Source organism: Benincasa hispida, chromosome 11 (assembly GCF_027475165.1).
Source record: "Benincasa hispida cultivar pf3 chromosome 11, pf3_genome.v1.1, whole genome shotgun sequence".
NCBI classification, from domain to species: domain Eukaryota; kingdom Viridiplantae; phylum Streptophyta; class Magnoliopsida; order Cucurbitales; family Cucurbitaceae; genus Benincasa; species Benincasa hispida.
The window spans coordinates 74,240,712-74,301,659 of NC_143488.1; the positions used below are offsets into that span (position 1 = coordinate 74,240,712).

The 60,948-nt window shown below is 36.1% G+C and overlaps 1 protein-coding gene across 2 annotated transcripts; it reads left to right on the plus strand.

Annotated features, from left to right (window-relative positions):
* The first annotated feature begins 44,341 nt into the window (after nt 1-44,341).
* Nucleotides 44,342-60,200, plus strand: LOC120090317 (ubiquitin carboxyl-terminal hydrolase 8-like). 2 transcript variants are annotated; one of them, XR_005485511.2, is made up of 13 exons: nt 44,342-45,459; nt 45,904-46,107; nt 49,421-49,562; nt 51,812-51,871; nt 51,963-52,058; nt 53,741-54,085; nt 54,165-54,305; nt 54,395-54,565; nt 54,900-55,157; nt 56,618-56,766; nt 58,144-58,469; nt 59,025-59,298; nt 59,612-60,200. XR_005485511.2 is itself a non-coding variant. In XM_039047892.2 (13 exons), the coding sequence occupies exons 1-13, from the start codon at nt 45,143-45,145 to the stop codon at nt 59,723-59,725; spliced, it is 2,832 nt and encodes a 943-aa protein (XP_038903820.1). In that variant the 5' UTR covers nt 44,342-45,142; the 3' UTR covers nt 59,726-60,200. The 2 variants fall into 2 exon arrangements, 1 of the variants encoding a protein (XP_038903820.1); XM_039047892.2 differs by having other exon boundaries at nt 58,144-58,704.
* Nucleotides 60,201-60,948: the final 748 nt, after the last annotated feature.

Sequence of the window (60,948 nt, forward strand, 5' to 3'; positions counted from 1 at the left end):
GTTCAAATTAATTAAAAGGAATTAATTGTATGAGATACAATTAAATAGTATATATTCATACATTATATAATATAATGTATGTTGATACATTTTTATGAGAGAAATAAATATTTGAATATGATTCAAATATTAACTATATGAATATGAACTATATGTTAAAATTTAATATGAATATGATTCATATTAATTTTAATATAATTTTATGAGAGAAACAAATATTTGAATATGATTCAAATATTAATCATATGTATATAATTCATATAAAAACTATATGTTATGATTTAATATGAATATGATTCATATTAAATTTATATAGTTTTATGAGAGAAATAGATGTTTGAATATGATTCAGATATTAACTATATGAATATGATTCATATAGGAACTATAGGTTAAAATTAATATGAATATGATTCATATTAAATTTATATATTTTATTGAAAGGTGTTATAATTTGAATATGATTCAATTATTGTTTATATGAATGTGATTCATATAAAAACTATAGGTTAAAATTAAAATGAATTTGATTCATATTAATATCTTTGATTATTTGAGAGAACAATAAAATATAGTTTATGTTATATGCAATATCGTATTAACTATAGTGTTATATGTGATATAACATATAGTTTAAATATATATTAAAGTGGTTAACATATATATTAAATTCAAATTTAGAATTAGAATTTAATTATTTCAAATTTAATAAACAATTCCCTCACCCCTTAATCTCTCATTCTCTCACGTAACAAATGAGGAGAGAGAAAGTTCTCTCCCTCCCACTCTCTCTCTAGTTCTTCTCATTCTCTCTGTATTGTTTATAGAGAAGAATTTTTCTCTCAATTCTCTTATCTTTCCCTCACGCCAAGATTAAGTGCAAGCCCACACCTCTGCATGGTTCTTGTCTTTGATAATGATGGGGAAGACCCCTTATGTTGGGTTGTATGTCCTAAAACTCACAGTTTGTAAAGTTAAACATATTCTATTATCAATAAAGATGTTATTCAACATTATTTCAATAAAGTTGTTATTGAATCTATAAATTGCACTTATCTTATAAAGTCTAAATAAAATAAACTAAGATCCATGGTTATTATATGAGTACTTGAATTTTATGTGGAGACATAAAGTAGATCAGGTTCGAGTAAATAGCCAAAACGGTCAGTATATAAATAAGGTTGGGTGCCTTTGCGGCCCGCTTTTAGTTGTTACAAGTTATTGTAAAGATGTTACAAACAAAGTGATCTTGATTCGTTCATGTATTGACATGAAGAATGGAGGCGTCCTATGCAACGATTTTGTGTAAGATCGGACCAATAAATAAGTCACTCTTACTTTATAACGCTGTTTACTGTTGAAGACTCACTATTTCGCTTAGATGACCTAGGTAACTCGATCTTTATCCTGAGCTAACTATGAATTCTAGTTTATTCGGGATTATTCTTAGATTTGCATAGGTGAGGGTTGGCTCAACAGCGCCAACTCAATAAGCCTCTCATTTAAGGGGTAAGACCGGGTAGACTGATGAGACATAGGGTGCAAGAAGGAATTCATGCCTACCCAATTTAGGGATAGGAGAAAGGTTGTTTTCTTAAGTATTTAATCCAAGTCTTGAACAAGGGGTCTTATCCTCTCATTGGCCCGAGAGGGATCCGGTTTAGTGATTGGATCACAAACCAATTGTTCATTAGAGGATCAGTGGAACTTACGGAGCAAGATGTAATATCAGGGGTAAAACAACATATTGACCCAGTCGTTATTACAAACAGTCTATGAAGGGTTTACTTACTGATTATGGTTAAATCAAGTGGACACAAATATATCTACAGTGAGGAGAGTGCAACTATCGAGTTATAGTGGTGTGACTTGATAGTTAACGAATATTGATTAATTTAGTCTAAAGTCTTTTAGCTAATTAATCTTAAATCGTTGGAGCTCATGATCTGTAGGTCCATAAGGTCTCTCTACTAGTTCATAAAATATGAACACCTTGAATTAATAAATTGAGTGAATTTCGAATGATGTCAATTTGAAGTGTTCAAATTGAATTTCAAATTGAAATGTTCAAATTCAAATTAGGGTTTGAATTTGAATAAGTTCAAATTCAAATTAGGATTTGTACAATGATATTCGATAGAATTAATCAATGTTTAATTTATTGAAATTAAACGATGGAGAATTTATAATATTTAAATATTAATTTAAATATTAATTACATGAATATGATTCATGCTTTAAATTAGGTGTGTGATTAATTTAATATTTGATATTAAATTATTATTTGATTAATTAAATATATTTAATTAATTAAAATTAAATTAATTTCTCACTTTATTTCAAATTTCAAAATATGAAATTTTGATTTTGATTTTAATTAATTTTGAATTAATTGAAATTAAAAAGAAATAAAAGGGAAAATGGTTTTTTTGAAAATAGAAAGAGGAAACACCCACTTTTGTGAAGTAGGAGGTGTTTCCTCTTCAATTACACACCTTGCCCACTGAATTTCAGGTGATTAAAGTGTCAATGTTGCTGAACTTCAGTGCTTGCATGTGAATTAAATATAAACCTCTTCAATTTGTAGATGTGATGAGAGTTTTTGCAGCTAGAAAAGTTCTTGTTGCAGTGTTATTCTTCTTAACAAAAACCCACTCTTTTCCCTTCATAAATTCACTCCAATTTGAAGTTCCACCACTCAAATTCAAGGCTAAGAATAGTAGAGAAGATCTCTTGGTGGTTCACTTTTAAATTGGAGATGGAATCACGTGAACAACAGCTTGGAATTTGGAGAATTCATCAAAGATATTTTGTTAAGAAACCTTTTTCTTAAATTTCTGTTTAAGCATGCTTTTAGAACTTAAATTAAATGTAATTAGAGTGCTTATTAATTCTGTTTGCTTCCATTGCATACTAGTACATCCTAACACCTTGGTGGTGTCCATTCCTGTTCATTGAGTTCATGGATGCTGAGTCCGTTAGATTAGGAGAAGATGACTCGAATTGGTGAGGAACGTGAAGAATTGGTCTTCAAAGGCAAGTGATGTCTTAATCCCTTCCTCTCTAATTTGCACTGTAGAAAGCATGCTTAGGTTTATGTTTTTCAATGGTTTCTGTCAATTTGAATCTCTTGCATTCTGTAAAACGAAATTTAGAGATTAATGCGTCTAATTGCTTATGCCTTGGAAAATTACAATCACTACAAGAACATCCTCAAGTATCTTAGGAGAACGGGGAATTATAAGCTGATGTATGAAGCCAAGGATTTGATCCTTACAGGATATACCGACTCTAATTTCCAAACTAACAAGGATTCTAGGAAATCTACATCAAGATCAGTATTTACCCTAAACGGGAGAGCTGTAGTGTGGTATAGCATCAAACAAGGATGTATTGCAGATTCCACTATGGAAGCTGAGTATGTAGCTGCCTGTGAACCAGCAAAGAAAGTAATTTGGCTTAGGAAGTTCCTAAGCGATTTGGAAGTAGTTCCAAATATGACTTGCCTGTCACCTTTGGTCGGCATCGAGTTTACTGTCGCCTGTAAACTCGCGCCTATGCAAATAATGTTTATAAATCACCAAATGAACTACTTATACTAACTGGTAGTATAAGTGGCAAGTCCGGGGTCGAACCTCAAAGAAGCGCGGAAGATTATTTCATCAAAGCTCGTTTTCGGTTAAAGAGATAAATTAGAGGGGGGGGAGTGGGAGAGGGGGATTCGTGTGGATTGATAATTGAAAGTGCATGAAAATAAAATGCGAGAAAAGAGAAGTGCAATTAATCGAGATATCTTATCTTAGAGGAATGGATTTACCTAATGTAATTTAGATCATCAACCTAATTTATGACTTAAACTTCTTGTTTATGCTTAGCCTAATTGATTTCAATCCCAACTAATGGTCTTAATTATCTAATTAATCAAAATACACAGAAAATAAATCTGCTCCATACAAATTAACGAATCACATTAAGTTCTAGGGATTACGTTAAGAGTGTTTAACTTCCAACATCTAATCAAACAATCAATATAGTTTTTCTCTATGTTGCTAGGTGCAGTCCTTTTTGCCTGACTAATCTATTGCTTCCAATGGGATTATCCTATCAATATGTTCAGATATTACAAGGTAATCACAAAGCGTAGAATTACACGACAAAATTATTGGGCATTAATCAACAATTAAAATCGTCCAATTCATAAATATAAATTTGGATTAAAACCCATAAACAAGTTTGTATGCACCATTAAATTGAAATCTCACAAATTTACATCGAATTCCTCTGAATCCCTAAACTAAGGAACCAAAATCTTACCTTCCCCTGAAGGGTGAGAAGTTACAATCCGACATCTACTCGATAAATTACTAAATAAATGCCCAAATAACAAGTGGAAGAAGGAAGAAAGGGTAAAAATCGGCTGGAGGCCGATGGTGGGCAAATTTTTCTGACATAAAGGGAAAAACATATATATAGGGTTGGGTTGCAATGTTGCAACGCTGTCTACGTGCACGTCCATCCTAATGTTTGCAGCATTGAATCGTTTCCATATTTTTTCCAATATAGGCAGCTACTGCCTTATAACGTTGCACAATGCTCTGTTTAGGGGTGTTTTCATCCATTCACGTCCCTTTGAAGTCCAGTTGCTCAAATTAGCTCCTAATTGCTCCAAATTAACCCCAAATAGCTCGTAACGAGTAATTCTACATCCAAGATGCTCAATACCTACAAAATTATCAAATAAACACATTAGACATGGTAACGACCTAGAATTAAACAGAGGAAAATAGCACATTTTCAGTGCTATCAACCTTATACTGTGACAACTGTGGGACAGTAGTCATTGCTGATCTATTTACGAAGGCTCTCTTTCAGCTAAAGTGTTTGAGGGTCTAGATAGTCTAGGTTTACGAGACATGTACATCGTATATCTAGGTAAAGTGGGACACGTGTAATGGGTATTTGGATGCCATAGTTTATTGTATTTATTTACAATAATCCCGTTCTTTTTTTATTATTATGATATTGTGTACAACCATTGACTAGTGTTTTAATTCAGGTGGGAGTTTGTTGGGTTTTATTCCTTGAAACTCATAGATAGTAAATGTTATTAATTAACTGTCATTAATAAAAAATCATAGATGTGAATTCAATAAATGTTATTGTTTGTGTTGTTTGTCTATTTTTGTCTGAATAACTCTAAATCTAATAAACTAACATCCAAGGTTGCCTTACGATTCTTGAATTGTATGTGGAGACATACAGGGATCAATGTTCAGGATATAGCCTGAAGTGTTTATAGTATAGAGATAAGGCTGGGTACCTTATCATCCTGGTAATACTATGGATACGACCCACTTTGTATTTGATAAAAACGCAATGATCCAATGCGTTCATGTAGTTAATATGTGAGTGGAGATATCTTATGCAATGAGTTTGCATAAGACTGGACCACGAAATAGTAACCACTAGATGTAACACCGTTAACTAGTTAGGTTCCTATTTCGATAGAATGACCTAAGAACTTAGTCTTAATCTTGAGTATATTATGAACTCCTATTTACGAGAAATTTTCTTTTGATTTGTATGGGTGAGGATGGTTCACTGGCCCAATATGCCTACCATTTTGGGGACAAGACCGAGTGAGGGCTGGAAACATATAGGCTTAATTTTCAAAAACAAAAAAACAAAATGGTTACCTGGGACCTAAATTATTACCTAAATTCAAAAGTAAAAACAAAATTTTGAAAACTATCATTTTAGTTCCTAAAACTTACATTGGTTTTAGAAACATGGGTAAAAAAATCAATAACAAAATAATAAGCGTCGTTTTTTAAAACTGAAAAAAAAAATCAATCTCTCATCTCATTTGAAAAATAGCAACGATGTTCGTATTTTTGTACCATCTTTTTAAATACATCGTATGTGGATAGAGATTTGAACTTCTAACATCATGAAAATTAGTAAATTAATCATATAACTAAACTTATGGTAACAAAAAAGACTCAAAACTTTAGTAAATTACTAATGCTCTAGTATATTAATGCGACAATACAAAATATATAAAAACTGTATTTTTCTTTTACTTTTTTAAATTTAAAAAATATGTTTTTTTTTAATAGTATATGGGTCAGGAGAATCGAACTCCTAACCTCGAAATTGATAATATAAACTTTTATACTAGTTTAACTATTAAAAAAAATACGCACGAATAATGGATTTGCCTTCGAGATATTAGAAAATGATAGATATTAAATGAAAAAAATACAAAGTGTGTATATATACACATACCCCCTTATGTATGATCGATAGGAAAAAAAATTTATTTGAAAGTAATAATAGTAATAAAATAAGACCACACAATTGTTTGAAAATTTTCACAAAATGATCCAAAAACCAAAAACTTTCCCATTACTAACCACTTTCCAAAAATTTGTCTATGTCTAACATTTTTGGTATGTGAAATACCAGATTTACTCTCAAGTTTTAAAACATCTCAAGCAGCCTACTTCTCTTACTCCTTCAATGATTCATTCAGGGATTCCACTAAAAGATATATTCAATGCAACACCAACATTCTACCAAAACATTTATTCTCAACTAATATTCTACCAACAACATTAGATGTTATTGATATTAAGAATGGGGCAAGTAATGGAAGGTTACTCTCGATTATTCATTTTCAGTTGCACTCTCCAACTTCCTCTCCCATTGTTCTCTCAGAGTTTTAGGCCAACATTCTCATTGTCGATCATTTTTATCTTCATTTAGTTTATATCTTCGAGTATAGAGCAAGATCATTCATCAGAACCAGAAACAGAGAGAAAGTAAGTGTTTACAAATTATTTTTCTTCCAAGATTGCTTTCATAAAGATAGGAGATCGCTCAACATAATTAATGACCGTTTAGTATTATACATGATCGTTTATAGTCATGTAAACGATTGCTTATATACAACTAAACGATCATTTACATTCAATTGGGCGATCGCTTATTTGTTGCTGGCCAATCACTTACTTTAATAAGGCATCTGGTTACCTTTTTGCTGACTCCCTCTCAGCACTATTTCACTTATTCCATTTTTGTACGCTTTGGTTGGGAATGAGACCAGTTCGGAAGCAATTATGTTGGAGGTCATATGAAAGGTTTGATGGTCAGAAATGATATAACGTGTAGTGAATTAGTCAATATTCCACACCAACAACGGAATATCGATCCAGATATATTTGATATACACATAAAATGTTGTTATGATATATTGGTCCCAGCTCCCCCAATTGACATAGTCGACGATGAAGACCTTAGATCTTTCTTAGAAGACAGTGATGCATCCCAATGTCGTTGTTCGTATTGATGACATTGATGCGTTATTTTATTCGGTGAAATAATGGTAAGGGTTGTGTTGATGGAAAATGCATTGTGCAAACAAGTTTTCTCAGCAGAACCCAAGTATAAATCCTACTGAGTTTCCTGGTAAGCCCAGGGTCGAACTTAGGGATTAAGGAAAATAATATGCGGTGATAATTTCGAGATTACTTTGCGGTAACAAATAAATTAATGGCTTGATTGGTTTGTTGTTTGAAGTATAAACAGTATACGAGGATTTGAGATAAAAGTAATTATGCGGCAGATACACTGAGTATGTGGCGGAATGGGTTGAGAAGATCTTTAGCTGACGTTTTCCGAGAATGCGTCAAACTATGCGATCATGCTACACTCATGCGACAGCAAATCATTTTCTAAAGCAAATGCCATAGCTCCTAATTTTAGGACGCATGCGATGAAGGCAATAGTGTCTATAGAGCTTATTCCTAAGTTTCTACATTTTACCTATGCAATAATGCAAGGTGCACACAAGGACAAGGTGACCGCATACAATCATAACCTATCTCTAGAATGCATGCGATGTGTTAATAGCAAACAACGCTTATTCCTAAGCTTTTATCTCTTGATTATACGTTTCTAATCTGACTCTCCCGAGCCTAGATTCTAACCTGATTCTTCCAAGCCTAGATTCTATCCTTATACTACCCTCCCGAGTATCTCCAATGGATGAATGATGCATACATAATATAAGATAATCACATAGAATGAAGAGTTGAGTGTAAATGCTACAGTAGTTCGTTAACGGCTTGTCAACTTAATTTGGAATCGGCCGTCATCAGTTTTCTGTCCCATCGTGATTTATTATGTTGGATGCACCGGCTCTATGCGGCAACCTTCTTGAGTAGATATTTGGGAGTGGAAATGATCGCATAGCCTAACGCAATCTCTTGATGCACTCGGCCGTTGATATCTTTGGATCGCATTTTCTGCCTTGCGTCAACGTATTTTCTACACAAAAATACATAAGTTAACTGTTTTCATGCGATGGATGCATGCAATCTTAATGTTGTGAACTTACTTTTGGACACAATATTGTATATTTTTATCATCGCAACCTTGCATTGTTTTATAACTTAGCATTGTAATAACGTGCATTTCTGTCCGTTATCAGACATCTAAAGAAAAATCATGGAATAGACACAGAGAACATGTACCAGCAGTTCAATCTGACAATTCCAACCATACTAACCATCCCCATTATGTATTGAGTGCAATTGTACTTATTGTTACACATTTAATTTACTATAAACAGTCGATGTGAACAAATAGATTCAATAAATGTCTTAGTTATAATAAAGAAATTTGGTTAATCTAATAATTACCATAAATATTGATTTGTCCAAAACTCGATAACATACTGTTTTCTAAACATTTTCATGTTATCCTGTTTAGGACTAGTACTATCTTTTTTTGTTACAGGATATTCAACAAACTTTACACAAAAGATCCCACAATCAAGAGATTTGCTGATTTGTAGGGCGATAGTGAAGGAACTCTTAACGAACAGCATCCATGAGCGCGTTTGGATCTTTTTGATTTCATTGTGACCGAAATACAAATTAACACTAATTAACGGCATGCTTTGGTAAATAAAATACAAAGGAATGAGTTCTCATACCACTAGAAGACTCTCTTAAAAAACGAACTCAATGCAGCAGAAGAACCTCTACATGAACTCTATCGTTCAGCAAATCAGTTGACTGCAGTAGCACGATCGTCTACACGAACGACAGCAACACGAACAAGCACGAACAAGTGAGAAGTGAGGACAATACCACTAGTTGGAGCCCTTGGTATTCTCGGAGAGACAAAGACAACTATCGTATAGACGATAAGCAAGTGGGAGAGACAAAGACAACTATCGTATGGCAGGGATACTTATCGTTTAGAAAAAGCTACACGATCGTGTAGGTTTTACTAAGTGATCGTCTAGTAAAATGTATACGCTCGTTTAGAAAATGCGGCATGTTAGGCGATCGTTTAGGGAAAGGTGTGTGAACGTTTAGACACTGGTGTGCGATGGTTTAGACGACGAGACTCTATCGTATAGGCTCTCAAGCTAGGCGATCGTTTACGTTTCCACACCGATTGTGAATTTTCGAACTTTTTGCCAAATGAAACAAATTTTCATTTTATTCATCGGTTACCATAACCGAATGTGGCTGCTCCCACTAACGCACGATTGAAGAGAATAATTCGGTCAATTATCTCATAATTAACCAGTTTAATAATAAATGAATATAATCATATTATATTCCTACCCTATAGTTTGATATCACATATCTACTATAGTAATTTCTCACTTGATATAAACGATTTTCATTGTTTTAATCCGCCGGTTACCATAACCTTCGCAGCCTCACTTCCCATGTCTGAACATGGATATATCGGTTAATTATCAAATAATTAATCAATAAATATAATCACATTATATTTATATCCTATAGTTTGATATCATATATCTACTATAATATTTTCTCCTCTACTTGATATAAATCTTATTTATATCTAATTTCCTCCAAAATAATGTATCTCATACATTTAGCCAATTATATCATATATAATTAACCAGTTCAATTATATCATATATAATCGAACTCCTTCTTGTCAATTTGAACATTTCAAACTGATCCAAACACTGATTCTCGACTTTATCCAAGCTATCTAGGGGACCTAATAAACCCATGGCTCAAAGCTCCAATGGTACATGAATAGCTGACTAAACTCTGTAGCCACGAGAACCACCATCCGTTAACTGCTAGACATTCCACTAAAGACCAACAGTTGAACTCTTCTTACCATAAATATATTTTTGTGTCCATCGGATATAACCAATCATGAGTACGATGACCTTTCACAGATGCTCATAAGTACAGCTGAGCCAATTTATCATTTTGCCCCTGTAGTAACATCTCACTCCTTAAGTACCACTAACTCCTTTAGTGAACAATACAACATAGTCCAACTATGTGTGAACACCTCTCGGGCTAAGAGAAGGTTTGTGGCACCACATCGTTCAACCCCTAGAATTAGCCCTTAAGGGAGCTATCTATCTACTTACCCTTGTCTCGGGGAAGAAGTGAATTCCATCTTGTATAGCTGAGTTCTCAGCTTCCAAATCAGACGAATCTCCAAAATGGTGGGTTTGAATAAGCGATCAGGCCACTCACACCCATACAAATCAAAGAACCACCCTCAATGTCAGAAGTTCCCAACTCACTCAGGATTAAGGTCATGTTACCTACGGTCATCCTAGTGAAGTGAAGCCTCTGTCATGAACGGTGTTATATAACGAGACATTGACACTTTGTGGTTAGGTCTTATACAAACTCTTTGTATAGGATGCCTCCGCTCGCGTGTCCTTTACACGAATGATTGGGATGAGACCATCTGTGATAAGTCACAACACTTGTGACCATTCCACAAAGCGGGCCACATCCGTAGCGTTATCAAGATAAGATTTCCCTCCTATATCCATATACTACAGACCATTTTGGTTATCACTCAAGACATGATCTACTTGTATGTCACCACATGCATGCTTAAGTTACATATAGATAACCAGGTGTTTTATGTTTATTGGTTTGTGGTGAAGCAAATAAAACATACAACTGAGCAAAAAATAAGATGTGAAGTAAAATATCATATATTATACAACACAAGCGTTCGTACAAACTGTTTACAAACTATAGGACACGAGACTTTAGGGCATCAACCCCAAAAATCTCCCACTTGTCCTTAAGTAAAGTGGGGTGTACATAAAACTAGTAAGAAATAATAGACTGGGGCATAAAAGCCCAATACAAGAAAATCTCCCACTTGCCCTAGTCTAGTCACAGGCGATCCTGTAGACCCATGCTCTGAAGTTTGGCATGGAGTTGAATATGAGTATCTTGCATTCTTTTATATCAATTGCAGCCATGAGCTAATGTTGCTTGATATTAATGGCCCAAAGATGTATTACACTTCCATCCATGCAGGTTTGTACTCCTCATGTTGGCCAAGCACATAGTCGAGAAAATATTTATTATTCGCCCACAACATCATATGTGCTCTTTGGTTACTCTGAATGGCCAAATTGTTGTTTGCCATAACTAAACTTTTTGGCTTTTCTCTATTTCATTAACATTTCACTTTCACCATGGCATCCTATAAATGGAAATCGATTGCATGAAGGAACTCGTTTTACGGAGAACCTTTGAACAGAAGCGGATCGTCCAAATCCCATTTCGATTGAAACAAACTTTTACAGTCAACAATACAGATTACGCATCAAAACATACATTACAACATGTTTTTTTTAATAAGAAATAAGGGTTTAGAGATTATAACTTTGAAGAACTCTTCTTCATGTTAATCCCTTGAACTGCACGAACACTTCGAAAAAGTCACGAACACTCTAAACAATAGTAAACAACAACAAAACTCTCGAACCAAAAGAGGACACAACCACTTGGTGACCTTGGTATTCTCGGTGTAAGAACCCAGGAGTTGTGAGCTCTGGCTATTTTGGTTAGAGGGAAGTTTGGAGTTGAAGGAGGAAGACGATCGAAAAAGAGAACAGTCTATTGCATAGAAAATTCACTCAATCGTTTAGTCTAAGTGAGGCTATCGCATAGGCTCTGTAAATCGTGTAGAAGGGAAAAAAGAAAACCATTTTCTTTTTATTTAATTTTTCATAAACAAACCACTAACCTCCCACTAAGGTTGTTAAAGAGAAAAAAGGGATAATTATCAAATATAATTAATAATATAAATAAATATGAAAACCAACTTATAATATTATATTTATAACTTATAGTTTTAATATTGCATCATATACAATATATAAAACAAAGTTCTTTTTCTCTATTTTATGGAATTTAATATAAGTCATATTTATATTAAATTTTACAACTATGAATCTTATTCATAGAAAATATATTTGAATCATATTCAAATATTTGTTCCTCCAATTAAACTATAATGTATCAAATACATTTTGTCAACTATATCAAATATAATTGAATTAATTGAATTATATCATATATAATTAAATTCCCTCTTATTAATTTCAACATTTCAAATTAACCCAAAAATTGATTTTCAACTAAATCATTTGAGCTACCAAGGAGACCTTATGGACCTGTATTGGTAGCTTAAAGCTACAATGGTACATGAATAAATAATTAAACTCTTTAATTACTTTATCCACCATCTGTTAACTATCAGGCACTCCACTAAATACCGACAGCTGCACTCTTCACACTACAGATATATTTCTGTGTCCATTGGATAAAACCAATCAACAGTACAATGACCCTTCACAAATTGCCCGTACGTACAACTGGGCCAAATTATCATTTTGCGCCCGTAGTTACGTTTAACTCCTTAAGTACCACTAATCCCTCTAATGAACAATAGATCATAGTCCCACTATGACTAAACCTCTCTCTAGCCAAGAGAGGGTGTGGCGCCACATTGTTCAAGGCCCGAAATTAGCCCTTAAGGGAGCAATTTTTTCTACTTACCCCTGCTTCGAGGAATGAGTGAATTTCATCTTGTGTAGTTGAGTTCCCAGCTTCTCAATCAGACGAATCCCTAAAATGGTAGGGTTGTTGAGTCGGTCATTTGGCCACCCTCACCCATGCAAATCAAAAGATCGCCCTCATAGGCAGGAGTTCAGAACTCACTCAGAATTAAGATCATGTTACCTGTGGTCATTCTAGTGAAATGAAAGTCTCTATTATGAACGGTGCTATATAACGAGACTAAACATTTCATGGTTTGGTCTTATACAAACTCCTTTGTATAGAATATCCCCACTCGCATGTCTAATACATAAATGATCAGAATCAGATCATTTGTAGCACTTTACAACATTTTTAACACCTACAAGCGGGCCATACTCATAGTGTCACCAGGATAAGGTGTCCAATCTTATCTATATACTACAGACCATTTAGGTTATCACTTAAACATGATCCATCTGTATGTCTCCACATACATGTTTAAGTTACAACGATAACCACGAATGTTAGTTTATTTGTTTGTGATTAATGCAACTAAAATATCATATATTTTATAGACAAAGTGAATAAAATATCAAATATTATTAATCACAGAAATGTTTGTTCATACAAGGTTTACAAACTATAGAACCCTATAAGATTTAGGGCATCAATCCCAACATTAAGGTCAATCAAGGAGTAATAATTTAATTATTTTACCACGAATCCACCACTGTGAACAAATACTTGCAAAATTTAGGTCTGAATGCAGCTTCTGATGCACGTTCAATAATAGAAGGTCCATATTCTGAAGAGAAAGAATCAACCAAACGATCATATGACAAATGAACTGCAGTGATCATTTATCATAACCTAAATTATCGTTTATGTAAAAGTAATCTACACTTACATCTTTAAGCATCCACATGTTCTTTCCAAGATTATGGAAAAATTCCTTAGTTTGAAACATGTATACGATAGTTCGTTGTTCAGTTTTGGTTTTTGGATTACTTCTCCAGAGCTTGTATACCTCCCCTAGAGTTTCATCCACTGGGAATAGTGGATCGTATGATCTGAAGGAAATCAGACATGAGGATTTTCATAAGCAGCAAAATGATCATTCCAAATTCCATTTGAAATTGAACATAAACAATTACAGTACAAGAAATGGAAACTCACAAGTCATGCAACAACTAGAAATTACAATATGCTTTAAGATAATCAAGGGATCGCAAATACATATCTTTGAAGACTCATTCTTCAAACTCCCTCAATCATGAACGCTGGTTCAGTCTCCAAGACAGTAATACACAAACGCTCGAACACAACGACCATAACACAACACGATCAACATCAACCACCACACGAACAATGCGAACACACAACGAACGACCTCCAAAACCTTGAACTCATTCGAGTTGAGTGAGGACACCACCACAATGGTTACCTTGGTATTCTCGGTGTGAGAATCTAGGAGTTGTGGGCTCTGTATGGACTTGGTTAGAGGAAGAGATTGGAGGAACAACAATCGTGTAGACAATTGAGCAAGTGGGAGATGAGAAGTGTCTATTGTATAGATGAATGCTCAATTGTGTAGAAGAAGGCAACCTATCATATAGATAATGCCCTGCAATCGTTTAGCAACAACCAACTGAGTTAACTATCGTATAGTAACAATCTATGATCGTTTAGTCTCTCTATGAGCTATTATTTAGTGAAACAATTTCACTTGACAGCATCTTCGTGAGTTCATTTCCAAATCAAGCAACTCTTCTAAATTTAGGAAAATATTTTTCCTTTTATCTCACGGTTACCATAAAACCACCAATAACCTCCCACTCAATTGGTTATTAGAGAAAAAGATATTATTATCCAATAATTAATATTATTATAAATATACATGATAACCAATTTACCATATTATATTTATAACATATAGTTTTAATATTTCATCTCATGAAACATATAAACCATAGTTCTTTTTCTATTTTATCGTACTTAATGTAAATCATATTTACATTAATTCTCCACTTGATGTATCTCATACATCACACTAATTATAACATATATAATTGAATTTTCTTTTGTCAATTTGAACATTTCAAATAAACCTCAAGAACTGATTCTCAACTTGAATCCATTGAGCTATCAAGGGGCCTTATGAACTTGTAGCTTGAAGCTCCAACAGTCCGTGAATAACTAACTAAACTCTTTAGTCATGGGATCCACCATTTGTTAACTGTTAGGCACTCTACTATCAGCCCTTAAAGAAGCAATCTATCTACTTACCCTTGCTTCGAGGAAGGAATGAATTTCATCTTGTGTAACTAAGTTCCCAGCTCCCAAATCAGAAAAATCCCGAAAAAGATAGGCATGTTGAGTTGGCAATCTGGCCACTCTCGCCCATACTAATTAAAGGACCGCTCTCAAAGGTAGGAGTTTCCAAAACACTCAGGATTGAAGTCATGTCACATATGATTATTTAGGTGAAATGTAAGTCTCAAGTATCAATGTCGTTATATAAAGAGACGAATCATCTCGTGGTCCGATCTTATACAAACTTTTTGTATAGGACACCTCTCGCATGTCTCCACATGAATGGCCAGGATTAACCATTTGTAGTCGTTCGTAACACTTACAAACCTCTATAAAGCGGGTCGTATCCGTAGTGTCACCAAGTTCAAGTATCCTTCTTAATCCTTATACTACAGACCTTTTTAGGTTATCACATAAGGCATAATCCAATTGTATATCTCATATACATGCTTAAGTTTTCATACAATAACCATGGAGCTTTGTTTATTGGATAAGAGTAAATGCAAAAGAAAGTAACTTTTATTTTATTCATAACAATGTGTACAGTTTATAAACTACAAGACTCTGGGAGAATTAGAACACCAATCCCAACAATTTCCTACTTGTCCTAATGCCTTGGGAGACTAATGTACAATACATGAAAAATACAAGTACAATATACAATAAACTAAGGCATACTCTATACCCCAGTATCATCTCCCATTTGCCCTAGATAAGATGCCGCATGTCTCATAGACCCAGACACTCTAGATGATCCTCAAACATTTTAGCCGTGAGAGCCTTTGTAAATGGATCAATAATGTTGTGCTCCGACGCAATCTTCGTGACTATCACATCACTGCGATGCACAATCTCCCTGATCAAGTGATATTTCTGTTCGATATGCTTGTCTCTACGATGACTCTGAGGTTCCTTTGAATTTGCCATAGCCCTTTTGTTATCACAATAAAGAGTTATCGACAAATCCATATTTGGAACAACTTCCAAATCTGTAAGGAATTTCCTCAGTGCAACGACCTTCTTAGGTGCGTCACAAGTGGCGACATATCCTCAATGAATTTCCTTACTTGATGCTTCGCCATACTACAGCCCCTCCATTCAGAGTGAAAACTGACCTTGATGTCGATTTACGAGAATCTCTATCAATCTGAAAGTCAGAGTCTGTGTATCCTGTAAGGATCAAATCCTTATCTCCATACATGAGCATGTAGTCTTTCGTTCTCTGAAGATACTTGAGGATCGGTTTGACCGTCATCCAGTGATCTTATCCTGGATTAGACTGGTAATGACTGACAATCCCTACTGCATAGTAAATGTCAGGTCTGGTACACAACATTGCATATATTAAGCTTCCAACAGTTGAAGCATAGGGAATCTGTCTCATCTCCTCAATCTCTTGAGGTGTCTTAGGACACTGATCCTTAGATAATACGATTCTATACCTGAAGGGTAATAAACCCATCTTGAAATCCTACATCTTATACTTGATCATCATTTGATCGATGTACGATGACTAAGGCAAGACTAACCTCTTATTCTTATGATCTTGAATAATCTGGATCCCTAGAATATACTATGCCTCACCCAAATCTTTCATTTGGAACTAGGCGGCTAGCCACTTTTATATGTCAATCAGAAACTCTACATCATTCCCAATGAGTAGAATATCATCTCCATACAGTATCGGAAAAGCTATTGAGCTATTGATGATCTTCTTGTAAACACAAAGCTCATCAACGTTCTGATCAAAGTCAAACGATTTGACCACACTGTCAAATCTAATGTTCCATGATCTAGACACTTGTTTCAGCTCATAAATGGACCTATTAAGCTTGTAAACTCTTTGGTCTTGATCTGGAACGATGAACTCTCTTGTTGAGCCATGTAGATGGTCTCCTCAAGATTATCATTAAGAAAGGTAGTCTTGACATCCATTTGCCATATCTCATAATCATAAAATGTGGCTATGGACAGGAGTATCCTGATAGACTTAAACATGACAACAGGTGAGAAAGTTTCCTCATAGTCCACTCCCTCGACCTGGGTATAACCATTTGCCATGAGTCTAGCTTTAAAGGTTTGCACCTTTCCATCTACACCTCGTTTTCACTTCTAGATCCACTTACACCCTATAATTTTTACCCCATCAAGTTGATCCACGAGTTCCCAGATGTTATTTAAGTACATAGACTTCATTTCTTGATTCATGGCTTTAATCCACTCATCTCTGTCAACATCCACCATCGCTTGCTTAAAAGACAATGCATCCTTGACCCCATCATTAGAAATGATGTTATGGTCTTTAGTTAAACCCATGTAGCGTTCCGGTGGGTTTATAACCCTCCCACTACGTCGAGGAAGTCTCAACCCTTGAGATGGTTAACTAGATGTATCGACCTCAACAACTCTTGTTGAACCCTCAGTAGTCTCACGTAAAACAAGCTTACTTTGTGACTTATGATCCCTGATGTGGTCTTATTCAAGGAAGATAGCATTTATAGAAACAAACACTTTGTTCTCACTCGGATCATAGAAGTATCCACCTTTCATTTCCCTGGGGTTGCCTACAAAGAGACGCACTTTCGAACGCGGTTCTAACTTCTTAGGGTTAGTCACTAGCACATGGGTCGGACACCCCCAAATCCTGAAGTGGTGTAAACTACCTTTATGGCCTTTTTACTACTCAAAATGGTTTCAGAAACACTTTTCAAGGGAACGTTCTTCAGAATATAACATGTAGTCTCCACTGCAAAACCCCAAAATTAGTCTGGAATATGAGCATAACTTATCATAGACCGAACCATGTCCAACAAGGTTCTATTTCTCCTTTCTAATACACCATTTTGTTTAGGTATACCTGGGACCAAGAGTTGGGATGTAATTCCATGTTCTATCATGTAGTTCTGGAATTAGAGGTTTATATACTCTTCACCAAGATCAGATCGTAGTGTTTTTATCATCTTACGTAACAGGTTTTCAACTTCCACCTTATACTCTTTGAACTTTTCAAGGGATTCAGACTTTCGTTGCATTAGGTAGAGATGCCCATACCTTGAATAATCATTTATGAAAGAGATGAAATATTCATACCCACCTCGAGCTCTTACACTCATTGGACCACAGAGATCTGAATGTACAAGCTCCAACGCTTCCTTGGCTATGTAACCTTTTCCAGTAAAAGGTCGTTTGGTCATTTTGCCTTCAAGGCATGATTCATACACCAACAAAGAGTTTTCTTCTAAACTATTTAGAAGTCCACACTTCACCAACTTCTCCATCCTATTGAGATTGATGGGATCTAACCTTAGAGGCCAAAGATGGGCATTTTCCTTAGGAAAAACCTTTTATCTTCTAGTTGTTGTCACCGTACTGAACATTTCAGTATTAAACAAGGCTTTTATGACTAATGGCCTTAGTACATACAAGTTATTTTTCATTGAACCAAAACCAATCTCCATACCATTCTTGAAAATAAACACTTTACTCTTAGAAAAGAAGACGGTATAACCTTGTTCAATGAGACAAGAAATTGAGATTAAGTTCCTCTTTATATGAGGAACTACAAAAACATTATCCAATAACAGATAACATTTCTTGTCCAAAAATAACTTTAGCCTACCTCTAGCAACAGCTGAAACATCCTCATCAGTACTGACTCAAAGAGTCAACTCTCTTTATGGCAACGTTTGCCAAGAATTGAATCTTTGGTAAGAGGAAATGACGTGATTAGTAGCACTTGAATCAAGGATCCAGGCAGAATCATCATTCTCTTCCAAACACGTCTCCAAGACCAATAAATCATATTTACTGTCTTTAGACATCCTCCTATTTTGGAGAGTAGTGGGATCACTATCAGAACCTAAATAAGCTCCAAGTTCCATGTCAAAGAACACTTCTCGTCGATGAACTTCAACAGAGTTAGCAATACTTGCTTTCTCTTCCTGGAGGTTATCTTGGGAACTGACACTACTACTTTTGTCATCCATCCCTTTGTGCTCAAAAAGTAAGAACTGACATTCAAACAAATCTTGAAACGAGCCTGATCTTACGTGCAATGACCATGTTCTCAACCCTATTGGCCAAAGCATCAGGTATGCTAGCTAAAATGTGAAGGTCGAGCCAATGAATTAGCCTTCATCTACACCTCATATGCATTATGAACACTTCGCAGTGCATCAAGGATTGGGACTTGAGGACTCTCCTCAACAATGAAAAACTGGAGGTCGTTTACCACGAAATACGTTTTAACGGACTCTTTCTACTGTATGAAATCAGTCAAACTAAAGGCATTTAACAGAAAATCAAAGATGTTGCTGAAAACAAAAACACATTGACCTATATTAGGTTTTAAGCAAATACTTGTTGAAAAGAATACAACATCCAATACGATTTAGCAAAACTAACGTGAACCTCGTGTGACATCTAGTTTCGCAATGACGCTTCAAAGGTTTAGGACAAAAGTCGTCGAAGGATGGTCAATTTATCCCTCCTCTGAATTGAGACATTCTCAACCAGCCATTAATATCAGAACAACTTTTACTCCTATAACGACTAGCTATCATTGTTTTGGTCAAGAAACCATTTACTTACTTAACAATTTCTCTTAAGTGTGACTCGTCATTTCAGGCCTTAGAGTTCCGCCCCAAGCAGCATGGCTGAAGGGAAAAATTCGATTGGGGAAAAAACTAAAGTGACTCTATCCATTTCTGGAGTTCACATTGATATTGACCAACTGCACAAAACCCATCCGAAGGGCGGACGCTCCTAGAACGCCACGAGAGAGTGCAAGAATGATCTTACGGTGCGAATAAATGAAGGAGATCGTAGGACGTGTTGACACACACCCTTCACCCACTTATTATAAATACTCTATCCGTTCTTCTTGATATTGACTCATGCAAACACCATCCGAAGGGGGATGCTCCCCAAGGCACCACAAGGCCAAGAATGAATTCTCACGACGTGAACATTCAGGGAGGAACGTGAGTGGAATCATTGACATATCACATGTATCTCTTCCTCTCACTGAGTATTTTATAACCTAGGGTTTAGTTTACTTAGAAAAAACACGGCTAAGGATTTTAACTAAGTGACTTTTTAGGTTTGCCTAAGAGTAAGATTTACCTTGGATAATTGATCTGTTGAGGTTGATGCCCTAAAGTCTCGTGTCCTATAGTTTGTAAACAGAATATACGAACATCTGTGATTGTTAATATATGATATTTATTTCACATCTTGTTGTTTTGCTCGGTTATTTGTTTTATTTGCTTTACCATAAACCAATAAACATAAAATTCCTGGTTATCTATATGTGACTCAAGCATGTATGTGGTGACATACAAGTGGATCATGCCTTGAGTGATAACGAAAATGGTCTGTAGTAAATGGATAAAGGAGGGAAATCTCGTGACTTGCCACAGATGGTCTGATCCTAATCATTCGTGTTGGGGGCGTTCTATACAAAGAGTTTGTATAAGACCTAACCACGAAGTGTTAACATCACGTTATATAACACCGTTCATGACGGAGTCTTCACTTCACTAGGATGACCATAGGTAACATGACCTCAATCCTGAGTGAGTTGGAAACTCCTGCCATCGAGGGCGGACCTTTGATTTGTATGGGTGCGAGTGGCCAAGTCGCTGATTCAAACCTACCATTTTAGGGATTCGTCTGATTTGGGAGTAGGGAACTCAGCTACACAAGATGAAATTTACTCCTTCCCCGAGGACGGGATAAGTAGATAGATGGCTTCCTTAAGGGCTGATTTTGGGGATTGAACGATGTGGCGCCACACGCCTTCGCTTGGCTCGAGATGTGTTCACATATAGTTGGACTATGTTGTATTGTTCATTAGAGGAATCAGTTGTACTTAAGGAGTGTGATGTAACTATAGGGGCAAAACGGTAAATTGGCCCACTTATACTTATGAGCATCTGTGAAGGGTCATCGTACACATGATTGGTTATATCCGATGGACACAGAAATATATTTGTGGTAAGAAGAGTTCAGCTGTTGGTCTTTAGTGGAATCACTAACAGTTAATGGATGGTGAATCTCGTGGCTAAAGAGTTCAGTCAGCTATTCACGTACCATTGAAGCTTCGAGCCAAAGGTCCATTAGGTCACCTGGGTTGCTTGGATAAAGTCGAGAACGAGTGTTTGGATTAATTTAAAATGTTCAAATTGACAAGAGGAAGTTCAATTATATATGATATATTTGGACTGGTTAATTATATATGATATAATTGGCTAAATGTATGAGATACATTATTTTGGAGGAAATTAGATATAAATAAGATTTATATCAAGTAAAGGAGAAAATATTATAGTAGATATATGATATCAAACTATAGGATATAAATATAATGTGATTATATTTATTGATTAATTATTTGATAATTAACCGATATATCCATGTTCAGACATGGGAAGTGAGGCTGCGAAGGTTATGGTAACCGGCGGATTAAAACAATGAAAATCGTTTTCATTTTCATTCAATCGTGCATTCGTATTAGCTCGCGCCTAAAAGAATCTGTGAGAGCGATCGCGAGAGCCTATACGATAGACGCTCGTCGTCTAAATGATCGTCTACCTCATGCGTTCTCTAAACGATCGTATACATTTTTCCTAAACGATCGTTCAGTTTTTCCTACATGATCGTGTAGCTCTACTATAATAAGAATTTCCGCTATATGATAGCAGAGTTTCATCTCCCACTTGCTTATCGTCTACACGACGTCTTCTACCAAACTCATGAGAGCCCACTCTTTGGGTTTCTGACGCCGAGGATACCCGAGTTTCTCTTATGGTGGTGTCGTCCCCACTGCATTGTTTGTATATGCTCTGATCGTGTTGTTGCAGTCGACATACTTGCCGGGTGCTGGTGGATCGGTGGGAGCTTATTCGATGTTGTGGGTTCACACATACGAAGAGAGTTTTCATCTGGTATGAACCTTTTTTTCCTTGTGTTTTATTGTATTATGAGCATGCCGATAATGAGTTTTATATGCATAACTGTATGTATGGAATGTATGTCGTTTTTGTTTCGGTCACTGTGAAATCGGAGCGATCTAAGCCCGCTCATGGAACTTTCGGTATGAGATCCTTCAATTGGTATCAGAGCTAGGTTTATGATACTCCGATTTCATCTGTTGCAACGAAATAACCTTTACATTCATGGTGAGCGCCTTTCTACGCTGTTTTAAATGTTAATTCTGTTGTGGATGTGCCTAATTAATAGATTTTTTCGGGATGAATTGCCTCAGTTTGTTTAATTCCTTTTACATTTGCGGTTGTTTGTAAAGGCCCCTGCGTTTTTGGACATAAATAATCGTGATCGAGTCTGTATCAAAGTGTTTGAAGTCTTGAGTCGTTCGTCGAAGTTCTGGGCAAAGGTTGCGGCTCTTCGAGGAAGGAGATGATCTAGGGTTGATCGCATCGTGCAGAAGAGGTTTTATGTGATCGCTGTCCATCGCATCGTGAAGATGAAAGACTATGTGATCGTGGTTGAATGCATCGGTTGAACGATGGGGTATGCGATCAAGAGTTGGTTATATAAAGTTGATGATCGGGCACATGATCGCTGAGTATCATTTAATACGCGCACGAGTTAGATGATCGTTTGGGTCAGCAAGCTTCATCGCTTAGTTACTGACTAAACGATCGCTTAACATTGCAAGGTAAACCGTTTACCAAGTTGCACGCATCGGTTAGACGATCAGACGTTCGCGTATCATTTAAAGTGCGCTAAATGATCGTTTAGGTTAGCAAGCTTCATCACTTAGTAACTGACTAAACGATCGCTTAGTAACTCAAGGTAAATTGTTTACCTATCATCACGCTACACGATCGTTTGGACGATCAGGCTTTGCAGCCTTGTCGTTGTCTACGCGATCGTTTGATAAAGTTCCTATCGTCTAGTGCGCACTGAACGATCGTCTACCTACTGGAGTTTACTACACGATGAAGGCCTCCTGGCGGTTCAAGACCCGGTTCGCCTGTGAACCGATTTGCTCAATGAAAAATGTAATAGATAGGGTTTACATTCTGGTTTTTTTTTTTTTTTTTTGGTTTAAAGGCTAATCCAAGTCCACTAATCTCTTTGTTTAATACATGCGATGTATGTTTTATATGTCATATGGTATGCACATATAGTAAATCCCATCTTAGGTTATGCAATGATCATACATCATCTCTTTATTGTAATTGTTATAATTTAGAGAAGCATGATTTTAATTATGTAAGAGCATGCTCATGCATCATATAATATAAAAGTTATATTTATGCATGCATAGAAAGCATTGACATGCATCATCTTTATATTATAATTGGGGAGAATGATAGCATGTTTGCTTGGTTATTACGCGTAATATAAAAGTTATATAGTAATGATCGGACACTGCATGAAGCATGACACATAGGTTACTTTATAATTGTTATAAACGCTTCGTTATGCACAATTTTTTTTAGTTGTTTCTTTCTAAGAGTTAAAGAGAAATTAGAACTAAAAAAAATAAGAAAGACATGCACGCTCACTTAGGTTTAATTCATGTTTTAAAATGTTTAAAACTTGGAACACATAGACCTAAGATCACGGTTCTAATATGATTAGCAACCCTAAGGCTTTAATCTTTTAATCAGTTTAATAGGATTAAATTGGCTAATAAAAGGTTAAAGTACAGTAAATCTATCTATAAGAGACCTTTTGTCTAATGCGGGTTCTATATAGGCTAGGGTATTTAAGTTGATGGAAACGTAACACCCCTACCTGGGAACTTACCTAGGAAGGTGAATTAGATAGATTTGATGCATGCATGCAAGTTAAGGACAGTTCATTAAAGTGTTTAAATGTGACTACTTGAACTTGTTTATATTTCATAAAGAAACATTGTTTATGAGCAGGCTTTAAAAAGACCACTTAGACTAAAATCAGTAGTCGGATTGTCTAGGTTAATGAATCCCTAGGTAGAACATTCAATGGAGGTACTTGGGGTATAAGATGCTTCACTTAAACCTTGCACTTTTCTCCTAAAGTCCACACCGTGAGATCTATCCTCGGCCTCGCAGCACCTTTGGCGTGTCCCCCCAACGGATGGTGTTTGGGTAGGTCAATAACAAGGTGGATGGAGAGAATGTTCATAGTAAGTGAGAGCGGGAAGTGCAACAACATATCCCACAGTCTCACTCGTTAGTTTGAATAAAGTTACTATGCTCGCCTCGAGGCACCCTGGGAGTGTCCCCCTAAAGGATGGCAGTATTGCGCGTTTCTTTATTTGATCTCCTATAAGAGGATAAGGTAACTTAGTCGCTTGTCCTAATCTGTCTTTTCCCTACAGTAAGCACATTAGGGCGGGACTCTGGCACCAAAAATGAGGGGTTACACTCACACAAAATAGTTAAAGGTTAACGATTCTGGACCGAATAATGGCGGTTGTTAGGTTCAGTTCCAAGAGTTAGGTCTGCCTAATGGTTGAGAATGTCTCATCCCAGTGAAGGGGAATGTAATCACCCTACCGGCGGCGTTTATCCTGACTTACTGGGGCATCATTGCAAAATAGAAGTCTATAACTTAGGGTACTTGAAACTGTTTTGCAAAACAAATTGGTTTGAAAGTGGTTTAGCAAAATCTAATCAAGATTTATTCGTATTTTCAGCAACTTTTTCAAATGGCTACAGCCACCTTATCGTTGTTAAGCGCTGAAAAATTAACTGGCGATAATTTTTCAACATGGAAACAAATGATCATGACGATCTTAATCATCGAGGATCTCATATTCGCTCTCACGGAGACTTGTCCTCATATTCCAGCTCCAAATGCCGCTTGAAATGTTCGGGAGGTATACGAGCGATGGACAAGGGCGAATGAGAAGGCCCGAGCCTATATCTTGGCAAGTCTTTCTGACGTCTTGGCCAAAAAGCATGAACCTATGGTCTCAGTCTATGAGATCATGGAGTCCCTAAGGGGGATGTTTAGACAACCGTCTGAACAGCTTATGCATGAGGCTCTTAAATACATATTCAACTCCAAAATGCAAGAAGGCACCTCTATCTGTGAACATCTGCTAAACATGATGGTCCACTTCAATGTGGAGGAGTTGAATGGGTCTACCATCGATGAGGGCAGCCAGGTTAGCATAATCCTGCATTTTTTACTGGAGAGCTTCCTGCACTTTGTTAGCAATGTGATTCTTAATAAAGTGAAATATAATCTTACAACTCTCCTCAACGAGTTGCAGACATACCAATCTTTACTGAAAAGTAAGGAGAGGCAAAAGGGTGAGGCAAATGTTGCTTCATCCTCAAGGACGATCCATAGAGGGTCGACCTCGAGAACGAAGTCTGCACCTTCTACTTCTAACTTTGCAAAAGGGAAGAAGAAGAAGGGTGGTAAGGGAAAAGGGAAGGCACCTGCTAACCCACCACCTATCGCCCCGAGGAGGCGTCCACCAGTTACTAAGGAAAAGTATTTCCATTGCAACCAAGATAGACATTGGAAGAGGAATTGTCCTCGGTATCTGAAGAAGAAGAAAGCAGCCAAAGCTAAGGCCAAGGCGGATAGAGGTAAATGTGATTTACTTGTGCTCGAAACTTGTTTATTGGAAAATGATGATTCTGCCTGGATAATTGATTTAGGCGCCACAAACTATGTTTATTCTTCTTTTCAGGGGGATTAGATCTTGGCGACAACTGGAGGCTGGTGAGATGAAGATGCGAGTAGGCACCGGGCACGTCGTCTAAGTTGTGGCAGTGGGAGGACTCTAGTTAACTTTACAGAATAGGTTTCTAATTTTACATGATGTATATATTGTTTATGAACTAAAAAGGAACCTTATTTCAGTAAAGTGTTTATTGCAATGTAAATACACTGTTTCTTTCAATTTGAGTAAAGCGTTTATTCATAAAGATGGTGTCTTTATTTGGACAGCAAATCTAGAATCGAATTTATATGTGCTAAGGTCGTTAGCCATTAATTCCCTCCATAATACTGAAATGTTTAGAACTGTCGTAACTCAATTAAAACGTCAACAAATTTCTCCAAAAGAAAATGTCCAACTTTGACATCAACGTTTAGGGCATATAAATCTCAATAGAATTGAGAGATTGGTGAAGAATGGATTTTTAAGTGAGTTAGAAGAAAATTCTTTACCTGTGTGCGAATCTTGCCTTGAGGGTAAGATGATTAAACGACCTTTTACTGGAAAAGGTTCTAGAGCCAAGGAGCCTCTTGAGTTAGTACATTCTGACCATTGTGGTCCTATGAATGTGCGAGCCCGAGGTGGCTATGAGCATTTTATCAGTTTTACTGATGATTACTCCAGGTATGGGTATGTTTATCTTTTGTAACGGAAGTCTGAATCCTTTGAAAAGTTCAAAGAGTTCATGGCTGAAGTTGAAAACGCATTAGATAGACGGATTAAAACACTTCGATTAGATCGAGGTGGAGAGTTTTTAGACTTCGCATTCTAGGACTATTTGTGTCACACCCCACCCCAAACCACCTTCTTAGCCTAGAGAAGGGTGTGACTGCAGCAGTTATCAATCCTTAGGCTGACACTTACTGCCTAAAAACTCTTGCGGAATAACTCTGATACCAAATACAAATTATATGCAACGGGACGTCTTTAGGCCCACAATTTATTAGCTTAGAAACATAATATGTTTAGAGTCATTACAACACGAGATTTACAAGTCCTAAAACCCACAAACCCTAGTCCCTATATGAACAATAGTAACATGTGTACAATATTAACAGTAACCACCTAGCAAATGGTTACAAGTCTTTTGGTCCTTTAGTGGCAGAGCAGATACTGCGCTGTCTTTAGAGGATTTGACCGCTACCTGGGGGGGAAGGGAAACAAAAACATTTGAAAACGGGGTAAGCTTACGCCTAGTGAGAGACTGAGAAAACATAGTAAATTCTCATGCATGATTTCAGTAATGAGTTTTTAACTGAAACATAAACTTTTACAGCATAAATATTTTCCAAGCGTAATGTATATAAAACTGTTTTAAACATAAAACAGTAAAATCATTTCTCAAATCAAAGTACTTTATAACTGGTAAAATAATCCCAACATCAACTGCTAGTCCAGAGAGAATTCTTTTGCTCAATCTCTTACTTTATTCACCTGTGGCTACATTAGGTACTATTGCTCAAATACCTACTCCTTGTACTTTAGTATCGAGCTACTAGGATACCTTATCCAACGTACTTCAGTATCCCGTTGGCTTGATACCTTCTCAAACGTACTTCAGTACCAATAGATATCTTCTCCTTGTACTTCAGTATCTAGTTGAGTGGATGCCTTCTCCTTGTACTTCGACATCGCATTTTACCAAAACTATTTATAAACAACTTTTCTCTTTAAAGCATGTACAGTATAACACATATACAACATGGCTTTAAAGATGGTAACGCATGTTGGATAAAATCAACATATGTAAATAGTTTTTCAATAATAGGCATGCGTTCACAACACAATTCAGATCTTGCTTGGAAACCACTTTATAAAACTAGTAGGCATGAGAATTATTTTCGCAAACATGCTTTCTGTAAAACGTTTGTAATCAAAACAGTTTAAAAATGTTCGAAAACATTTTAGCCACTCACCTCGAACTCTTAGGAACTTTTCACTCTAGTAGCTCCTCGGGTCCCTTTTAACCCCTAGAATCTAGATTCAACTTACAACTTAGATTACTCATAGTTTCGAACCTTATTTGGAAATACTTCCTTCTACAAACTTATTTTAAAATGTATTAGGAATATTATCCAAAACTTTTAGCTCAGAATTCTTCGTGGTTTGGCCGGAATCTCAAAATCTTAAAAACTAGCTCAGTCTGATCCGACAGTCTGACCCTTCTGCCTTCTTCTCAACCTTCAGCCCAGTTCCTTTGAGCCTTTTCCTTCGGCAGCCTTAATCTGAAAAATAGACTTCTAGAGCTTTCATATGGCTTTAGAATCACTCCAAACGCACGAGAAGATTGGAAGATCTCTTCGTTCAAAGTTGACATATTCCTCTGAACCCTCACTGCCCTCTACTTTCTCTATGAAATTTATGATTTTTGTACGATTTGAAAATGAAATCCCAACTCCCTACTTGGCTGTATGGCCAAATTTTTAATCCTCCCTTTATCAACGTAAGCTGACTTCATCTTGGTTCAATGTGTTCTTTCCAAACGCATCCAACACAATTTCTTAGGGTTTAAGAATTTCTCTTAATCGGACACCTAGATTTTAATTGACGTTTGTCCTTACGTCTTCAAGCTTTGTTTGTATTCAAATTAGGGTTTTTAAATGAATAATCCACCCCAACGCATCCAAATACATCGCCCAGAAGCTTGCTCGGCCGTTCAATGCAATAGGCGAGGCGTGGGCGTGACGTTAGAATTGGATAAAGCAAGGCTAACGCATAGGCGCTCTCACTCTTTCCGCTCTCGGCAGTGTCGCTCTTTCCACTCTCGGCAGTGTTGCTCTCTTCCAATTTCTCGCTGGTCTCGCTCTCTCCTACTTTCTCGCTCAAAATCTCGCTCTTTTCAGCAATCTCGCTGGCTTGCTCTCTCCAATCTCACTCTCTCTCCCGCTCTCTCCAGCTTTCTCTCCAAATTTTCTCTCCACTCTTGCTCTCTCTAGCTTTCTCGCTGGTCTCGCTCTCTCCAGCTTTCTCGCTGGTCTCGGTCTCAATGATCTTGCTCTCAACGATCTCGTTGATCTCACTCTCAATGATCTCGCTCTTAGCTACTGCGAACATTGTTCGCCTCCGTGCAATTTCTACACGATTGTGCCACTAGTCACCTGCCTTCCAGTGCTTTGTGCACAACACACATTTCACATAAATTTTCCATACTTGGCCAATTTTTCCCAAATTTCCCAAACTCAATGTCCATATTTTTCTTTTCAAATCCTCATTCCTTCTTCACCATTTTACACTAACTTTCTCATCAACCTACTTAACTTATTTATACAAATTTAAATAGGGACACACAATTAAATGGAAAATTAAGACAATTTAAATAAGAAAACACAGTTAAGTGTAAAATTGGGATTCGGGGTTCACATTTACCTTCTTCTTAAAAAAATTTCGTCCTCGAAATTTTGTCACAAGTCCGTTAGTTAAACAACTATGGATACTTATTTCTGATTTTCTCCTCAAGTCTGGCTCAGGAAGTTCTTGACAAACCTGGAAGTTGTTTCAGATATGTCTCGGCTCATTACCCTCTATTTTTATAATAGTAGGGCAGTGGCAAACTCCAAGGAGCCAAGGAGTCACCGGCATGGTAAACACAAAGACCGGAAGTATCATCTGATCCGCGAGATAGTGCATCGAGGGGACGTGATCGTCACGCAGATTGCTTCGGTGCACAATGTTGTACACCATTTACCAAGGCTCTCACAACTACAGTATTTGAGGGTCACCTACGGAGCATGGATCTACAAGATCGCCCGCGGTTGAACTAGGGCAAGTGGGAGATTTTATTGTACTAGGCTTTTATGCCCTAGTTTTTTGTTTTATACTAAGTTTTTTGTACACCCCACTTCGCTTTAGGACAAGTGGGAGATTGTTGGGGTTGATGCTCTAAAGTCTTGTTTCCTGTAGTTTGTAAACAGTATATACGAACACCTGTGATTGTTAATATATGATATTTACTTCACATCTTGTTGTTTTGCTCGGTTATTTGTTTTATTTGCTTTACCACAAACCAATAAACATAAAATCCCTTGTTATCTGTATGTGACTCAAGCATGTATATGGTGACATACAAGTGGATCATGTCTTGAGTGATAACCAAAATGGTCTGTAATAAATGGATAAATGAGGGAAACCTTATCCTGGTAACACTACGGACGTGGCTCGCTTTATGGAATGGCCACAAGTGTTGTGACTTGCCACAGATGGTCTGATCATGATCATTCGTGTTGGGGACATGCGAACGGGGGTGTCCTATACAAAGAGTATGTATAGAACCTGACTACGAAGTGTTAACGTCTCGTATACAAAACCGTTCATGACAGAGACTTCACTTCACTAGGATGATCATAGGTAACATGACCTCAATCCTGAGTGAGTTGGGAACTCCTGCCATTGAAGGCAGTCCTTTGATTTGTATGGGTGTGAATGGCCAAGTCATCGATTTAAACCAACCATTTTGAGGATTCGTCTGATTTGGGAGCTAGGAACTCAGCTACATAAGATGGAATTTACTCCTTCCCCGAGGCAGGAGTAAGTAGATAGATGGCTCCCTTAAGGGCTGATTCCGGGGATTGAACGATGTGGCGCCACACACCTTCTCTTGGCTCGAGAGGTGTTCACACATAGTTGGACTATGTTGTATTATTCATCAGAGGAATCAGTGGAACTTAAGGAGTGAGATGTAACTACGGGGGCAAAACAGTAAATTGGCTCAACTGTACTTATGAGCATCTGTGAAGGGTCATCGTACTCATGATTGGTTATATCCGATGGACACAGAAATATATCTATGGTAAGAAGAGTTCAACTGTTGGTCTTTAGTGGAATCACTGACAGTTAACGGATGGTGAATCTCGTGGCTAAAGAGTTCAATCAGCTATTCACGTACCATTGGAGTTTCGAGCCACAGGTCCATTAGGTCACCTGGGTAGCTTGGATAAAGTCGAGAACCAGTGTTTGGGTTAATTTGAAATGTTGAAATTGACAAGAGGAAGTTCAATTATATATGATATAATTGGACTGGTTAATTATATATGATATAATTGGCTAAATGTATGAGATACATAATTTTGGAGGAAATTAGATATAAATATGATTTATATCAATTAGAGGAGAAAATACTATAGTAGATATATGATATCAAACTATAGGATATAAATAAAATATGATTATATTTATTAATTAAATTAATTGATTAATTATTTGATAATTAACCGATTGATCCACGTTCGGACGTGGGAAGTGGGGCTACAAAGGTTATGGTAACCGGTGGATTAAAACAATGAAAATTGTTTTCATTTCATTCAATCGTGCATTCGTATTTGCCCGCGCCTAAAAGAATCCGTGAGAGCGATCGCGAGAGCCTATACGATAGAAGCTCGTTCGTCTAAACGATCGTCTACCTCACGCATTCTTTAAACGATCGTATACATTTTTCCTAAACAATCGTTCAGTTTTTCCTACACGGTCATGTAACTCTACTATACGATAAGCATTTCCGCTATATGATAGCAGAGTTTCATCTCCCAGCTGCTTACCGTCTACACGACCTCTTCTCCTCCGTCTTCTACCAAACTCACCAGAGCCCACTCTTTGGGTTTTTGATGCCGAGGATACCTTGGTTTCTCTTGTGGTGATGTCGTCCCCGCTGCATTGTTCATGTACGCTCTAATCATGTTGTTGCAGTCGACATACTTGTCGGGTGCTGGCAGATCGGTGGGAGGTTTTCCGCTGTTGTGGGTTCATACATACGAAGAGAGTCTTCATCTGGTATGAACCTTTTTCCTTGAGTTTTATTGTATTCTAAGCATGCCGATAATGAGTTTTATATGCATAACTGTATGTATGGAATGTATGTCGTTTGTGTTTCGGTCACTGTGAAATCAGAACAATTTAAGCTCGCTCATGGAACTCTCAGTATGAGATTCTTCATGAGCAACTTTTGATCATCATCCATTAAACACTTGAACGGAGTCTTTGATCAACTATCGCATGCTTGTAGAAATTCTATCTAATTCACCTTTCCATGTTGGTTCCTAGGTAAGGGTGTTCCTTTTTTGTCAGTTTAAGTACCCCAGCCTAGACAGAACCCGCCTTAGACAAAAGGTCCCTTATAGATAGATTTAGTACAATTTTAATTTTTTATGTTAATCAATTTAATCCTATTAAACTGATTTAAAAGGATTGCTAAAATGATACTCTTGTCCATAGCCACATTTTATGATTATGAGATATGGAAAATGGACGTCAAGACTGGCTTTCTTAATGATAATCTTGAGGAGACCATCTACGCGGCTCAACCAAAGGGGTTTATCATTCCAGATCAAGAGTAAAAATTTGCAAGCTTAATAGGTCCATTTATGAGCTGAAACAAGCGTCTAGATCGTGGAACATTACATTTGATAGTGCGATCAAATCATTTGGCTTTGATTAGAACGTTGATGAGCCTTGTATTTACGATAAGATCATCAACAGCTCAGTAGCTTTCCTGGTACTGTATGTGGATGATATCCTACTCATTAGGAATGATGTAGGGTTTCTGATTAACATTAAAAAGTGGCAAGCCGCTTAGTTTCAAATGAAAGATTTGGGTGAGACACAGTATGTTCTAGGGATCCAGATTATTCGGGATCGTAATAACAAGAGGTTAGCCTTACCTCAGGCATCGTACATCGATCAAATGTTGATCAAGTATAGGATGCCGGATTCCAAAGGGGTTTATTACGCTTCAGGCATGGAATCGTATTATCTAAGGATCGGTATCCTAAGACACCTCAAGAGGTTGAGGAGATGAGATAGATTTCCTATGCTTCAGCTGTTAGAAGCTTAATGTATGCAATGTTGTGTACCAGACCCGACATTTACTATGCAGTAGGGATTGTCAGTAGTTATTAGTCCAATCCAGGATTAGATCACTAGATGGCAGTCAAAACGATCCTCAAGTATCTTCGAAGAACGAGGGACTATATACTCGAGTATGGAGATAAGGATTTTATCCTTATAGGATACACAGACTCCGATTTTCAGACTTATAGAGATTATCATAAATCGATATCAGGGTCAGTGTTCACTCTGAATGGAGCGGTTGTAGTATGGCGAAGCATCAAGCAAGGAAATTCCTTATAGATTTGGAATACATAGTTGCTTGTGAAGCAGCTAAAAATGTTGTTTGGCTGAGGACATTCCTTATAGATTTGGAAGTTGTTCCAAATATGGATTTGTTGATCACTCTTTATTGTGATAACAGCAGGGCTGTGGAAAATTCGAAGGAACCTTAGAGTCATCGGAGAGGCAAGCATATCAAACGTTAATCGGGGAGATTGTGCATTGTGTGATGTGATAGTCTCAAAGATCGCGTTGAAGCACAACGTTCCTGATCCGTCTATAAAGGCTCTCACGACTAAAGTGTTCGAGGGTCATCTGGAGAGTCTAGGTCAACGGGACATGCGGCATCTTGTCTAGGGCAAGTGGAAGATGATACTAGAGTATAGACTATGCCCTTGTTTATTGTATATTATACTTGTATTTTTCATGTATTGTACATTAGTCTCCCGAGGCATTAGAACAAGTGAAAGATTGTTGGGATTGGTATCCTAATTCTCCCGGAGTCTCGTAGTTTGTAAATTGTATACATTGTTAGGAATAAAATAAGAGTTATTTTATTTTACATTTACTCATATCCAATAAACAAAACTCTATGGTTATTATATGAAAACTTAAGCATGTGTATAACATATACAAGTGGATCATGTCTTAGGTGATAACCTAAAAAGGTCTGTAGTATAAAGATTAAGGAGGGATAACTGATATTGGTGACACTACGGATACGACCCACTTTATAGAGGTTTACAAGTGTTGTGAACTACGACTGATGTTGATCCTGAGCATTCATATGGAGACATACAAGCAGTGGTGTCTTATACAAATTAACACTTTGTAATAAAAAAGAAAGCTTTAAATAGAGGCAATTAACTTGTAAATATTCATCAACACCATCCACAAATGCATTTAACACTTAAACGCAATGCAGAAAACCCACTACGATTGTAAAAGAAGTTCAAAACAAAAGTGAAATTTGAAATATTAGAACAACCTGACTCTGATACCAATTAAAGGAAATCAGACACGAGGATTTCCATGAGCAGTGGAATGATCGTTCCAAATTCAATTCGAAATTGAACATAAACAATTACAGTACAAGAAACAAAAACTTACAGGTCATGTAACAATTAGAAATTATAACATGCTTCAAGATAATAAAGGGATCGAAAATACATACCTTTGAAGACTCATTCTTCAAACTCCCTCAATCATGAACGCTCGTCCAGTCTCCAAAACAGAAATACACGAACGCTCGAACACAACGACCACAACACAACATGATCAACAACAATCACCACACGAACAATGCGAACACACAACAAACGGCCTCCAAAACCTTGAACTCAGTCGAGTTGAGTGAGGACATCACCACAATGGTTACCTTGGTATTCTCGGTGTGAGAATCTAGAAGTTGTGGGCTCTGTATGGACTTGGTTAGAGGAAAAGGCTGGAGGAACAACAATCGTGTAGACGATTGAGCAAGTGGGAGATGAGAAGTGTCTATTGTATAGACGAATGCTCAATCGTGTAGAAGAAGGCAACCTATCGTATAGATAATGCCCTACGATAATATAGCTACGACCAGCCGAGTGAATAATCGTTTAATGACATTCCACAATCGTTTAGTCTCTCTATGAGGTATTGTTTAGTGAAACAATTTCACTTGACAGCATCTCCGTAAGTTCCTTTTCGAATCAAGCAACTCTTCTAAATTTAGGAAAACATTTTTCCTTTTATCTCACGGTTACCATAAAACTATCAATAACCTCCCACTCAATTGGTTATTAGCGAAAAAGAGATTATTATCCAATAATTAATATTATTATAAATATACATGATAACCAACTTACCATATTATATTTATAACCTATAGTTTTAATATTTCATCTCATGAAACATATAAACCATAGTTCTTTTTCTATTTTATGGTACTTAATTTACATTAATCCTCCACTTGATGTATTTTATACATCACATCAATTATATCATATATAATTGAATTTCCTCTTGTCAATTTGAACATTTCAAATCAACAAGAATTGATTCTCAAATTGAATCCATTGAGCTACCAAGGGGGCCTTATGGACTTGTAACTTGAAGCTCCAACGATTCGTGAATAACTGACTAAATTCTTTAGTCACGGGATCCACCATTCGTTAACTATCAGGCACTCCATTAAAGACCAACAGTCGCACTCTCCTTACTATAGATATATTTTGTGTCCATATCAACCAATCAACAGTGCGATAACCCTTCACAGATCACTCGTAAGTACAGTTGGGCCAATTTACCGTTTTGCCCCTATAGTTACATCTAACTCCTTAAGTATCACTAATCCCTCTAATGAACATAAGTTATAGTCCTACCATGACTTAGTCCTCTCTTCCAAAGAAAAGCTGTGACCACTATGTTCAAGACTCAAAATCAGCCCTTAAGGGAGCAATCTATCTACTTACCCCTGCTTCGGGGAAGGAGTGAAGTCCATCTTGTGTAACTGAGTTCTTAGCTCCCCAATTAGACAAATCCCCAAAAAGGTAGGCTTGTTGAGTTGGCAATCTAGCCACTCTCACCCATACTAATCAAATGGCCGCCCTCAAAGGCAGGAGTTCCCAAAACACTCAGGATTGAGGTCATGTCACCTATGATCGTTTAGGTGAGATGTAAGTCTAAAGTATCAACGACGTTATATATAGAGACGAATCATCTCGTGGTCCGATCTTATACAAACTCTTTGTATAGGACACCCCGCTCGCATGTCTGCACATGAATGGTCAGGATCAACCATCTATAGTAGTTCAGAACACTTGCAAATCTCTACAAAGCGGGTCGTATTCGTAGTGTTATCAGGATCAGGTATCCCTCCTTAATCCTTATACTACAGACCTTTTTAGGTTTTCGCTTAAGGCATGATCTACTTGTATATCTCATATACATGCTTAAGTTTTCATACAATAACCATGGAGCTTTGTTTATTGGATATAAGTAAATGCAAAATAAAATAACTCATATTTTATTCATAACAATATGTACAATTTACAAACTATGAGACTCCGGGAGAATTAGGACACCAATCCCAAAACAATCAAACCCTCATTTGCTTAATTTCAGGAATAGGGACCAAAGGGTTTTCAATTACAACTTTAGTGGGTGGCTCAATTTAGTTACATCTTGGCCTACATTCTCTAAGGACGCTTGAGACTCGACTTTTTGATATTATGGACTCTTCAATCACGTACGTATTTTCTTTATTAACTAGCAATGATAAAGGTGGTTTTTGTCCTTTTCACCTCTTCATGTGAGAACTTCACTAGTTTTTTCATCTTAAGATGTTTTGGATGATCATTATTTTTCCACAATCATTTAAAATCATATTAGCTAGACAATCACTTAGTGAAATGAAATATGAGGAACATTGAAATACAAATCTCTATTTGTTGAACGATCCGCTTGATTTCATTCAGTTAGTGGCTCATGCGTTCACCCATCTGACGAACAATAGCCATCGAGTTTGCCAAATCCTTGCGATCATCAGATATTTCCCCTTTCAAGATCTTATAAGACCTTGAATGCTTGCATCTTCTTGAGGATTTAGAATGCTTGTTTGAATAATCAACCTGACCCTTCTCACACATTATACATTGCACATCACATGTGTCTGGATGAGGAAATTAGGGGGAAGGTTGGTAATCTTGTGTTTGAACAGATCACTATGTTCCCCAGTCATCTCATCGTGATCAAATTCCCCAAATTCAATGTTTGAGGGGAGTTGGTCAAAGGAGTGTTGATCAGCTCCAAGATCAACATCACCACTTTTGGTGACATCCTTATAAATTAATCTTCTTGCTTGGATCACATCTGGTCTATTTTTTTTGTACCTCATCTCCTCTGTCGTCAGTATAGGTCTCGACATAACAATAATCTATATGTAAAAGATGATAACAAGTCGATTATAAATGGAAAATAGTTAATATATCACCAGTCAGTTACACGATCACGTAGTTTAAGATATACGATCACAAAGTTTAAGATATACAATCACGTAGTTTAAGATATACGACCGTGTAGTTGAAGGAAATCGGACATGAGAATTTCCATGAGCAGCGGAAGGATCGTTCAAAATTTCATTCGTATTTAAATAACAATAATTACAATCATGAAACGGAAACATACAGGTAGAGATGTCCAATTTCCCCACGGGGACGGGGCCTCATCCCGAACGGGGCAGGGATTCCCTAATTAGGTGGGGAATGGGGGAAAAATTCCCCGTGAGCTAAACGGGGACAGGGACGGGGAATGCATTCCCCGTCCTCTGCCCCGGCCCCGGCCCCGGCCCATTCCTCGTCCCTGCCCCAATTAACTTTTACATATTTATTTAGTATAGTAATCTAATGTTATGTTATTATTATTATTATATAAATATTACATTTAAACTTCAAATTTGATTATTTTTGGGAAATATAATGAATATGTTTAAATTTAGATTGTATATGTAAATAATTTGACTTATATTTATTTCTTTCTACTAAAAAAAATTAATCAACTTTTTTAAGCCAAAATTTGAGTAATTTATCTTTAAATTCAAATTGTCATATCTAACCATAATAAATAATTTAGTGATAAAGTTAATTATTTAATTAAAATTTGCTCACATTAGTGATTTAAATTAATTGACTTTTTTTATTAAAAAAAGGTAACAGGAAAAAATTCCCCGCGGGGAATCCCGCCCTGATCCCCGTGGGGAATTTCACGGGGATGGGGAGTGAAATGGAGAGCGGGGACGGGGATGGGGAATGGCATCCCCGGCCCCACCCCGCCCTGTGGACATCTCTATATACAGGCTATGCATACAACGAAATTACAGCATGCTTTTCTATAGATCAAGGGATAGAATTATACATACCTTTGAAGAATCATCTAGATCCCTCGATCACAAATGCTCAACCAACCAGCCAGACGACAACACACGAATGCTCGTACACCACGACCGCAACACTGCACGATCACAACGATCTCCAAGATCACGAACACCAAGAATGACCTCCAAAAACCTCAACAATGTTGAGTTGAGTACGACACCACCACAATGGCTATCTTAGTATTCTTGGTGTGAGAATCCAGAAGTGTGGGCTCTGTGTGGACTTGGTTAGAGGACGAGACCGGAGGAGAACAATCATGTAAATGATTGAGCTAGTGGGAGATGCCAAATCTATTGTATAGACGATGTCTAATCATTTAGAAGAAGTTGCAAGATCGTTTAGTAAAAGCTTCATGATCGTTTAGCTAATCAGCCAGTTGAGTAAGTATCGTATAGAAATACTCCATGATCGTCTAGTCTCTTTTCAGCTGTCGTTTAGTAAATCTTATTCACTTGACAGCCACACTGAGAACTTTTTGAGAATAGAAATCTCAATACAACAACCGCTAAATTTAGGAAAACATTTTTCCTTTTATCTCACGGTTACCATGAAACCACCAATAACCTCCCACTCAATTGGATATTAGAGAAAAATAGATAATTATCCAATAATTAATATTATTATAAATATATATGATAACCAACTTACCATAGTATATTTATAACCTATAGTTTTAATATTTCATCTCCTGAAACATATAAACCATAGCTCTTTTTCTATTTCATGGTCCTTAATATAAATCTCATTTACATTAATCCTCCACTCGATGTATCTCATACATCACACGATCATATCAAATATAATCAAATTACCTCTTGTCAATTTGAATATTTCAAATCAACACCAAGAACAGATTCTCAACTTGAATCTATTGAGCTACTAAGGGGACCTTATGGACCTGTAGTTCAAAGCTCCAACGGTACGTGAATAACTGACTAAATTCTTTAGTCACGGGATCCACCATCCGTTAACTACCAGACATTCCACTAAAGACTGACAGTTGAACTCTCCTTACCATAGATATATTATGTGTCCATATCAACCAATCAACAGTGCAATAACCCTTCACAGATCGTCCATAAGTATAGTTGGGCCAATAACCATTATACTCCTGTAGTTACATTTAACTCCTTAAGTATCATTGATCCCTCTAATGAACATAAGTTATAGTCCTACTATGACTAAGTCCTCTTCCAAATAGAAGTTTTGGCCACTATATTCAAGCCCCAAAATCAGCCCTTAAGAGAGCAATCTATCTACTTAGCCCTGCTTCGGGGAAGGAGTGAATTCCATCTTGTGTAACTGAGTTCCCAGCTCTCAAATCAGACAAGTCCCCAAAAAGGTAGGCATGTTGAGTTGGCAATTTGACCACTCTCACCCATACCAATCAAAGGACCGCCCTTAAAGACAGGAGTTCCCAAAACACTCAGGATTGAGTTCATGTCATGTATGGTCGTTTAGGTGAGATCTAGGTCTCTAGTATCAACGAAGTTATATACAGAGACGAATCATCTCGTGGTCCGGTCTTATACAAACTCTTTGTATAGGACACCCTCGCTCGCATGTCTCCACATGAATGGTCAGGATCTACCATCTGTAATAGTTCACAACACTTGCAAACCTCTATAAAGCGGGACATATTCGTAGTGTCACCAGGTTCAGGTATCCCTCCTTAATCCTTATACTACAGACCTATTTAGGTTATCACTTAAGGCATGATCCACTTATATATCTCATATAAATGCTTAAGTTTACATACAATAACCATGGAACTTTGTTTATTGGATATGAATAAATGCCAGATAAAATAACTCTTATTTTATTCATAACGATATATATATTACAAACAACGAGACTCCGGAAGAATTAGGAGACCAATCCCAACAGTAGTTAAACGTCAATGATCGCCTAGTTTAAGTTAGACGATCTTGTAATTAAATATAGATGATCATCCAGTTCAAGATATACGATTGTCCAATTTAGCTAAACGATCTCACATCTGAAGTTAAATGATCGTGTATATAGAAAAATATTCTTATTTTTTTGGGTCGGAAGCCATCCCTCTCTAACATCTTCCATGGTGGAGCTTGAGAACATGTCCACATCAGAATACGCAGGATTGCATTCTTGTTGACGTTGATAGCTATGAACTTACCAGATGAGGACAATATCTCGTAAGCCCATACCTACACCACTAAATAGACAAACATTGTTAGTATACAACATAACAAATAAGTTGATATTGAAATCAATTGGAATAGTACATGCCTGGAATGCATATGAAAATCCCTTTATGCAATAAAATGTGACATGTTTGAGATTTGATCGTCTCATTAAATTGTGTGTCTACTTTTCCCCGCACAAAATGTTCTTCAAACTTTCCAATGTTCGTTAAATATGATCGAGGACCAGTCATAATGTCTAAAGATTTAAGTGTCATCAATGATCCCAAATGTCTTTAAATAGAATTGGGTTTTCTCGTCTTTCTCCATCGCCAACACTTCTATGTATAATGCCAATGCAACCTGCACGACATCTTTCAAATGGAAACTCAACATCCTTGCAAAGAATTGGTTCGATATCTATCTTTGGTCCAGGGATGAGATGTTGTAGCCTCTCACTGCTGGTATGTTAGGTTGTATGTCCTAAAACTCGTGGCTTGTAAATATTAAACATATTATATTTGACATTAAAGTTTTTTTTTTAGATTATTTAGTAAAAATATTATTGAATATGTGAATTGCACCATTTTTACCCTAAATCCAATAAACTAAGAACCTCTGGCTATAACATGAATACTTAAACTTTATATGAAGACATAAAAGTGGTTCAAATTTGAGTATATAACCAAAGTAGTCTATGTATAGGGATAAGATTGGGTATCTTAACCTGGGGACACTATAGATGCAATCCACTTTGTATTTGGTACAAATGATATGATCCTGAATAGTTCATGTGTAGATATGTGAGGGGGGAAATCCTATGCAATGAGTTTGCATAAGATTGGATCACGAAATAGTCACTTTTACTTTATAACGCCATTTACCGATAAAACTGATTATTTCAATTCGATGACCTACGTAACTCGATCTTAATCCTAATCTAACTACAAACTCTTGTTTATTTGGGATTATCCTTTAATTTACATGGGTGAGAGTAACTCAACATCGCCGACTTAAAAAGCCTCCATTTTTAAGGGTAAGACTGGGTAGATAGCTGGGGACATAGTCCTACAAGATGGAATCCGCTCCTACCCAATTTTAGGGATAATAAATAGGTTATTCTCTTAAGTGTTGACTCTAGGTCTCAAACAAGGAGTCCCGCTCTCTCATTGGCCTGAAAGGGACTTGGTTTGATGGTTGGACCACAAACTAATTGTTCATTAGAGAATCAAATGGACTTAAGGAGCAAGATATAATTATAGGGGTAAAACGGTAATTTTGACCTAGTTGTAATTATGAAAAATCTATTAATGATCAACTTACTAATCGTGGTTAAATCAAGTGGACAGAAATATATCTACAACGAGGAGATTGCAACTACTGGGCTTTAGTGGAGTGTCTCGATAGTTAACGAATATTAGTTAATTAGGTTAAAGAATTTAGCTGGTTAATCTCGAATCGTTGGTGCTCATGATTTATAGGTTCATTAGATACCTTTGCTAGCTCATAACGGACTAAATCTTAGGACGATGTGATGAGAGAATTTGAAACGTTCAAATTCAATTTGGGGAATTATTGTTAATTATATGCGATATAATTGACGTTATCATAGTTAATTGTTGAATTAAACATTTAAGAGAGTTGAAAATATTAGAATGTGATTTAAATATTGTATACATGAATAGGGATTTATGATCGGGATTGATGATTGATTATTAATTTAATATCATTGATTAAATTGTTTAATTAATTATTTATTTAAAATTAGTTATTATAATCAATTTTATTTTAAATTATTTTTAAAAATTATTTTTTATTTAAAATTATTTAAATGAATTGATTTTAATTAAAATTAATTTTCATTTAAAAATTGAATTTTAGAAATTCATATTGAAAATGAAAAATTTGGGTTAGTGGATTTATCCTACTTTCCCCACTATAATCACCACCTCAAAATCCACTTCATGCATGTTATTTGTTGTCAATTTGTAATGCAATTAGATTTCATGTTAATCTTCTATAAATAGGAGAAAAATTGGCTAAAGATTCTTAATGCCATTTGAATTTTAAAAGAGAATTGTTCTTTATATGTTCTTCACTTAAAACTCTTTGTGACCTTTCAATTCCCTCCAAATTTTTCACATAATTGGATCACACAATCCGTTATAAGGTCGGAGAATAACGGAGAAGACTCTAGTGGAGGTCCATGAAGTATTCGTGATTAGATTCGTGCAATGGATTGGATCAATTTAAAGTTCTAAAAAGGTTCTATATTTTGAAACCATAATACTTTGTTATGAACATGCATGCTTTAATCCTAAAATTAATGTAGTTAGAATACTTAGAATCCCGATTGCTTTCGCATGCTTATAGTTAACTCTTACATGGTATCCCTTTCCAATATTTTCTCGGTCGCCCACAACCCTCTAACCAAATTAAAATCATCTCGTATGAATGTTATCTTCTTCTCCATGATGCTGAAACTTACAACATCTAGATTCTTATTGGTGACCTCCCTTAAAATAAATGGTACACAAGCTGACCATTGAATATAAGGTTGACGTCCGACCAAAGCATGTTTTACGAACACACGCCCATTTGTGTTTCGGTTAACTTCTTCTTAATAAGTGCATTTATCTTGACAATGTGGACCAAACAAGATATGGTAGCAGGAAAATATTTTTCAGCTGGGACTGAATGCACTATCTTAAATCTAGCAAACATATATGATTGGGTATTAAAAGATATAAGATTTAGTATAAAAGTTATACAATCGAGTATTAAAAACTATACGAAAATTATATAAAGCTATACGATCGATTATATTAACCATACGATCTAATATTAAAAGCTATAAAATCGATTATACATGAGCTATATGATCTAGTATTAAAAGCTATATGGTCGATTATATTAACCATACAATCTAGTATTAAAAGCTATGTAGTCGATTATATATAAGCTATATGATCTAGTATTAAAAGCTATACATTCTGGTAAAGCTATACACTCGATTATATAAATCTATGCGATATAGTATTAAAAGCTATACGAACCCTAGCCCATGTACTGAACAATTATACACCTTCTGTTGTGGCTAAACATTAAGAAAACGACGAGCAAGAGTAACATACCTTTCAGATTACAGGAATGGTGGAGACAAAGTTGAAATGAAGGCGAAAATGGTTCAAAACGCTCGGGGATGATGATAGAAAAATCAAGAGAAGACTGAGAAAAGCTTTGCACGGGAGGGAATGTGGAGGATTATTCATTTTGTAAGAGGCGTGCTTTTTAAGTGGATTTTCAAACGAGGGTATTTGAGGACTTTCACATAGTAGAAAGGTCACAAGTAATTAAGGCTTTAGGAATGGGCTAGTCATAGAAAAGTTGTGGATTATTGGGTCATTTTGTACAATTTTCCTAATTGTGTATACTAACTTCTAATTTTCTTAAAACTACGAAAAAAATACTCTTTTTGTTCGAGGTTTTGAGTATAATTTTCGTATAGTATTTTGGTTTCAAAATGTTAACATTTTTATTTGCGAGTTTTAAATTTTGTCTTCATCTGGTCTTTATATTTATAAACATTATACTTTTACTCATGAGTTTTCATTAATATTCACTTTTGGTACTCAACATTCATTCTCAGCTATCTAATTTAGAATAATTACTGTGTGGGAAATTTTAATTAATTTTAATATTAATGGGAAACTAGTGTATGATAATTTAATTAAATTTAGTTACTTCATATAGTATACACCAACAATGTACACATTTTTTTTCTGGTTATTCGATCACATAAGCCCACTACTAGTTAAATATGCCTGGCTTGGAGTAGTTTGACATTGAGTGTCCTAAAAAATTCTCGTAAGAAGCAAAACGGTGAAGATATAGCATGCAAGATAAACATATGTTGGGTTGTAAGGAGAATTTTCACTTTCATAAGCGGTGGAAGACGAGTAAGATGTGCTCATGTCGCAGGGGATTTAGGAAAATATCAATATGTAGAGACAATCTTCTATTTCAAAAGCGATCAAAGAAAAGTAAGTGACTTGCCTAGGTCGTAGGTCAACCATGCGTCTTCACTTCTGGTGGATCAATTATAGAAATTCTAAAATACAACGTGCTTGGCTTGAGTTAGAAAAAAATGATTAAAAGACCAATATCTTAAGCCTAAGATGGTTTTTGCCCCATTTTCTAAAACTTGAGAATTTTGGCATTTTGCTTATAACATCATCAAGCAACTTTACAAAAATACCTTTAGTTTCACTCTCTTCCTTCTTCCTTGCAATTTCTTCATTCTTTTTTTCTTCTTCTTATTCTCTATCACTTTCCATTAGGTGAGACCACCCTTTTATTCTCTTTCTCCATGGAGACCACATATCTTCTTTGGTGAGACCATACAACTAGCTTCAACGAGATGTTCTTCTTTAACCCACATTTCTTATCCAGCGAGACCAAGCTTTTCTTCTCCAGCCAATTTCTTCTTTTCTCTTTCTCTTTCATTGTGTTGTAGAGTGAGACATAGAGCAGAGAGCAAGGTTGGAGAGTGAGAAAACGAGAGAGCAAGAGTAAACAGTAAGATTGAGTGCAGAGAGCGACATCAAGCGTTAGAGAGTGAGATGGAGCACTAGAGAGTAAGACCGAAGAGCAAAACTATGAGAGAAAGGGAGAGAGGAAGCTATTTGCGAGAGGAAAGAGAGCGAGAGAATCAGAGAGCGTATGCGAGAGAGTTTCGTTATGATAATTCCATTTGCATTTGACGTCAACAAAGGGTTAAAACTCATTTTCAAAAGATGGATCAAATCTTATTTCAAATCTCATTTTCTCCCTCTATTCGAGTCATCCATACAAAAACCTCTCGAGGTGACTCCACTTATTTTGAAAGGTCTCATTCTATGAAGTTATCTCACCATGTAAGAGCCAAACTTTCTTGAAATGCATATCAACCACAAGCAAAAAAAGAAGATCAAGAGAGAGCAAAATAAGAGAGATGTGGCCCTTTGGAAGAGCTACCAATGAAAAAAGCAGATTCCATGGCGATTCAATACCTTTTACTGTGATTTGGCCAGCCACTGTTGCTATATGACCCGATTATCAGTTGCCACCCGTTTCTCGCCTCTCTCCTTCTTCAACTTCAACCTCAAACCCACCCGTTTTCTCTCTTTCCTCAACCTCTCTCGTCTATCTCTTTCGACTCTTCATCTCTGCAAGTCCCTCGCTCGTCTTCTTGCCTCCAAAACCCTAGCCCTTTTCACCATGGACGATCTCTTCCCCAATGACGATGAGTTTTGGGACATCGATGTTGGTTCTCGCTCCCGACCCCCGCAGCGCCCCCGCCTGCTTGATGATTTTGATTATGACGATAATGATGGCGAGAAGGTCTATTTTGTTCCCTTCAGGTATTGATGGGGTTCTTTCTGTTGCTCATTTTGTTGTTTTACTTCGAGGGTCATGAAATTTAATAATACAAACGGGGAAATGGGTTTGGGATTTTGATGGTTTTGGATTTGTGAAAGTTGGGCTAGTTGTTCTGTTTTTGGCGCGTTTGGGAGTTTAGCTGTGATTGGTTTGATTGTAAGTTAGTGTAGTTTGGATTGCATGGGGGGGTGGATGGAATTTTATTGGTTGGAAGATCTGGGAGTTTGGAATCTGCGTTTATTCTTTCATTTCATTCTTTTATTTTTCAGATTTCTCGCTGTTTCTTACCTTTATAGTGTCATAACTGGGAACTAAGTGGTTTGTTTGGTTTATGATTATGTAAATTGGTTTTGGTTGAGTTAGACAGTGCATTTAGAAGCCAATTCCTCTTTCACAATTTAACTTTGCTTTTGCACGGATTTTAGGTGGTGGCAGGAAACTCAAAATGATAGTGATCAAGTAGTAGGTGTTTTATATAGTGTGTCATCAGATGAGGATGCTGATTCAGGAATTCTGTTGGAGCTGAGGAAAGAAAAAGTTCACAAAGAATATAATGGTGCGGAAGAGGGGTTTTCTGGTCGTGAATACGCCCTGATTGGAGAAGCCATGTGGTTGCAGGCCCTAAAGCGGTGAGGCATGATCCTTTTGCTATTTGTTTATAATTACTGCCCTTTGTTTGTAGCATCTATAGATAAGGGCCCTTTACAGTATAAACTTACGAGCGATCATGTATTGGTGATTTACCATTTATCCTCTCCAACGTTTCATAGTTAATGATATATGATGGTCAATGTAATATAGCCTTTTCTTCTTCTTCTTTCCCCCTCTCAACATGGAGGCAAAGGGAAATGCGAATTCAAATATCATCTGGCTGGTCGTTTTTTTCTTTTTTACTTCTAATTAGTTAATTATGGAACTCCCATGCGGAGTTCTAGAAACTTTGAAGAAAAATGCGGTATTCTAGACGTTCCTCATCTTTCCCTGTAGTAGGGCATATGGTCTTACACAAATATTTTAGCAGTAACTTACCGGAAAAATGCATGTCCAGCAACAAAGTTAAAAAATTGTTTAGGGGTGTAGATATCTGTGAACTGAAAACGAAGTGAAGCCTGTATTAAAAGATACAGCCTTTTTAGCTATGCGGTGATGTAGATTCACGAAGGAGGAAGCTGGAAGCACTCTGGCTATCTCTTGGAAATATGGGAAAGATTGGAAAGTTCAGCAGCTCCAGATGTCGTTTACTCTCTATAATTAAAGAGAGACAGTGTCTAAAACTCTACAATTTAGCTTGAATTCAAGAAACTAGAAAATAAAAGCGTAAGATATATGTTGTTATGATAATGATGTAGAAACTTTGTAATGGATTTGCCTTTATAATCTAACAGATAACTTAGCGAACAGAAAGGAGAAAGACAAGAGGTTCTAGATGTTCGAGGCTTCAAGGTTATTTTCTACCAAAATGGTTTTAATCACCTCTTCCCAAAAATATCATCTTACCCACCCAACTTTCTAAACAAATATGGAAACAGAAGCTCCTAAGAAGGTCAACAGTCTTCATGGGATCTCTTTGGTGCGAGGGAATGAATACCAATGGAAGAGTCATTATAATTCCCAAATATCTTCTAGGTTTAGTAGTGAACCTGCGGAAGGATAATTGTTGATGTCCAAATATCACAGGGAACCCCCCCACTCAACCAAATATCTTTTAGTTGCTGCATGCATCTTGTGCATATAAGAAAATGAAACAGTGTAACATCTCACCTCTAACTGGAAGTCTGTCCTCTAATGGTGATATGTATTGCCAATTTTTTTTTGATAGTCAAGGTGAAAGAATTATCAAGTTTTTTGTAAGTCTTCTTCAAAGGGCAGAATAAATTCCTGTGGAGTACTGCTATTAAAGCTCTTCTTTTAGGAAATTTGGTTATAAATTCGCAGAACTTCTACACATAACACAATTGGTTTATCTATAATGATGTCTTTTGGAAATATTTTATGATTTAGCGTCAAAATGGAGCTCTCTTTATGGACTTTTTGTAATTATCCTATTTTGAGCTATTGGCACCAATTGGAATGCTTTGATGTGTGTGTGTGCGTGTCTATATATAATTTGATGTTTTGGGAGTATGTCTTATCCCCTCTTTTTCATTCTTTAAGGGTTAGTAAGGTGCTTCTTATTAATACCCCCCCAGAAAAAAGGGAAAGAAAGAAAGAGAGGGATTTTTTTCAACTTAGCTTCCTTATTGAAGGCACTAGTTCAACGTTTTCCTTTCCCGTGATCTCTTTGGAATTGGAGCCCTTTTCTTGTATAGTTAGTTAGCCTTTGTTTTGGCTCATTTGGTTGGGCTTTGTTTCTGTATGTTCCTTTGTTCTCTTTAGCGTTTCTCATTGAAAAATTTGATTCTCGTAAAAAGAAAAGATTGGTTCATAATTAGTTTTTGCTCATACCAAAATTCAAACGCCAAACCTGACCTCTTTGTCTTTCATATGTAACGTAACAATTCTACTCAAGTCAACTATCAATATATAAAATGGTAGAGTTTGAGGTACTATGGAAAGAGTGAAACCATAGAGTTTTTTTGGACTAAGAACAATTGGTTCCCCCTTTGAATTCTTATGGTTGGACTAGAATGCTGCTGGTCGATGTCGATTATCCTTTCCATTCAACGAAGGAGTTTTTCTGGTCTAGCATTGTCAGAGCTGTTTTGTGAAAGATTTGGGAAACAAAAAATGCAAGAATTTTCCAAGGCAAAGATAAATCCTTTGGAGCTATATATGTTTAATGCCCTCTTATGGTGTACGAGAAAGATTTTGGAAAGATTTGATGGTTGCATCAAATTGGCACCTTATTATTCCAAATGACACCAACAATTTACTTAATTAGTCTCTCAATGACCACCCTTACACAAAAAGGAAAAAGAATTTTTGGATGCATCTCATTCGGGCTTTTTTGTGGATAACTTGGAGAGAGAGCAACAATTGCCTCTTTGGGTGGTCACTACCTTGTTCCAATAATATTTTTGTTCTTCTTGCTTCCTGGTGGTCCTAAAAAGACAATTTGGTTAGCTCTTTTGCAAGCGTTCTTTTGGACTCTTTGGGTCGAACACAATGACTGTCTTTTATAGACTGTTTCTCCTCTTTTGATCGCCTTTTGGATTTGGTTCTATCTACTGCGTTTTCACCAAGTAATTTTTTTGCTCATTTTAGTTTATTTATAATCTCTAATTGGAGGTCTTTGTTGTAATAAGCTTTTTTTTCCTCCTACCCCCTTCCCCCTTCCCATTTATCAATGAAATGTTTTTCATTTTTATTTATCAATAAAATGTTTCTATTTTTTTAAAAAAAGCTTGTCATTTTTTTTTTGGTTTCACAAACACCTGAGACAAGAGTTAAAGGGGGAGAGACTGAACAAAAAGTTATAAATTCTTGAGTTGTTTTGGTAATTTAAACTACTGAATTCATTTTCTCATATACACCGAATTGCTTTGTTGAATTTAAATAATTTAACAATAAATAGCTACAAGAACTATGAGTGTTTAACTCTTTTTGATTGATAAGTTCAAGTCATGAAAGAATTAGACATACACGAGTCAACAAATACAGTAAAACAGTAGAATTGGAGAAGTGTAAGTGATTGGAAGAATTCACATATGGTGGTTTTATAGAGAAGCAAAACTTATTTTGTGATACCAAATATAAAATATTAAATTTTACAAAACTAGGTAGGAACCAATTTTTAAATTCAATAGCATAATATTTGGGAGCGTTGAGCTTGTGGGGACGGGGGGGGGGTGGGGTGGGGTGGGGTTGGTACAGCTTTATTCCTGCCTATATCTGGAATTTGGTGAGTTTTCTGGCTTTTATATGGAGTGAGACATTACATTCCTATTGAATGTGGCTGGTTTTTGCTGTGGCGTATTGTATTGATATGTCCTGATTTGATAGGCATAATGACTTTGAAGCAACATCGAATTATGGTGGCCGGCATTTCAGAGCTGAAGATACATTGCAGGATGTTTTTCCTTTGCAAATTAGGATCTTGGTTTCACGGAATACAAATTTGTTAACTGTGAAGATAAACCGAAAGGTGATTTCTCTATCTTGCCTCTAACACTAGTTACTAATACTGAAAATCTACCTACTTAGACTCTGATTACTATCTCTTTGCATCTAAAGGGACAGAATCAATGTGTAAAATATTTGGGATGAAATCTTTGTTAGAGAAGAATTACTTCCATTAAAATGAAGATAAGCTATCTTCCCTGAAGCTGCCCAAGGAGGTTAAAAGGAGCTCTAGCTTATTGGCGACAGAGGTCCGATAAAATTAATGTATTGGAGCCAGGAATAATTATAAATTTCCTTGATAAAAAACACCAAAGAGAGCCAGTGAAGATGCCCCAGCTATTTGATTCCTACATTAGCTCTCTTAGAAAGCTCTACTATTCGTCTCTAACCATACTTTCCAACAAAAATTTTCCTTTTAAAAAAAGACTCTCTAGAGTTCAAACTTTTCCTTGCTAAAATGCATTCCTCTCCAACCAAACCCCATTTGTAAATTTTGGAACGGAAGGAAGTGTTGTCTTCTACTTGGGCAAGGAATTCAAAATCTACAAAATTTAATTTATGTGCACTTTTATTCTGTAAATGGAATCTTCTTGAGCTTACCTTTGTTGATCACATTCTGGAACGTCTTGTGCTCTTTTCTTATGTATTTCTTCCTCTCATTTTTAATAAAGAAATAAAACCTGTCAATTCCTTATTAATAAACAGTCTCTCTCCTTTAATGTGGTCCTTGAATAGTCTCCATCCCCACCCCAAAATAGAAACAAAAGAATCCTGCAACTATGATAAATCCATACAGAAGTCTCAAAAGGAGGGCCATTTGGATGCCCCATGAAGCTGGTATTCTATAATGTTTGTGGCCTGGGATCTTGGAGAAGTGATCCTTTATCAAGACTCAAAATTTCGTCATGCTACCAGAAAGGTTGATTTGGAGCTCCTCATCTATTGGGTGGGGAACCTTACACTCCATTAGTGCTGTGGGTGGTATCCTCGTTATGTGGGCAACCTACCTTTGCTTACAAGAACTTGGATATCATTGAAGGTTCTTTCCCTTTTATCTTTACACATTTCAACTCCTTTTATCTACTTCATAATTATTGACTTACCTCAAACAGAAGTTTTGATTGGTCCAGTCATTGTCAAAATGTCCTCTCTCCCCCATATTGATCGCTTGCCTTTCACTCATTGCTCCTTGGAAATTTGGGACTGACTCTCTTTAGGAGATGGGAGATCATCACTTCCAACCATTTTCACATTGCCCAAATCTTTGGGGATTTAAACTCTTCCGATTTCTTTGGATTAGCCACGAAAATTTTGTTTTTCTGAACTTAAAATGGTGATTGATATCCGATTATCAACTGTCAAATGTGGTACAAAAAAAGGTCCCTTGCATGCTCTCTCCCCAACTTGGTGCCGATTTTGTTGACGGGCAACAGAGACTCAATCCCACTTATTCATCCACTGCTCCTTTGCCTTTTTTTTTTTTTTTTTTTTTTTTTGAATTTTTTGCACGCCAGTTTCAGGTGGTCCATGCATACAAGCATCTTGGATCTTATTTCAAGCATTTTTGTTGGGCATTCTTTCAAGAATGAGATCAAACTCTTTGGATAAATATAGTGAAAGCTTTCCTTTGGAATCTATCATTTTCTTTACAATAGGAAACAAGTCTCTTCTTTAAGATAATGAAATGAGACTAATGCTCAAATTACAATAAACTGAAAAGGATCAGGAAGTGTACCCGGGCATCTTAATTAGGTTGATATCCCCTTAGCACCTCCATCATATCCAAAAAGACTAAAGGAACACAATCAAAATTACAACCAAAATTACAACCAAAGCGAGAGTCCAACCCAAACATCTAAGGTACACTACCAAAGTACTATGGACTGTATAACTCCAAGCTGAGGAAAAATAGAATTAAACAAAATAAACATCTATCGTTGGAGAGGAATAATACGATTCTCAATGAGACCGCATATACCTGTGAAGCCTTCTTAAACAGTATCCTTATGGCTACGTGTTGGTGTAGAGTGTAAACATCTTCCTCCTTTTTCTGATTATGTTGTAACATTACTTTTGGCCAAATGGATGACCTTTTTGTAACTCCATTTTTGTGCTCTTGAGTTTTATCCCATCCTCTTTGGTAATATTTCGGTTATTTAATGAAATATCTATTTCTTTGGGAAAAAAAAAAGCGACTTTCTGAGAATTTCTTGTTTACCATTTTCTCCCCTTATTTGTATATTATGTATCTGATAGAAAATGTCTTTTCAGGACAACTCAGCTGACTTTTATAATAGAGCTTCCATAATTTTCAATTCAAACTCTGAACTGGTAAGTTAGCGTACATTTAACATTGCAAGTTTTGTTAAACTTCTTGTTCCATGGTACTAATATCTATTTACCCCTTTAATCTAATTGGCAGTTTCACATTTGGGACTTCTCAGGGCAAACAAATAAACTTTTCACAAATAACTCGAACAATTTTCTTGATGATTCACTTGTTCAACGAGTCAAAGAGGCAAGTATATCTGTATCCAAGCAATAGGAGCTGAATAGTTATTTCAATGTTCTGTTGAGTTCATTGTCAAATGCTATGCAAAACCTTGGTACTGAATTTGAATCAATAATGGAAGTTTCTGGAAGTGGGGTATGCACGTATAGACTTCCTCCGCCCTCCGTTTAATCAAGAAGATTTTGTATCATCCTAGATGAATATGATTAAACTTACAATTAAGCAATATTTGTTTATTTTGGGAGACTATTATTTGTTATACATGGTGAAGCCTTTACTGTGCCATCTTTGCCGGTTTGATTTTGATCCTTTTGGTTTTGATCCTTTTCATTAATTAGTGTAGATAAAACCCTGCTCTTACATGCTTTAGATTTTTTGATATAAACAACAACTTTCATTGAGAAAAAAAGAAAGAAAACAAGGCTGCACAAAATACAAGCCCAATAACACACCCCTACTAAAGGAAGGAGTTCCAACTAAGTAAAATGCTACCAAGAGAATAGTTACAAAAAAGCTTCGAAACAGAAGCCCAAAGGGACACATGAAACCTCCCTTTATTCTTTGCATTGATCAGTTCAGATTTGCAATAATTTGTTTATTTTATGGTTACGTAATCAGCCTTTTAGGCTAAATGATCGTGAATGGTGGACCCCTTGTTGCCGCCAAGAATTCATTAAAGATATTGGCGGACTTGTATCCTTAGAAAAAATTAAAGAGAGTGATTGATTCAATGATACTTCAACCACATCCATTGCCTTTATATCAAACAAAGGATGACAAAAATCTAAAGAAATCGAAGAAGGATTAGAGGAAGGAAACACCGAGGCCACAAAATGGCCTCGGAATGCATCCTTTTGTCTAGAGATGGTATTGCCATGGAAACAAAGCATACACTCCAAAAATAAATTTTCGAACCTTTCCCAACGTAGTAATCTCTAAAACCACCACTTGCAGCCACTAAAAAGGATGAAGGCCATACTTCCTTACAATCACCATACGAATACTTACTCTAATGTTATCGATATATTTATGTTATGGGATGCGATGAGGGTCTATGAGCGTGTCAACCTAGTTGAGATGCTGGGTGTACCTGTTGATCCCTAATATTCATATTTGTATTTACTTAGTCTCTTTGTAATTTGAGCAATAGTGCCATTTCATTTCATCAATGAAAAGTGTTGTTTCAGTTATTTATTTATTTTTAAATCTCCATATTCCGCAAGGCTGAGGCTCCACAAAAAAATGCCATGACCACTTAGACAGGAAAGCCTTGTTATGTAATTTGAAGCTCCCAATACCTAATCCTCCTAGGTCCAAAGGCTTCCAATTTACATAGATGGAGAAGTTTACTGATTTTGTGGGGGGTTTTTAGGTTGTGAGGAACTATAGAATTTTTAGAGGGCTTGAGGGCGTAAGGTGAATGTGTTCTCCCTTGTTAGATTCCATGTTTCTTTTTGTTTTTTTTTTGGGTGTATAAGGCCTTTTTGTAGTTATCCTATAGTTCCTATTTTACTAAATTGGAGCTCCTTTTTGTTTTAGTTGGACTCCTTCTGGTTGGGCTCTATTTTTGTATGCTTCTCTATTTTTCCATTTGTTTTGAGGTGGCTCATACAAAAGAATCATAGAATTCTCTACAAGATCCTATTTGGTTTTTGTTTGCATAATGGGTACCCATTGTCCTTAAACAGGTCCGTCTTGAGTTACAAGTCCATGGAATTTTAGACAGTAAGATGGGTAGATATGGGAAGGATGCTAAGCTAACTGAAGAACAGCGAAAGACTGAAAAGTCCCCCATTATCATAAATGGGATTACGGATAAAGTGAAGTTTCATTTGTCTGAATCCCACCGTATGATAGCTGGAAACAGTTTCAGGGTAGCCAGTCCCATGGGTTTGACAGGATTGCAGAATCTCGGGAATACTTGCTTCATGAATAGTGCTCTTCAATGCTTGGTGCATACTCCAAAGCTTGTTGATTATTTCCTTGGAAATTTCCAAAAGGAGATAAATTATGAAAATCCTTTGGGAATGAAAGTAAGTTATTATCCATGTGGCCCTATTAGGCGTTTTAAAACGGCTCTTCCCATTCAATTAACTTGTCATATCTATCTAGGGAGAACTTGCTTTAGCATTTGGAGACTTGCTCAGGAAACTTTGGGCCCCTGGCTCGAAGTCAGTGCCTCCAAGAATGTTTAAACTTAAACTTGCTAATTTTGCTCCCCAGTTCAGTGGTTATAATCAGCACGATTCCCAGGTTAGTCTAGTCATTCTTTTTTGTTTGCACTGTTGATCTTCCTCCTTTTATCTGGTGTCATAAACGCATGCTAAACATATAATGTGCAGGAATTTCTTTCTTTTTTGTTGGATGGCCTTCATGAAGATCTAAATCGTGTTAAGTCCAAGCCATATTTCGAAGCAAAGGATGTAGAGGGCCGCGAAGACGAAGAAGTAGCAGAAGAATATTGGCAAAATCACCTTGCTCGTAATGATTCTATTATAGTTGATTTGTGCCAGGTGGGTTTTTTCAGTTTGCCAGAATTCTTAAGTTTTTTTTTGCCCAAGGGTTTGCTCATTCTCTTCCTTAATCTTAGTTTTTCTGCTGCAAGTTTACATACAAGTATGCAGCCAAGGTCCTGATTTGCTTTTGTAATTAACTTACTGGGGCCTTTGCTTCCCTGCAACTAGGTTCTCAACGGTTGATCTTTAATTTATTACTTCTTTAGGTCTCATAAAGAAGTTCACTTCTTTTAGTCTAGTGATTGGAATAAGTGTTTCTCGTCCATCTACCTGTTGCTGGGGAATTCCTTAGCTCTCAACTGGCTTTCCTTTTTTCTCTTTATAACTGTAGGGTCAGTACCGGTCAACATTGGTGTGCCCTGCTTGCAATAAGTTGTCAGTTACATTTGATCCATTTATGTACCTTTCTTTGCCATTGCCGTCAACAACAATGCGTAGTATGACCCTGATGGTAATTTCATGTGATGGGATTACATTGCCTTCTACGTTTACCATATCAGTGCCAAAGTCTGGAAGATTGAAAGATCTTATTGATGCTTTAAGCACTGCTTGTTCTTTGAGAGCGGATGAGACCCTGTTGGTAGCTGAGGTATGCTTATAAATTGGTATAGCGACATACGGCGACTTACTTTTTTGACGTATAAGTAGTTTTGGAGGCCTTTTTTTAGGGTGTTCCATTTTGTGGGTATATATACTATATATACATTCTCTTATATTCTTTCATTTTTTTCTCATGGAAAGTTGGTATTTTATTAAAAAAAAAAAGAAAAGAAAAGAAAAGAAATAATGAAAGAAAAAGAAAAGAAGAAGAAAACAGTGAGTTGATATTATTATTATTTTTTTTGTTAATATGGTAATGGGATGCGAGGCTCTGGTTGAAAGCATATGGGATTGAGAAGTTGTATTGATTGGTTTCCTTGCATCTTCAGCCCACAAGCATTTAATACACACACATGCAGACACAAGAATTTCACTTAGGAGAGGGCCACCAGAAACAAGTCCAGAACAACGTTACTAACAAAAAAGATGTTGCAGATTGTGGCTCCTATTGTTTATGATTGAGGATAATAGATAATAGATATCTAAATTTAGTAGACATCCATAGGGGAGCGAGAGCCACTCCAAAATCTTTCCAATATCCTCTGCACCAGTGTATAGTATCCTTCTTATCTTAAACCAAGTACTTTAGGTAATATAGAAGAAAGTTTCATAACCCTTCGTCTTCGTCTTTTTAAAAACATTAGCCATACTTTGACCACCCATTCTAGGAGCCATAGTAACATCAAGAACATCAAGAATATACAAAGAGAGCTCAATTTATAGTGAGATTTGGCTCCTAAGCAATCAACCAACAAGCCAAAGAAAACCAAGAATATAAAGAATTGGTTCTTTTGAACCAGAACAACTAGCTAACTAAATTAGAATAGAAATAGCATCTGAGCTGATCAGCACCCAAATAAAGATGGAAAAAGGGCTAATCAGGTACACCGAAATTTGTACCAAATATTTGTAATAAAGTGACATCTCCCTAAAGCATGATCCAAGTTTAATCCCTATTACACAGAGCAGACCACTGAATGCATAAAGCCAACGGTCATCCAGGAATTTTTTTTTTTGCGACTTTAAGAATTAAGATTCCCCAAAGCATTATTTGCAAACGACTAAAAAACAGAGAGAAGAATCTAGTCTTCTCTGGAAAAAGAATTATTTGCAAACGACTAAAAACCTGAAAGTTTGGAGTCCAAAAGTGAGTCGTAAATTTTGGGAAGAGATGTGAATTCTGTGTTTCAAGAGCAATGCAGATAATTTTGAGGTTTCTAGATTAATTTATTATTTATGTTGAGTTATATCTCAAAGAATTCCTTTTGGTTGCCTTCCATATTGAACTTTGAACCATTGTATGGACCATTGATCATTTAACCTACGCGTGAGCTAAATTTATTGATCATTTAACCTACTCGTGAGCTAAATTTTCATTATACTATAAATTGTGTGTTTGTGTTTTGCAATGTCATTAATCTGGTTTATATGTCTAATGTGAATGAGCAGGTATACAAGAATCGCATCTGTCGTATTCTGGAGGATCCATCTGATTCACTAGCCTTGATTAGGAATGAAGACAAGCTTGTTGCTTATAGGTTACCAAGAGATGATGAATCATCCAAGTTGATTGTCTACATGCATCAGCAGTCGGAAGTGTAAGCTCCTTTTCATATTAATGTGTACCTGTCATTGTTGCCTTCGAGTTATGTTTTTTCCTGAAGCAATCTTCATTTGAATTGCTTAGGCAACCCATTTGATGACCATTTTGATGAAATAGGATTAGGGTAAATTGGGTCATTTCGTATTAATCTTGTTTTTCATTTTAATGATAATATCACTTCTGTTTTTTGCTTTTGACTTTCTAAAAACATTTTTGAAATCACAGGTAAATTTTGAAAGCCAAAAAAGTAGTTTAAAAACAGGTTTCTGTTTTTCAAAAACTCATTTTTCTCCTAATACCTATCTTTTTCCTCCGACATATCTCGTCCCAACAATTTTTTCTAATAATTTTTCTCTAGAAAATCTCTCTAACTTTCAGCGCTATATAATTTTTACTTCTTTTTCTCTCTGAATTTTCCATCTCTTCATAACTCTTTTTATCTCTCTAAAATGCTCATCTTTATGTAACTTTCATCTCTCTTTCCTTTATAACACACCTCTCCAATCTCTCTCCAAAAATTAAATATGTTTCCCAAAATTTTCTCTCTCTAAGTTATTTATTTCTAAAATTTCTCCTTATCTCTCTCTACTAAATAAATCTCCAACTTTTCTCTTGAACTATTTTCTCTCACTACAATTTTTTTTTTAATTTTTATTTATCTTATTTATGTATATTGCTCTATCATATCAATTTACACATTCATTATAATAAAATAACATATGACTCTTAACTTTTCTCTCTCTAAAATTGATCTTTTTATTTAACCTTTTCCCCTCTAAAACTTATCTATTTTCCTTCGCCTTTTTTTTCTTTCTTTCTCTCTAGCTAATATTTTTATGAAATTTAACTAATATTCTCTCCCTAACATCTCTCTTTAATTTCCCACTAAATATTTTTCTTCCATGTTTCTAAAATTACAATGTTTTACTTTTCGCTCTAAAATATTTTTATCCGTCTCTAAATTGGATCGTTTTAGTTATCTGCATAAATCTTCCTCTTTGTTGTAGAAGGGTTGGTCGTCTTATTTTTATATATTTGTATCTTGAGCTTTTCATCATTTCAATAGAAAGTTCTGTTTCCTTTCCTTTTAAAATAAATTCTCAGGCTCTAAATATTTATTTGTCTTTGCATACTTCTCTCTCTCTCTCTCTAAAACACTCCATCTTTCTAAATTTTTCAAAGCTGAAAACTAAAAACTGTTATTACACGTATAAGATTTTGTGTTTAAAAAAACTGTAAAATCAATAACAAAAAACTGAAATGGTTATTAAATAGAGCCTTAAATATTCCTCACTGCTGCAATCTTTACACATGTTAACACTCCTTAACCTCCTCTGCATCTCTCTTCTTTAATTTTATGCTTGGTGATCAGGCATGATAATTCAGGAAAGCTAATTTCAGGCGCGAAAACATTTGGAGCCCCATTTGTAGCAAGAGTGCCTGACTTTTGTCATGAATCAGATATTCGTCAGCTGTTTCTTAAATTTCTTGGTCCGTTAAAAATGCCTGCAGAGGATACACTTAGGAACTGTGACGGTGAAGCTGGCATTTCTGCTAATGATGACTTTGAGATGGATGATGCCTCAGGCCTGACAAACTTGGATACCGACGAGAGTCCAAATGATGAAAATGTTCTAAACTCTGGTTTGCCTGCTGATTTCACATTCTATTTGGCTCATCAGATGGGTGCTTCTGAAGGTACCTTGATTAAATTGGATGAGCCTCTAGTTATCTCCAAGTCAACTGAAAGATTGGATGTGATTGTTATGTGGCCCGACATGATGGTTAATAAATATGATACATGTCTAATGAGTTCATTGCCCGATGTTTCCAAACCAAATTTACATACAAGAAGACTTCAAGAGTCTGTTGATTTGTACAAGTGCCTTGAAGCTTTCTTGAAGGAGGAACCTTTAGGACCTGATGATATGTGGTTAGTTAGTGTGTGCCCTCATATTTATTTTTTTAAAATCTCTTCACTTTTCTTTTTGTTTATTTTCTTTTCATGCTTGGTAAGATTTGTTCCCCTTTCTGAAGCATGTCAGTTACATTTCTCTTTGGACTATAATCATGTTTTTTCTTTTCTTTTCTTTTCTTTTGTTTCCTCTTTTATTTATTTATTTATTATTATTATTATTATTTTTAATTCAGACTTGCTTGCATAGCTTTCATCCCTATATCTTCACTGGGGTTTCCAAGTTATGAATTTATAGGTGTTTAAAAAACACGAAATAATTCTTGTGAATTATGTAGGTATTGTCCTAGATGCAAGAAGCCTCAGCAAGCCAGGAAGAAGTTGGATCTCTGGAGGTTGCCTGAGATTCTTGTCATTCATCTCAAAAGGTTTTCATATAGCCGATTTTTTAAGAACAAGTTGGAAACATTTGTTGATTTTCCCATAGACGATCTAGATCTCTCAAATTACATTGCTTATCAGAATAGCCATTTGAGCAATCGTTACATGTTATATGCTGTTAGTAATCACTATGGAGGGATGGGCGCAGGCCATTATACTGCATATGTTCTTGTAAGTGGTTTTCCTATTAGTTAGAAGCTGTATACAATTATTATTCCATGTACTCTGAAAAAACACTTTTTTAAAGACAACCTAAAAAGTTCAAGGTTCTAATATATTGTGATTAATGGCTTTTACGTTGCACAATTGAAAAACATGCAAATAGTGTACTTGTTTTAGACAAGTTTTTTCCCCTTCAATCTGTTCTCTATTGGCCAAGTCTCTGATGCAAGAAGGGATTAAATAGATTTGAAATCTGATCTTTATCCATATTGATTATGATCTTATTTTATTCTTTCTGACACTGCTTCATCTTCCCCTGCAGCACTGCGGTAAATGGTATGACTTCGATGATGATCGAGTTCTCCCTATCAGCGAAGATGTTGTAAAGTCGTCTGCTGCTTATGTTTTATTCTACAAAAGAATTCCAGAAGTATAATCTGGTAAAGTTTTACACATGGTTTTGAAGGTTAGCTGGACAACACCCTACACCTACAAACCCCAAAGGAGTTTTTCTGGTTTACTTTGTTTAGGAGCAATATCTTCCCCTTACAACATCGTCACTTGTACAACTGTATTCTGTTTGGGAGACAAGAAAAGAAGAAAAAGAAAACTTCTGTACAGCAAGAAAAGCACTTTTGGGGAGAAGTATAAGATTTTTGCCCCCATCATAGGTATGTCTGTAACTCCTTGTATATATAGGACTCACTGCAAAAAGAAATCTTCAGCCAAGCTTTCAATTTTTGGAATGGAGAAAAAGGCATCATCTCTTTTGGTTACTTTCCTTTCTTAATTTTCTGTAAAGTATTGATGGTATGAAATTAAGGAGGGGGTGGGGGTTAATTCTCCATCCAAAGGGATTTCCCTTTGTCAATGATTAACTTACTTACCTTGAATGAAGTGTTTTTATTCCACATCTCTTTGTTTTTCTCTCATTTCTAAATTCTACCGTAGAACACACACACTCCTTTCATTCCGCATTTGATATGACATTACTTGATATATTATTTCATTTTATGGACACTATTCTCAAATACTTCTTTTATGAAAAAAAACAAATGGAGGTAGTATGGCATGGAAAAATGTCCATACTGATGGTATTATAAATTTTCTGTCACTGACGAGAAGTTAATCTCAATAACCCAATTCAATATTAAGTGTTGTTACTTGTTAGTTGAGATGTAGTTAAAATATATGCTTGGTCTAATTACAAGCTTAATTTGCTTGATTTCACACTACCCTTTTTGGCTAAAATAGTCCGTCTTCATTTTTAAAAATAATCATAGGTGTGAAAGGAGAGTTATTTTTGTGATTTGAATTGAAACTTTATAGATCACAAAGGTGGAAGTTTTTCCCCCCTGTTTTTTGGTTTTGTTTTTTCTGTTTCTTTATTATTTCTTTTGAACAAGTATTTCTTAATGTCTCTCATATGAAAAGATGACCGACATTTTTTTTTTTGAGAAATTGCATAGAAGGCCACACGGGAGTTCGAGTTGCATAAATAGCCATTTAGCCATTTTCTAAATTTTAAGATTTATAACCAATAGGTTATGGGGAGGGTCCATCTTCCTACTTAGTTTTTCAATTTTGCCTTGGTCGTCAAAATTGCCATCCCTCTCTTGATCATCCCTAAAAAATCCTTCAATTTTTATGCTTTAAATT

Excerpts from the sequence above, each read along its gene's own strand:
- LOC120090317 (XM_039047892.2), top strand. The coding sequence starts at position 45,143 with ATGACCCGATTATCAGTTGCCACCCGTTTCTCGCCTCTCTCCTTCTTC. Across the intron at positions 54,086-54,164 it reads AAAATCCTTTGGGAATGAAA|GGAGAACTTGCTTTAGCATT; the intron begins GTAAGTTATTAT and ends ATATCTATCTAG. Across the intron at positions 59,299-59,611 it reads ATTATACTGCATATGTTCTT|CACTGCGGTAAATGGTATGA; the intron begins GTAAGTGGTTTT and ends CTTCCCCTGCAG.